This window comes from Impatiens glandulifera, chromosome 2, assembly GCF_907164915.1.
Source record: "Impatiens glandulifera chromosome 2, dImpGla2.1, whole genome shotgun sequence".
NCBI classification, from domain to species: domain Eukaryota; kingdom Viridiplantae; phylum Streptophyta; class Magnoliopsida; order Ericales; family Balsaminaceae; genus Impatiens; species Impatiens glandulifera.
Genome location: NC_061863.1, coordinates 55,063,897 through 55,129,494, shown reverse-complemented (window position 1 = coordinate 55,129,494; position 65,598 = coordinate 55,063,897). Strand labels below are relative to the sequence as shown.

At 30.4% G+C, this 65,598-nt stretch overlaps 8 protein-coding genes, 1 long non-coding RNA gene and 1 other non-coding gene across 15 annotated transcripts in view; 6 read left to right on the top strand and 4 right to left on the bottom strand.

The window, feature by feature from the left end:
* The window catches only part of LOC124927875 (filament-like plant protein), a 3,902-nt gene extending 586 nt beyond the window's left edge, over positions 1 to 3,316 (top strand). Inside the window, exons 2-5 of one of the 3 annotated variants that reach the window (XM_047468368.1) lie at positions 123 to 311; positions 702 to 900; positions 1,113 to 2,380; positions 2,664 to 3,316. In XM_047468368.1, the coding sequence (XP_047324324.1) occupies positions 201 to 311; positions 702 to 900; positions 1,113 to 2,380; positions 2,664 to 3,071 (1,986 nt within the window). In that variant the 5' untranslated portion in view covers positions 123 to 200 and the 3' untranslated portion in view covers positions 3,072 to 3,316. Of the gene's footprint in view, positions 312 to 701; positions 901 to 1,112; positions 2,381 to 2,663 lie in introns of all 3 variants that reach the window. The other 2 variants (XM_047468366.1, XM_047468367.1) reach the window with 2 other exon arrangements.
* A 156-nt stretch (positions 3,317 to 3,472) lies between these two features.
* Positions 3,473 to 3,559, bottom strand: TRNAM-CAU. The gene is given in 2 exon segments: positions 3,473 to 3,508; positions 3,522 to 3,559. It is a non-coding gene; the product is annotated as a tRNA-Met (tRNA).
* Positions 3,560 to 8,026: 4,467 nt separating this feature from the next.
* Positions 8,027 to 11,219, top strand: LOC124925718 (chlorophyllide a oxygenase, chloroplastic). Its single transcript, XM_047465794.1, has 9 exons — positions 8,027 to 8,186; positions 8,259 to 8,492; positions 8,573 to 8,677; positions 8,745 to 9,056; positions 9,501 to 9,648; positions 9,919 to 10,106; positions 10,205 to 10,317; positions 10,408 to 10,702; positions 10,785 to 11,219. Exons 1-9 carry the CDS (start codon positions 8,031 to 8,033, stop codon positions 10,959 to 10,961), a joined length of 1,728 nt encoding a protein of 575 aa, XP_047321750.1. The 5' UTR covers positions 8,027 to 8,030; the 3' UTR covers positions 10,962 to 11,219.
* Positions 11,220 to 12,924: 1,705 nt separating this feature from the next.
* LOC124925634 (BTB/POZ domain-containing protein At1g21780) lies at positions 12,925 to 15,048 on the bottom strand. The gene is made up of 4 exons (XM_047465694.1): positions 14,860 to 15,048; positions 14,614 to 14,759; positions 13,894 to 14,009; positions 12,925 to 13,677 (listed from the first exon to the last, which is right to left on the bottom strand). The coding sequence occupies exons 1-4, from the start codon at positions 14,970 to 14,972 to the stop codon at positions 13,072 to 13,074; spliced, it is 981 nt and encodes a 326-aa protein (XP_047321650.1). The 5' UTR covers positions 14,973 to 15,048; the 3' UTR covers positions 12,925 to 13,071.
* An 8,288-nt stretch (positions 15,049 to 23,336) lies between these two features.
* On the top strand, positions 23,337 to 34,869 carry LOC124926660 (DNA glycosylase/AP lyase ROS1-like). 2 transcript variants are annotated; one of them, XM_047466937.1, is made up of 19 exons: positions 23,337 to 23,632; positions 23,854 to 24,729; positions 24,823 to 25,113; positions 25,188 to 25,278; positions 25,362 to 25,851; positions 25,929 to 26,008; positions 26,083 to 26,167; positions 26,253 to 26,344; positions 26,417 to 26,485; positions 26,866 to 26,902; positions 26,985 to 27,067; positions 27,155 to 27,616; positions 27,858 to 27,894; positions 27,975 to 28,032; positions 33,820 to 33,959; positions 34,037 to 34,102; positions 34,181 to 34,295; positions 34,374 to 34,412; positions 34,518 to 34,869. In XM_047466937.1, exons 1-19 carry the CDS (start codon positions 23,389 to 23,391, stop codon positions 34,637 to 34,639), a joined length of 3,477 nt encoding a protein of 1,158 aa, XP_047322893.1. In that variant the 5' UTR covers positions 23,337 to 23,388; the 3' UTR covers positions 34,640 to 34,869. The 2 variants fall into 2 exon arrangements, with proteins under 2 accessions (XP_047322893.1, XP_047322892.1); XM_047466936.1 differs by having other exon boundaries at positions 23,833 to 24,729.
* On the bottom strand, positions 28,751 to 35,115 carry LOC124926663. Its single transcript, XR_007098347.1, has 4 exons — positions 35,014 to 35,115; positions 34,806 to 34,906; positions 30,824 to 31,350; positions 28,751 to 30,637 (listed from the first exon to the last, which is right to left on the bottom strand). It is a non-coding gene; the product is annotated as an uncharacterized LOC124926663 (long non-coding RNA).
* Positions 35,116 to 36,090: 975 nt separating this feature from the next.
* LOC124924974 (pectinesterase inhibitor-like) lies at positions 36,091 to 36,621 on the top strand. Its single transcript, XM_047464955.1, has one exon. It carries the CDS (start codon positions 36,091 to 36,093, stop codon positions 36,619 to 36,621), a length of 531 nt encoding a protein of 176 aa, XP_047320911.1.
* A 501-nt stretch (positions 36,622 to 37,122) lies between these two features.
* LOC124926662 (probable L-ascorbate peroxidase 6, chloroplastic/mitochondrial) lies at positions 37,123 to 40,672 on the bottom strand. 2 transcript variants are annotated; one of them, XM_047466939.1, is made up of 11 exons: positions 40,414 to 40,672; positions 40,221 to 40,343; positions 39,920 to 40,141; positions 39,706 to 39,793; positions 38,859 to 38,926; positions 38,689 to 38,775; positions 38,351 to 38,425; positions 38,191 to 38,268; positions 38,014 to 38,118; positions 37,541 to 37,618; positions 37,123 to 37,443 (listed from the first exon to the last, which is right to left on the bottom strand). In XM_047466939.1, the coding sequence occupies exons 1-11, from the start codon at positions 40,615 to 40,617 to the stop codon at positions 37,291 to 37,293; spliced, it is 1,281 nt and encodes a 426-aa protein (XP_047322895.1). In that variant the 5' UTR covers positions 40,618 to 40,672; the 3' UTR covers positions 37,123 to 37,290. The 2 variants fall into 2 exon arrangements, with proteins under 2 accessions (XP_047322895.1, XP_047322894.1); XM_047466938.1 differs by having other exon boundaries at positions 40,221 to 40,346; positions 40,414 to 40,670.
* Positions 40,673 to 56,042: 15,370 nt separating this feature from the next.
* LOC124925845 (aldehyde dehydrogenase family 3 member H1-like) lies at positions 56,043 to 61,862 on the top strand. Its single transcript, XM_047465959.1, has 10 exons — positions 56,043 to 56,535; positions 57,685 to 57,753; positions 57,837 to 57,933; positions 59,020 to 59,226; positions 59,819 to 59,934; positions 60,023 to 60,127; positions 60,747 to 60,919; positions 61,012 to 61,102; positions 61,197 to 61,346; positions 61,454 to 61,862. Exons 1-10 carry the CDS (start codon positions 56,311 to 56,313, stop codon positions 61,682 to 61,684), a joined length of 1,464 nt encoding a protein of 487 aa, XP_047321915.1. The 5' UTR covers positions 56,043 to 56,310; the 3' UTR covers positions 61,685 to 61,862.
* Positions 61,863 to 63,582: 1,720 nt separating this feature from the next.
* LOC124928114 (aspartic proteinase Asp1-like) overlaps positions 63,583 to 65,598 on the top strand; it is a 4,702-nt gene continuing 2,686 nt past the window's right edge. The window contains exons 1-3 of one of the 2 annotated variants that reach the window (XM_047468643.1): positions 63,583 to 63,930; positions 64,532 to 64,649; positions 64,964 to 65,193. In XM_047468643.1, the coding sequence (XP_047324599.1) occupies positions 63,743 to 63,930; positions 64,532 to 64,649; positions 64,964 to 65,193 (536 nt within the window). In that variant the 5' untranslated portion in view covers positions 63,583 to 63,742. The remainder of the gene's footprint in view (positions 63,931 to 64,531; positions 64,650 to 64,963; positions 65,194 to 65,598) is intronic. The other variant, XM_047468644.1, reaches the window with a different exon arrangement.

Here is a 65,598-nt window from a genome sequence, read left to right as displayed (position 1 = left end):
ACAAGCTAAGTCATTCTGGTAGAAATAGGGCAGGGTTGTTGTTAAGGGTCATGTTTTAGGATTTTAAATTCTTATTTTGGCTTTTAAATTGTTCTTATCCTGTTCTATCTTCTTAGTTACAGATAGGTTTTGATATAAAAGTCTATGCATTCAGAAGAGAGAATTTAGTTCAGTTTGATTTGATTTGATTTGAGTCACAAATGGAGAAAAGGAAATGGTTGTGGAAGAGAAAGTTTGGCGAAAAAAGCCCTGGTGAATCTGAAAGTTCTGGATCAATGTCTTCACACTCGGAGAGATACTCTGATGATCAGGTTAGTAAATTCAGAATTCTCCAGATTCATTGATATATTTGCTTGCTTTTGAATCCGATAAAAAAAATTGGGTATTATTTTGCCATAATTTATAAATCATGATCTATTATTGTGTGATTTGTGTTGCTTCATTTTGTATATAAATTATTATTTTTTTCTAATCAAACTGTTTTTTAGATCATGATCTAGATTATTTCAAAAAATAGTGTGATTTTTGACAAATATAACAAATGCAGACAAAACATTGATAACAAAACTGTCTATTGTTGAATAAGTCCATCACAACCTGGAGAGTTGGTTTTTGGTTTATTTACAGAAGAAAAAACATAAGAATGAATGGTTATTGGTTCTTGATTATTCATTTTGCTCATCTGATTGATGGTTGAACAGGAATTAGTAAAAGAAGTATCACCTGGTCACAACATTCAGTCACCAGAAGTAACGTCAAAAGCTGCATTCAGCGATGATGAGATTACCGAGACGATGATTAAGAGTTTGACAGCGAAACTGTCAGCTGCTCTTGTCAATGTAAGTGCTAAAGAAGATTTGGCTAAGCAACATGCCAAAGTTGCTGAAGAAGCAGTTGCAGGTAAAGTCTTGATAAATCCTTTAGAGAATCCGTTTTTGCTTTTGAACAACTCTATATCATGTATTGAATGTGTGACTCGAACAACTCGATTATCAAACCATGTTAAATTTGTATATCCCATATTATTGGGTATTGTCTATTCTTTTCATTGATTAAATACCTTATTTACTTGGATTATAACATTTTGAGCTCCAAAATAATCATATATATAGGTTGGGAGAAGGCTGAAAATGAGGCTGTTTCTCTGAAACAACAACTTGATGCAACAGTTGAACAAAAACTAGCATTAGAAGGGCGAGTATCCCATCTAGATGGTGCATTAAAGGAATGTGTTAGACAACTAAGACAGTCAAAAGATGATCAAGGGGAAAAGATTCATGAATCCATGTTTGAGATGGCTCATGAATGGAAATCCACCCGAACCGATCTGGAAAATCGGATTGAGCAGCTCCAAACAGAGCTGGATGAAGCAAATAACAAATCTCCTGTTCCAGTTGATAATACTGATATACTTCTTGAACTCCAGTCTCTAAAGCAAGAGAACGATATTCTCAAGTCCGAACTCCTTTCCCAATCCGAAGAGCTGGAAATTCGAATCATTGAGAGGGATTTGAGTGCCCAAGTTGCTGAAACAGCCAGTAAGCAGAACTTGGAAAGCATTAAAAAGGTGGCAAAGCTTGAGGCTGATTGTCGAAGGTTACAAGCCATTGCCCGTAAATCATCTTCCATAAATGGACCAGAACCGAAGTCGTCTGCAAGCCATTGTCAGCTGATGAATGAGAAATTAATGGCTACAAGCCATTGCCAGTATGCAGTTGGCTCTCATATGGGGATGGATATAATGGATGATTTCTTGGAGATGGAACGGCTTGCTTCATTGCCTGAAACTCAGACGAAGACCGACATTCAGATGGTTAATGAAGAAAGTCTTTTGAAACAAAAGGTTGAAGAAATGAGTAACCGTGTGGCTGAGTTGGAAGAGAATGTGAGAAAGATTGAGGAACAAAAAGTTGAACTGGAGAAGGCCCTAACTTTGAGCCAAGATAATCTGAAAGAGGCTGAAACAAGATTAGAGGAGATGGAAAGTGAGCTAGCGAATGCAACAGAGTCAAGGGAATTGCTGGAGTTTCAACTCATGGATATGGAAACTGAGAGACGTACCATGTCTTCAAATCTTGACTGCTTGAATCAAGAGGTGGAAAAAGAACGAAGTTTATCTGTGGAAATGGCGAAAAAATGTAAGCTCTTAGAAGAAGAATTGACAAGAAAAACTCAGTCCTTGGAATTGGAGAAAGCTGCTATTTCAAATACCATGTCTTCAAATCTTGACTGCTTGAATCAAGAAGTGGAAAAAGAACGAAATTTATCTGTTGAAATGACCAAAAAATGTAAGCTTTTAGAAGAAGAATTGACAAGAAAAACCCAGTGCATGGAATTGGAGAAAGCTGCTATTTCAAATGCCAAATCGAAAATACAACAGGTCAGTGATCTTTAACTTTTTTTCCATGAAAAACATACCTTATGCTTTATTTGCAAATTAATATTATGTCACAAGCATGATCCCATCCCAATGGAACATCACCAAAGTTGAAATTAGAAGTCAATTGGATCATTGTAATTATGACAAACATAACAAGCCTTACATGTCATTATCAACATTGCAAAAGAGCCCAAATTATGAGACTTTATATGTTTAACAAGTTGGAGAAATTTCATACAGATGTGACTCAAATGACAATTTAGCTATATATTTGTATTAACAGGAAGACATAGATGTCGCGGCTTGTAAGCTATCGGAGTGCCAGAAAACAATTGCTTCATTGGGTAGACAGCTCGAGTCTCTAGCAACATTGGAGGATTTTTTGATAGATACTGCAAACATACCAGGATTCTCCAAGGCTGGTGCAAACAAACATTTATGGAAGTTACACTCTAACGAAGCAATCACACCCAAAAATGTTAAGGGAGCATTATTAAGAGAAGCCTCTTCTGCTCCTCTGGAAAATGGTAATATTGAATCACCAATTTCTTCGACCTCATCATCTAATTCTTCGTCATCTGGACAACATCATCATCATCATGTTTCTTCTGGTAAGACTCGAAACGGGTTTGGGAAATTGTTCTCAAGAAGTAAGAGTGCGGTTCAGCTTGAAGACCCGCCAAAAGCATAAACATAGATTGTTGTTGTTAGTTGTGTGAGTTCTAGAGAGATTACTGTTTGTTTCATACTAGATTTATTTGTTGATTAAATTCTGTTTAATTGACAACAAATGTAAAATTCAGGATCTCTACTGTTTTATGGTTGAATGATCATCAAGAGATCCATGTATGACAGTATCAATCATCAGGATAATGTTTCTTTCCTTTCCAATATTGGGATTTTGTGTGATCCAAATTATGTTTTTTTTTTTTTTAATTTCCAACCAGCAATGGCTCAAGTTCCAATAATCTAGTTTAAGAAATTCACTAAAAACATTAAAATGTAAAAATTTCCAATTAAATATACTCTACTACATTCAATAACTTTCAATATAATGCAACAATAATAATTTTAAGAATATAAAAAAATGAATGGGGTGAGAGAGGCTCGAACTCTCGACCTCAGGATAACTCAGAAATGCTATGAGACCTACGCGCTAGCCAACTGCGCCACCACCCCTTGCTGTGAGTTTGAAATATAGTGAGTCTATAGTCTTAAATTAATAATATTTTTGAAGTTAATTATATTTAAATTGTGATTTTATCAACCAATAAAACAAATAAAAGAAACCAAGACTATTACCGAATCAATAAGATAGTATTAGAGAGAAAAGGTTAAAAAGCTTTTAAACTAAATTGATTTAAGAATTTTAAATTATATAAGTATGTGTGAAATAATTTTACTCATTTCTTATTTTGTCTTCTAGGAACTTTAATTGTTTGTTTCTTTCTTGAACCACTTCTTCAACTAGATATCTTAGACAATTATAAATTTTTCTTGACCTTTTTTTAGCTTTTAGTTTGATAAGCTAGTTAGATGTTGGATTTATTATTATTATCAAAAATTTGTATTATATTTGATTAATTTTTAAATATTTAATCAATATATTGAAAGAAAAAAAAGTGATCTCATCAAAGTTCTTTGTTGACATATTTTTACTTCTCCCAACACAAGCAAGGTCTATTTGATGACTGTTCGATCAAAAAGTTAGTTATAACTTAAAGAAGTTATTTTATTTAGTAACACAAATTATTGATATCTATTTATATTTAATGTATTACATGCAAGGAAACCCAAACTCTCAATGTAGGTCAACATTCTAGTCAACCTGTAAAAAGTTCAACAAAATAAAATATTATATTTAAGTTGTTTTTATAGTTTTAATTTTTTTTATTTAAAATTAATCTTCTAATTCATTTAGACATATAAATTATTAAAAGTTCATTTAAATACAAGTACGATAAAAAAAAAATGGCTTATTTAACATTTTTATCGTTAACTCTACTAGAAAAAGTGTTAAATTTCCATTTTTATTGACTTCGTCTTCAACCTAAAATCTAAACGAACATAACCCTAAAAATAATTTGGGATCTCCTCAATACATTTAAGACCGTTTCTCCTTTTACGTCTACGAATCTACTTGACTTATTTTTACAAATTTGATTTTCGTTGACGTCCCGTAGTTTAAATGAAATCTAAAGTTAAACATGAACGCATTCAAAATATAACAAAGTTTGTTGTCTCAAAATAAACATCTACCACCAAAGCTAATATTAAGAATTGGTCTTCCTGTGTGTTGTCATCATTTGAGACATAAGGCAACAACATAAGGCAACACCCTGTATCATTTGTAGGCCCATGAATTTTCAAGAAATAGAGATATGTATTTAATTAGCTACTTATCCAATGTTCCTTCAAATGCTTACTTCCATGACTCTAATATTTTTAGCAGCCGTTATCATATTTTATTTTCTAATAAGTTTTTTTTTTAAGTTAGGAAAATTAACATGACATTAGATTCTATTAAAAACGATTTCGGTAGAATCTAACTCGTGATTTTTGATAAGTTATTAAGTATCCTCGTTTGATCTACGGTTTTTTTTTACTAATTCTAAATTTATTGGACTAGTGGATACAAGAAAAAAGTAGAGATAAGGGATAAGATGAAGAAAGATAAGATTGTAGAAAAAAAATATAAAAAAAAAGACGTGTGAAGAATAACAAAGAGAAAGAAAAAGTGAAAAAGAAGAAGATGATGTAATGATTTATTATTATTTAATTAATAAATTTGTAAACAAATCAACTTTAACTCTGTTTATAATAAAAAACTAAATTAATAACAATTATTGATTCTAAATATATTTCGATACTTTTAATAATTTGTACATCTAAATCGTCTAATTCTGCATACAACGATTTTATTTTCTTATTATATTATTTAATTGTTTCTTGTTTCCTCCATTTGGTTGGATATACATATATGATACTAATGTCTATATAGTAAATTTTAATTCATGTTTGGTCAAAAAATATTTTTTTTTATAAACAGTGTAGTTAAGGGTATAATTTAATTATAACTTAAATAGGGTATAATGTTGTAACAGTATATTAATATAAATTTTTTTTCCCTTTTTAACCCTATTTTCAATAAAATTCCTTTTTTCCATTTTTAATCTTTCATTTATTTTTTTTTGGTCTCATTTATCAAACATTTTAGCCATTCTTCTTATTTTTAACCTAAATTCTTAAGACAACTTATCTTCTTATTTGTTTACTTACGATAGTATAGTAGGAGTGAAAAGAGTTACTCTCTCGTGGAAACCACTCAATTCTAAAAGGCAAACAAATTTTTTAAATTTTTTAATTTTTTAATTTTTTAAAAAATGTTTAAAGAACAATGACTTGTTTTCTTTAGGCAATGAGACTAGTCTTCTAGCTCTTTTCGGTATAGGTTTCAATAAATGATATTGGTTCAATAACTTTGGTGTGATTTTCTTATTATATATTTAACAATTTTAATTATTGATAAATAATATAAAAAACTATATATATATATATATAAATAAAGAACTTATATAATTATATAGCATTATTATTTAATTACAAATATTTATATGTTGATTACTTTTTTTATTAATTTAAATATAAATAATAATAATAAATTAATTAAAATAAGATAAATATTAAAATAATTTATATAAATACAAAGATAAAATAATCTTTTACTTTTTTACTATTTTATTATACCAACAACCATACATAAAATTATAAAACTTATATAATTTATACATCTTTTATTCTTTTAACCAAACATTAATAATTTATATAATTTATACATCTTAATACCCTTATACAAATTATACTCCTTACAATTTATATCCATATAACTTGTACGTAACAAATGTCCCTAATTATCATATTACTATTTCTATTAATTATAATATTTTATTTAGTTATTTGCTGATTAACTTTTTATTTTTTTACTAATTACATTTTTTTTATATGTAACAAATTAAGAAATCACAATTACTAAGTAATTTAAAATAATATATATTATATTTATTAAAATTTAAAATAATTTATACAAATTATTAAAAACTATAAAGAGAATTTTTTCATCTCTTTCTATATCACTCTAATAGCTTGTTTATGGTTTATTTGGATGTTTTTAAATAGTTTATTATTGTATTATATATTTTTTAATAATTAAATTATTTAATTTATCAATAAAATTATTAAAATTCTTAATTTACTTTTTTTAAAATTTTAAATTTAAATATAACAATATTATTTAAAAAAAAGCCATGCATAGTAAAATTGATCAAAATCGTTTAAACATGACATGAAAAGACAAAAAATGTTACTTAATAGGTTATCGAGCTCGTAAATTTTCGAGAAGAACGATTAACACTCGACGAATTTTACTGGCTTTCTTGAACGAATATCAGAAAGCGTCATAATAATAATATTATGAATGATACGCATCGAATAACTATAATCATTGAAAGTTCAACGATTTCTCTCTAACTAGATAATCCACCAAAAAATAATTGAGATGGTAATTGCTCAAATATGTAGACATGTCATATTAATTATATCAATCAAAACTTATCCGTAATTACTCAAAGACTCCGACATCACTCAATAAATTTCAGTAATACTCCACAAAAGACTTCATATACTAGTCACCCATCGACAATGTAAAAGTAAGCGAGTTGTTGATTCAATCTCTCCTTGTGAGACTATCATACAACATTTTTTCATTCACGTATCATTCGTAAAAATTCCACCGTGAATAACGCTCAATCCAAAAAACAAAATCTTGAATGAAATTTTTGACTCCCAAAGTTTCTTCCAACAAAAAAATATATAGAATTGTCTTAGCGAACAACTTGTAATAATACCCCACATGAAAACTATTAATATTTTCCCAACGTATAACGTTTTGATCAGACGGGACACTTGTTTGCGTCTAACAAAAGTAAACTCGATTATGAGACGTAATCTCCTTAATGTTTAATCTCCTTCTATGTATACAGTTCGACTAATTAACGAAACCACTAGACAGATGATTAAAATTAAAATGTTCTTGACATTTTTACATATATCAATGGAAGTAAGGTCATGATACGTAGTAACTAAACTTCTAATACTACACCAAATGTCGTCCTAAAAACTGATCGTAGAACATTTCCCAATAAAAACATTTTTACATAGACGAAATTAATTTATTTATTTTTATCAAATTTGAATTTATAATTTGATTTTTTTTAAATAATTCATGATAAACGAGTTCCTCTAGTGAAGTATTATTTTTTATATAAATTAATACAAGATAAACCTATTTATACTATAATTAAGTTATTATTCATTCATATGATTAAAGTAGTTATGCGTGCGTGCAGCTCACAGCTTTGAAAATGGCGGTGAATAGAGAAGATATATATATCTATATCATCATCCGAGTTGGCAAGTCGGAAAAGACGAAGATACAATACAATTCTAGAGAGAGAAGAAAACCATGTGGTAGATAATGCTGCCACGTCGGACTCAAACCGGTTCAATACTCTCCACGTGTCCATCCATTGCAGGTCTGCCGAGATCGCGCAGAATTCCGACTCCTTATCCTACAAAGTATCTCTCTTCTACAATGGAAACTTCACTTTCTTCATCTTCTTCTTTGGAAATCTGTACAGCTTCTCCGTCTAAGCTGCGATCAACTGCCGTAATGTCCTCCTTCGCTACGGCCGCCACTCTATCTCTCCCGATTTCCTACGGTCGATCTTCAAAATACGTTGTCAAAAAGGTACGTTTCTTACTTTCTTAACCTTTAGGTATGAGATTGGCATTTAAACTTGTTTGAATATATTGAAATCAGAATCTAGGAGCTAGGTTTCGAGTATATGCTATAATAGGAGATGATGCCATGCTTGAAAAGAAAAGTACATGGGGAAACCTTTTTGATGTTGAGGATCCACGGTCTAAATTTCAATTATGTAAAGGAGAATCTCTCGGTGTAAATCAAGCCTTAGATGTTGCTAGATATGATCTTCAATACTGCGATTGGCGTGCTCGTCAAGATGTTCTCACAATCATGCTTCTTCATGACAAAGTAATTTTTTTTAAAAAATTCTTAATAAAGTTTGATTATTTTTGATTTCTGATTGTCTTTTTTCAAATTATGGTTTTCAGGTTGTGGAAGTATTAAATCCTTTGGCTAGAGATTATAAATCAATTGGAACGTTAAAGAAAGAGCTTGATGAATTACAAGAACAGCTTTCTACAGCTCATAGACAGGTCTAGAAAACTTTAGAGACTATATAATTGTATGTTCTTGTGTTAAATGTTTGATGAATAATTACAGGTACATATATCGGAAACAAGGGTTTCAACAGCTTTGGATAAACTAGCTCACATGGAAGAATTGGTTAATGACAGACTTTTGCAAGAAAGAACTACAACTACAACAACAACAACAACAAACACAATAGAAACAGCAACAGAGTCTGTCTGCTCCTCTTCTTCTTCTTCATCGGAAGTGTCTTCAGAGAGTGCTAAATCTAAGGTGCCTAGGAGAAGTCTGGACGTTTCTGGTCCTGTAAAACGATACCATCCCCGTCTCAAGAACTTTTGGTATCCTGTTGCATTCTCTAGTGGTCTAAAGGAGGATACAATGGTGAGCCTATTTTCAAAACTCATTTAGCTCAAGTTTATTATTATGTAAGTGATGGTAGAGTATTGTTGAGATTATTATAAGAGCTTGTATATACATTTTCAGATCCAATTTCAATGAAATGATGTTTCCAATTCCAAATGAAGCCACTATTGGAATTGGCTCTGTATCAATGGGCTTCATTTGGAATTGGAAACATCATTTCATTGAAATTGGATTAAAACTTAATTTGATCCAGATATACCTAAATAAAAAAAAGTTGATATCTGATTAGGGTCGGTGAGATCTACAAGTTGTATAAACTTCCAATGTATGATGTATCCCATTCAACCACACTTTTTATACCAAACATATAAAATTGATTGCCAGATCCTGGATTCATAATAGAATGTGTTTCCAACGAAGCATTTTTTTTAGTTTCTTTAACATTTATTTTTTGGTTTCCAGGTACCAATCGATTGTTTCGAACAGTCTTGGGTATTATTTCGTGGAAAAGATGGGAAGCCTGGTTGTGTCCAGAATACATGTGCGCATCGAGCATGCCCTCTTGACCTTGGCTCCGTCAATGAAGGGCGAATCCAGTGTCCTTATCATGGTAAGTAGAGAGGAATTTTGTTCACTCCTCCAGAGAGAATTGGAGATAAAAACCTCTATCCCATCGACAATCAATTCTTCCATTAAATAATTCAAATTTTCAACCAAATTACTCTTTACTTTATCTTTACTACCATTTTAAAATTTCAAATAATAAGGATGTTTTAGTCATTTTTCCCAAATAAATCACTTTCTACATCAAATATGATATTTTTTTACCTTGGATTCTTGCTGGTTTATCATGTTAATATTGGATTGGATTGGATTTCAGGATGGGAATACTCAACGGATGGAAAGTGTGAGAAAATGCCATCAACAAGACTACTAGTTGATGTGAAGATAAAGTCATTACCATGTTTTGAACATGAAGGGATGATATGGGTTTGGCCAGGACGTGAACCACCAACTGCAACCCTTCCTAGTTTATTGCCTCCTCCAGGGTTTCAAATACACGCAGAGGCATGCATATATGCTATTATATATTGATGCATTATTCTCTCAGTGTTGACTATATTCTTTTATAACTTAATACTCATGATTTACTTTCATATTGACAGATAGTTATGGAACTTCCCGTGGAACATGGCTTACTTCTAGACAACCTTTTGGATCTTGCACATGCTCCTTTCACTCACACATCCACTTTCGCCAAGGGATGGTCTGTTCCCAGGTTAGTTCGGTTACCCTACAAAAACACAATTATCGTGCACAACACAGTGCTAGTTTGATATTAACTGTTTTTTCCCTTAATTCGACACAGCTTGGTAAAATTCTTGACACCCGGTCCTGGGCTTCAAGGATATTGGGACCCTTATCCAATAGATATGGAATTTCGTCCTCCTTGTATGGTATTATCAACAATCGGAATATCTAAACCAGGAAAACTAAAAGGACAAAGCACAAAAGAGTGTTCAACCCATCTTCACCAACTTCATGTTTGCTTACCATCATCTAGACAGAAAACACGGTTATTATACAGAATGTCATTAGATTTTGCTCCAGTTCTAAAACACATCCCTTTCATGGAGTACCTATGGAGACATTTTGCTGAACAGGTACAAAATCATTTTCTCCCATATAGAGAATGTCTTGAGGATTTCATAAAACATGTTTATTCAATATTTTTGTAACAAACAGGTTCTTAACGAGGATCTAAGACTTGTACTCGGACAACAAGAACGAATGATCAACGGTGCGAATGTGTGGAACTGGCCCGTTTCTTATGATAAGTTGGGGATAAGATATAGGCTATGGAGAGATGCTGTTGAACAGGGAGCCAAAAGATTGCCATTTACCAATCAAGAAGATAACTAATTTCACATTCAAGACAACAAAATGATGAAAAAAGTATTAACCTTGGATTGGAATGTACAGAAACTGTACACACTGTGTTCTATGATTTTTTGTGTACAGTTTATTTGGAATTTTTTTTGGCCCTTGCATGAAGGGTGCAAGGATTTAGATAGAGGGTCCTATAAAAGTCCTGAGATGAGTAAAAGGTGGTTGTGTACAATATTAAATGTCTCTGTTTTTTTCTCTTTCTTATTTCATTAATAAGAAAATGCAATTCATCATGGATGATTTGGTATATTTTTAGAAAAAAAAAAATGATGAACATTTTATTTAGTTAATAAGGAAAAATATTTTGAAATAAAGAAATGTAAACTATTATTAGTTTTATAAGTGAACTCTTGGAGTTCTGATTTCTTTTTATTCAAAAGGTAATAGTGAAAGCTAATAATTAATAATAAAAGTAAAGTGAAATGTGATGCAAAATATGCTATATCATAAATTTATAAATAAATGTTGGAAATATGGGTTAGAATTATATTTTTTTAAATTTAATTTTTAGTTTTGAAAAAAAATATAATAAAAATAATTTAAATATATATATTCAACCCTAACACCTCAAAACTAATTTGATTAAATATTGTATAGGTTTAATTAAGAAAAAAAAATCAATTTTATATGTTAACTTTGTAACATAATAAAATAATACAAATTTTAAAGGTTAACTTGCCAAATTCAAGAAAAAATAAAATATCGATTTAAAATTTTAACTTTCTAAATTGAAAAAAAAAATACACTGGTTCAAAATATTGGTTCAAAATATTAAGTTAAAATGTTTCGATTAAATAAGTTAATGGCGTTGTAAATATAAAATAATAAAATATTTTATTTGAAAGTTATAGAAAAATTGAAATTACACTTCCAAGTTAGAATTTCAATTAATGGTTTATCGTAAAACTCATTAAAAGATGTTTGAATAGGTGAAATTATAATTAAAATTATAATTAAAAATAGAATTGAATACATTAAAATTCTATTTTTAATCCTACCAAAATTGATATTTAATTACAATTTAATTTATATATTTAAAAAAATTATAAAATTGTAATCCATTCTTATTTAAAAAAAAATAATAAAAATAATTTGAATATATATTATTAAGATATTGATTTCTAACATTTTAATTTACTAAATTAAAATAAAAATAAATCTGATTCGTAATGTTAAAATTTTAAATTCTAAAAACAAAATATTGATTCAACACTTTAAATAAATTTAAAATAAAATATTTTATTTTTTTCAAGTTTAACATTATATTGATAAAGAGAGTTATTAGATAAAAGAGTATTTAGCCCTATTAAATACCTTAATTTTTTTTAGCTTTTATACAAATATAATAATAAGCAATAAATAACAAACCACAACTCTATATTGTTGGTTCACTTAGAGCTTGTTCATATTGATTTTTTTAGAATTTTATTCAAAAATTTAAATATCTCATTTTCTATTTCTTCATTAATCAACTCATCCCTTTAAATATAAAATTACCAAAATATACCATCAATTAAATATTTTATAATTTTATTGTACTATCATTTAAATTAACTCTTTTAAAAACTAGTTTTTTAATTTTTACACAAAACTTATTTATTTTATAAAAAAAAAAAAAAAAAAAAAACCTGGTTTTATCCCAGAAATAACCAAAATATCAAACGAGCTCTAAGGAGATAACTTTCCACTACTTTAATTTTCTAAACTAATTTCACTTTCAGTCTAGACAATAAATTCTTCAAAGCAAAGTAACAGCTTAAGGTTTATAGAGAAATAAGATAATATAAATTATATTTTAATAACCTAAAAACTATAGATCTTGCAATATTAAACATTCAATATCATAAACCCTAACTATTTCTCTATTTGCAGCATGTGAAGTTTTAATGTGACCTGAGTATTTGTGTTGAATTTAGTTAAACTATAGAGAAAAATGAGACAAACCATACACACAAATAGAGTTTTAGCACAAGCCAATTAATTAATACCAAGCATTATGTCTCAAACTAGTATTTACATAAATCTGGTCTGGCAGGATAAGCATCATCTGCATTATGAACAGCTCGGAATTACTGTTGTCTTACTAGGAAGGCTTCCAAACCGATAGCACCTCCTGGAACATATCAATCATCAAATCCCTATCGGCATGGCGAAAAAAGTTATTGATTTCATCCTTAACATCATAAATCTTTCCAAAATCAAACAAATATGTAAGACATCCTTTTTTCAGCTTGTTCAATTGGTAAAGCCACGCCTCCTGCAATCTTCCAAGGACATTTGTCGAATTTATGTCCTCTAATAGGCTCTCCTCACAAGAATCCTTAAGATTCGCAATATCATACTTATTTGCTGCCCCTAGAAGCGCCAAACGATGCTTCCAGAACTCCTCTGGCTGTATGTTCCCGTATAGGTATTTCAGTAGTGCCATGCAGGATTCTTGGGACATGTCCTCTATTTCGATTGTGGATGATTCTTTCTCCCTGAGGTTGTGGACAAACATGCTCTGGAAAACCGGGGAGCTAGAAGCAAGAATTGCCTTGTGGGCTCTTAATGTGCCATCGGCTGTGTTGATTGTTATATCAGCATGAATGCTTTCATCCAGCATACGGGAAATGCAATTAAGTGTGTTTTGTCGTGCTATAGAATACACCACCCCGTCAATAGGCCAGATGGAGCTACTTTCTTCACTCTGAAAGAGAATAGTATATATATGTTTAATGAAAAATTCGAAGCTGCAACGATTGTGCAGAGATGATTTAAGAACATAACAGAGAAGGTAAGGCTTTTCTAAAAGTTTGCAAAAACAATCCAAATACTTCTTTCCGAAGAATATATATATATCTTTTGCAGGAACAAAGCAATACTGTAACAAAGTTTAGGTCCCAGGATTTATTGATGTTCTTACATTTCCAGGATGGATCTTTAGGTCCATGAACTCAACATCAATGATAAAGCGGCCCATAACATTGCAATCCACTGGCCAGAAGAAGTCATCACTAGTTCGAACTATTCTGTCAAAAGCTGCATCAAAAAGGAAAGAAGAAATACATTTAGAGTAGCAACAAGCATGGTATATGTAAGACATGAGAGTAGCTCATTTGTTTCTCTAAACAAAAAAATTCAGGGCGAGATATGACAACTATCTGGTGATCAATTTGAGTTCAACAAGATTGATCAGAATAGTCACTCAACACTCCCAACAATCATTCAAGCACCCACAAAGCTTTAATTAAAGAATCAAGACCCTGAAGATCAAAATCCACCAAGAACTTGGCAGCTACAGCTTGAGGACAAAAAAATCATTGTTTCTGATATTGATTCATTCAAAGATCATCCTATTCAATTTTCAAATTGAATCCATTCCTAAATTGATTGGTTGTGAAGAAATTATGCTGAAATTCTTGAAAGACTAGACTTGTCTGTCATTTATCACTATTTGCAATTGAAATCTACAACTGTTCAACTTGTAAACCCTAAAATTGGCGAAATCACATCACATACATCAAAGAAGCAAGCTCCTTGTTGATTTAATTTGACTAGAGAGACATATTCAGCTCTAATAAGATAGATAAGCAGAGATATGTTTGTGTGTGTAGTAGTAAAGATAAAGCGATATAGTAGTTACTCTCGGAGGTGAAGTGTTTTCGAGTAGTTCCGATGACGGATACTCGAAGCACAAATCGAGCAATAGGAGGATGTTCTTTGGCCACTCTAGATGGTTCAGGAAACAGGCGAATGAGAAGTTGACGATTTCTTTCTACCGCCAACAACCTAAGAATTGAGAATGAAGTCAAAATTCAGTAGAAACAGGAATGAATCATAAGAAGAATCGAAGAATCGCGGTTGAACGGAGAGAGAGAGAGAGAAAGACCAGTTCCATATCCCGATTTTGAAAGGATCGGACCTCTTATAAGTACTAGGTCCAAAATTCTCAATCTTCCATTGAGCCAATCTGGATATGGTTTCTACCTTAGAATCAACCATCGATCCCTTACTTCTGGGTCAGTAGAAGAAGAAGAAGAAACACAGACTTTTTTTTCAAAGCACCTTTGTTTGTTTGTTTGTTTGTTTGATCAGACAACAATCAATGTCTCTTTTAAGTCTTCTCCTTCAAGACCAAGGAACCAACCTTCAAAACAAATTCTCTTTTTTTTTGTTCAATGGATATTCTTTTTAAAATTCTCACTTATCTCATAAAAATATATTAAATTATGTTTATTATATTAAATCATGTTTGGACTTTGGACCTGAATAAAGTACTAAAATATTGAGGTTTTAAATAAGATGAATGAATGAGTTTGATTTTAGATAAATTTTTAAGTAAATATTTTTACAGTTTTAAATTTATTATAATAAAATTTTACAAATTTATAAATAATTTTAATTTTATGATTTTATAATATTTTATATTAAAAAAATTATATTTATAAAATTATATTTATTTATTCAAATAAATAAATTATTATATTATAAATATAATTATTTTTATAGTTATTTACTTATATTATTATTATTTTTTAATTAATTTTATATTTAAATATATAAATTATTAAAATTGACTAAATATAAAATACTTAATTATATATATAAATAATAATAATATATAACTAATATTTTTTTTAAATTAAACTTTTACAATTTAAAATAAACTCTAAATTTTACGAGTTTATAATTGAGTACTATTTTACATAAATTTTCGATTTTCATAGTCTTGGACCGGACTTCGGTTGAAGCTCGACCAAAATTATATCCCAAGCTCTCGTGGGGAAATTTGATGAAATGACCATAATAATCACATCATTTTGGGAAATAACTCGTAACTAATAAAGTTTGCAAAAATGACTATTTCGGACGAAAATACTCTTACGTCACATGACGCGATTGGATGACCTGATAATGTTTGTAGAAATGACCTTGCATGACGATTATGTCTTTCGCGTTACGCGACGGAATATTTTCGTCAAAATATTTTGAAGTGGTCATTTGCGTAGTCACAATTATATTTAATATACTTTTTAAGGTCGTCTAGTCAAATTTTCCCTAGTTATATAATTATTTGTTTTAATTTATAAATAGTCATTAATAACATATCCATAGAGTTTCAACAAAGTTAATATTTACATAATTATCATTATAAACTAGAGTTATAAATTTTTTTCTACTAACTAAAAACAAATTTATAAAAAAAATATTATTTGTCAATTGTTCACATTTAATTATTACTTTATATTTTATAACACATAATTATTTTGAAAATAATAATTAAAATTAATTTTAAAAAAATATTCCATCATTTAAAATGATAATAACATTTATATGATGATTAATATAATTTTTAAATTTAATCGCTCCAAGTTTTATGGATGAGTCAACCTGCAAATTAATAATACGCACAATTTACTCTAACATAACGAGTTAACGTTGTGGTGCGATAACATAGTAATTTGAGAAAACTACTTTATTTATATATATATATATATATATATATATATATATATATATATTTTGTTTTAATTTATCATAGGTTCAAACTTCAAATTTTGAGATATGAACTCTAACTTTAAAATTTTACAAACAAATATTTTAATGTAATATAATTTTAATCCGACAACTTAGTAAAAATAGCAATTATATAATTTTCAAATTTTCAACTATTCTCGTGTATCATTACAACCCTAACCCTGACTATTGGATATGCATATTTATTTAATTTTTTTTAATCTAGTTTAACAAATATCTCACCTTGATAAATTTTTTATCGGTAAATAAATGATTGAATTTTGATAGATAACAAAATTAGGAAAAAGAAATTGTATTTGATATATTGGATTGGTTTTGGCCTCTATGTGATTGATGAGTTTTACCAATTATTTTTGGATGCGCTGCCTTTAGTGTTATTTGCTCTAACCTAGAATAAATCACACATTTTTAAAAATATTTGATAGTTTGAAACACATATATCTCGAAAATATATTTAATTTAAAATACAAATATTTTCAAATTGTGAATTAAACAATAAATTATGTCATTTCAAAATTATGTAAAAAGTAAATACAAAATCTATCAATTCGAATTTTTTCAAATCATTTTTTAGATCATATACTTTTTTAGTCACCCTTAACAAATTGAAATGTATAGATTTTAAAAAAATAATACAATCAAAACATTTATAAATTGTTAAATTAATTACAAAACGAAAATGATATGTTATAATAAAATGATAATTGTTTTGTATTTGAAAAGAAAAAATTAAAATTTTGATAATTCATTTATTATAGGATGCAATTTAAAATTTGAGCTGGTTATAAAAATGTTAGATAAAAGTTCAATTGCTGCCCCGTCTCATTTTATTTTAGATTTTGCCGAGGTTCCATTTATGATCTATCTTGTTTGCTGGCCCATTAGAATTTACAGATAGCCATTAGGCCCAAATAATTTTAAATAGGCCATTGCCATTTGCCTCTTAATTGCTAAAAGGGTTAGGTGGTAAAAGGAATAAAATAAAAGGAATGCTGATAAAATAAGGATTAATTAACTATATTGATTTATTTATTTTATATAACATTTAATGACTGATAAAAATTTGAAAATTCTCAATTTTCAATTTATTCATTAAACATCATCCCTATAAAAATTCCCAATATTATGTATAATTATTCTAAAAAAAATTAAGATCAAATATTTTAAATTAAGATCAAATACAAAATTATCCGAACAAGATATCATTTTTGTATTTAATCATTAAACAAAATTTTGAAAGGTAATTTCTAATGTTAAATTATTTATTGTTTCAATGTGATACATTTATTTGGAACATTTCCATTTATTTATTTATTTGAATTTATTCATATGCATGTTAGGTTAGAGCTTCATATCATTAATGATAGTTTCTAAATTATGAACCATTTTTTCTTTGTCTCAAAAAGAAACTATCCATCTAAAGGACAATAATCAATAGAGAGGACGAATACCATTTCCCAATTTGAAATTGTACTAGTTTGAGTTAAAATATAAATGAACATTGTCTTTTAGATAAAATTGGTTGTTAAAGGCATTAACTTTCTAAGTATTATATTATAACTATTATTGAAGTTAAGTAGAGACAATTTGTGCACAAGCATGGAAGTAGTAAATTTCGAACCTTCCCGTATATAACCAAAAACCGAATCACAATTATTAATAAGAGGAGAGCGTCAATGGCACATGAAGCGCATGTGAAACGGGCACAAAGATAAATTAAATAGGTGTGGAGGAAAATCAGCCGAACCTATTCCCTTCGCTTCTTGGACCCAAATCAGTTCATTTCTAGCAAAATTCGTCAATTTAATTTAATGTTGGAATTATTTCCAATATTTGAATACATATATTATTTAATAATTGTATATTAGTTGTTATCATAATAAAGATTAAAGTCCAATTAAAATGATTTATTAAAGTATAAAGGTTATAAGTTTATTTAGACATCTATAATAAACATAGAAATATATTTGTGTAGAAATATAAATAACATTTACTATTTCATTGATAATAGGTATATTAAGGTTAGGTCACAACCCATATAGATATATGGGTTATGTTTCTCTCATTACACAAAAAGATAGAGATTGTATATATAGTTTTTTATAATAAAAAAAGAAGTTTTAGTGTGATAATTTGTGCCCTCTTATTAAATATTATTTACTATTATATATATAATTTTTTATAATAAAAAAATTCTGAAATAAGTTCTAAATGAGAATTATATTTATGATTTTTATCTCTTAATAATTATTTTTGTCACTTAAATTACCTTTCATATATATTTAAAATTTGAAAAAGTTAATCATTCATAAAATTAAAACGAATGGTGAGATAATAAAATTTTAAGAATATTTTTATTATTTAATAGTATTTTAATTAATTATTTATTTTTAATTTTATTAACTTACATTTATATACATACTTAGAAATTATTCCGAATTTAATAAAACAAATCTGATTTATTTAAAAAAAAGGTTGAGCGGTTGTAATTTTAAAGAGATATTTTCTTAAGTAAAAAATTAAAAATTGTAAAATAAATTTTAATTTAAAAAATATTTTAATTAATAAATTTAATAAAATAATATTTATTTATGATTGAATTTTAAGGTAAAACTTTACCGAATGTCAACCTGACATGTATTATAATATACACAATGATTATGATAAAATACTAATTTGTACGAGAAAAATAATTGTTTATAACTGATAACTGCTAACTATCTATATATTTTTTTATTGAATAAATTATGTCTTTGTTATATGTTGGTAGTTCGGTTTAGGTTATTTTAATAAAAAAAATTAAACATCAATTCATTCCTTCTAATTTATTAAATCATTCAATTTATTAATTAAAATAATAAAATATTCTTTATTTTAAATCATTATTTATATATATCAATATTTTTAAAATCTTTTTTAAAAAAATAATCATTATTATTTCAAAATTATTAACAATCATTATTTTTTCTCCCTCATTATTCAAATAACTCAAATCTGAACTAACTCTTAACTCTTGAATTATTTAAAATTTTTATTAAGTTATTTTTAATAAAAATATTTATAACTTTTATTCTAATAAGTTAATTTAAATGACAAGAGAGTGATTATTAAAAATAAAATATCACAATTTTAATTCTTACTCAAACGTTTTAAGTTGAGATTATGTCATGTTAACATTATAATGTTAAAAATAAAAGTATTTGAAATTTTAATTGAATTTATTTTTAAAAAAAAATAATATAAAATTTTAAAAATTATCAAGATTATTAACCGTCTACCACTCCAAGGTATTTTTATTTATGTGAAAATTAAACACAACTTTTTAATTTTATTTTTTTATTATGAATTATAACAATCACACCTTTCTTAATTTTTTTTAGTTAGTTTGAATAAATTATTTGTATAATTTTTATTTATTTTTTAAAATTAAAGAGAACTAACATAAACATCTCATATTATGACACCGTTTTAACTCAATGCTTAGTTAAAATTTAATAAATTGAATTATTAGAATACTTTTTTATTTTAAAATTTATAAAAACATAATAGTTTAATTTGTAAATAAAGTAATTAGATAATAATAATAAAAAATAACATCAAACGAGCTTGCCGAAATCCTTGACCTCGGGGAATGTGATAATTTGCAACTGTCCCCAAATGGGAAGATAACATATTTTATTAATCTCCTTTATTCCTTTTTATATTATCTATTTTAGTATTTTTAACCTTTGATATATTTTTTTTTTATTTTTTAATTTTATTTATTATTGTTTTTTCATAAATTCGTTCTTAATCTATTAATATTACTTTTAAGTATAAAATTATTTATTTTATTGACTAAAATATTTTTAATCTATTTTTAATAATTAAATTAATAAAAAAAATCAAATAAAATACTTTTTATCAACAAAGATTTTTAAAAACCAATTAAAGAGACCAATAAATCAAAATCAAACAAGCTCAAGCAATTCAAAAAAAAAAAGCAAGGCAGTAATATAAAGTGACTAATAATTTTAATGAAAATATCCTTAATTTAATTAACTTTTTTTTATATAGTAGTGAGACGGGTCAATCCATGGCGTGGCGGACATATTCACCAAAACTCATCGTTTGACGGGTTGACGGCGAGCTGATTCACCATCCCAGCGGGCTAAAAGTTCTGAACCCAACTCAACCCAAAGTAGGTTACGGGTTAAGCGGGCCAATCCGCGGGTTATTTCTCTACAAATATAAATAAATAAAAATTATTAATAGTTCTAGAAAACAAGAGTTCAAGAATATGATCAAATAGTCATAATACGCACTAAATAAGAGTCTTGTCTATCGTTAGTAACTCACGTGAAATCTTTTGGTCTATTTTCTTAAACTTCATCTTTCCATCTTAATCAAAAATCATTTGTCCTACATCGTGAAACTTTGCAAATTCTAACATAACGCCAGAATGTAGAAGTCTAATAATGTTTATCTCCACATTTAAACTGTTTTTTGCATCCATTACATTCAACTTTTTCTATATTATCAATAGCCTTCATTTTTTTTAAATACATCCAAATATCATAATATTCCTTAGACTTTTTAGATGACTCTTCATTATGCTTATCACTTTCAAATTCATCAACATCCAAATTAATACATTAATTTTGAGAATACATTTCGAAAATGAATTTGTTATTTAACAGAATATTAAATTTCATACTTTTAGTGTGAAACTTCTGGAACTGGAACCAATTTTAATTCACGAACCCTTGAAGGCGAGAACGAAGAGAAGAAATGCAGAACAAATAAGTAGTTGGCGGTCAATGGCGAAATATTAAGTATTGACTGTTGCAGTCTGAAACCAAGTTTGAATCCACGAACATTTGAAAGCGAGAACAAAGAGAAGAAAGGCGGAACAAATAAGTAGCCGATGACCGATGACCGATGAACGGAGTATTGACTGTTGCAGTGCTGCATTGGAGAGAAAAAAACTAGGACTGTGCGACATATGCCTATAAGGCTATAAATCATATTAGATTTTTTTTATCAACCCGCGGGCTAACCCATGCCCGACCGGAGAGGGGGCTTGCCCATGTAGGCCCATTTTCAAATGAGTTGTTAATATTTCAACCCAACTCGTCTAAATTATTTGGCGGGCGGGCCAACCCAACGAACCTAACCCAAATTGAATTTTTTTCTAAGAAGTAAATACCAATTAAAAAATAAAAATGATAGAGTACGAAATAATATGACAAAAAAATTCGATAAAAATTATAATTATTTTTAAAATTTTCAATTCACTCCAAAAATGACATATTTTTCATGTCAATTTTTTGTCTTGTTATTATTCTAACTTATAATTTTCTCTTTAAAGAAGACAATTTTTTCTACTCAAAAAAATATTATAACACACTTATTTTAGAAGTTCTAATAAAAAAATATATATAAACTTACTTTTTAAACTAATTTATTTAATAAAATAAAAATTATTTAAGTACAACGACAAAAACATAACAGAAAAGTGATTAAAAAAAATTAAATAAAATAAACAATTAATTAACTCGAAAGTCTTCAAGAAGAGCAATAAGGTCTCCACACGATTCCACATGTTTATAGAATCTAATTTACGACATTGTCATGATAATAATATTTGTGAATAATCCTTAAAGACCTACTTTGGTTGTTAACGATTTCTTTTGGACCAAACAGTCCACCAGAAAATAATAAGGATATAAATTCATCTTCTAAGTCTCTCTTTTTTAGTCGCCCCTATCTATACCTACCAATAGTCAACGACGCTCTCAAATTTCATAAAAGACTTCATATATTTGCAACAATGTGACAATATAAAAACATACAATAAAGTCATCTCCACCTCCTTAAAATAATATGACAACGACTCACAATAATTATGCATGTTTGCATGCATCCATCATAAATAAGAATTCATCAGTGAATAATACTCCAATACCCACATAAATTTTTTCAAGAAAGATCAATGAGACTGATTTTTTTTATATATAAACTACTCTCAAAATAGACATTTACGAGATAATTCAATTTGAAGCCTTCTTGTATAATATGATGAACATAGATCACATGATTAGAAAAAAACAAACTTAATTTAATATAATATAATATAATATAATATTAAGAATTTAACACGAGCCAACCAACGGTTGGTTGTTGGAGGTTTACGAGGAGAGAATCGAATCCGTGAACTTTATTGGACAAATGAAGAGATGATTCAAAACTTATTAAGCAAAATATATTAAATGTAAGAAAAAAACAAAAAGTAAATGCATGTACATGACTGATTCATGGGAAAGATTAAAATAGAAAAGGTTTACAGCTAACTGTGTTGCGTGTCAACATCTCAGTTAGATGAGTCATTGGAAGAAGGATGACATCTGTGTCAGTCGGCTACAAGAAGATGATGATGATGAAGAAGAATCTTAATAATAATCACTGTTATAATTTCACTAGTTAGAGAGAGACCCAATTCTCTATTACCCTGATGAGCAAAAAAACCCTAACTTCTAGTCATTGCTGTTTCATGTAAGTTTTTTCCTTCTTTTTTTTTCTAGCTATTATACACATTAACATAATAACCATTTTGTAATCAAGAAACAGACATCATCATCATCAATAAAATGACTTCCATATGTTTGCTTAAAACTCTTCCCTGTATAAATTAATATTTTTGTAACATTTTTGTTAAATGGTACTTATATAAAAGCTCGAATGACCAAGTATCGAGACATAACTTGTTTTGCACTATGCTAAATATTTTTTTTTTATATGTATCAGATAGTTTGGTTCTTCTACAGCAACTTGGAGTCTACAGTTAATTAGTGATCAGAGTTCAAATAGCAATATTATTACCTGTTTCAGCATTCTGAAGATGGATGGTACAATAGAGGAGAGGAAGAAGAGCTCTTCTTCATCCCCAGAAACGGAACATCTCAACCCAATACCACACCTGATCTGCAGAGATGGCCATGAAAATCAGTTAGACCAAGTTAAATTGAATGGAGAAGAAGAAGAAGGAGGAGGAGGAGAGAGAACTAAATCCCCACCGGCAGCTGGGTTTTCACCAAGAACAAAAGAGGAGCACAGCAGAGGAGCAACAACAGACACACCACATTGTAAGTAATTACAAACAATCTTCAAAAATTGCATAAAAAAAATTTCATATCCAGAAAAATCTACTACATCTCTATATCAATTAAGTAAAAAATTAGACTACAAAAAAACAAATATGGAAGTTATTTCAAATCTTTCCTCTGATATGTAATTTGATCATGATCAAGAATGGATGTTATTTCAAATTCTTTACTTTCTGCAGTATTTGCTTGTGGACGTCCAGATTTGTCATTTGGAATACAAGATATAGATTCCTCCACCAATATGGAACCAGTAACACCAGCTCAACATAAGAAACCAGGAAACAAGCCTGTACATGTGCAAAGTCTGGACATTGGTGAAGGAATAATAAAAGAGACAGCAATACCTGAACAACAACAGGTGGGTAAAGAAGCTCCTCCTCAACAGAAGCCAAAGAAAAAAAAGCACAGGCCCAAGGTGGTTAAAGAAGGCCAGTCACAAAAAAAAAGTACTCCAAGCCCAGTTACCCCTAAGCCAGCGGCTGCTCGCCCAAAAAGAAAATATGTTCGTCGAAATGGAAAAGACAACAAAACAACAGAAAAATCATGCAGAAGAAAACTAGATTTCGAGGCTGAATCACAAGAACAAGAAGATGATGGAACAACCTCAGGTAAAATAAAAATAACTATTGAGAAAAAGACAAACCTGGCAGGAGAAATTTACAACTCAGTACGTCTAGTGAGCAGCAAAGTGCCTAAAAATAGACAAGATTTCATCACTGCAGCTTCAGGAATAAATGATCAATCAGATAAAAAGGCATTGGATCCTCTCGTTCAAAATAAGCAGCAGGAAAGAGGAAAATGCCACATCATATTCTCAAATAAAACACATGATAAACATGGGAATACCAATCAAAACGGCACCAGCAATGGAAGGGGACATAAGAGAATGCATTATCTTACCAAAACAACCAGCACAGTTAAGGCTGAGGTTCCCTACTTGCAGCACGAGTATCTTTCAATCTTCAAAAAGAGAAAGAGAACTCAAAGAGTTCGAAACACAGCAGCGTCAAGTAAGCATCTGCAAGTTGGGAACAAAACTATTTTTCCAATGTTTCACAATGTCAAGGTTGATGAAGGTAAAAACATTAATATAGTAGTTATTCACTTCTTTATATGCAAAGGGAGTTGATTGATATTCACTACCTTTTAACAATTCCATGTTGATACAGTTGCTGATATGCTAAAAGGTCTAAATATAAATGAGGAGAAACAAGCTCATAATTTACAAGATGATAAACAAAAGAAACTAGTTGTTTACCAGCAAAGAAATGTGAAGACACCTCAAAGACCTAAAGTAAACCTAGATGAAGAGACGAATAGGGTCTGGAAGCTTCTGTTGGAAGATATCAATAATGCAGGAATTGACGGGGAGGAGAACGTACAAAATAATTGGGAAGATGAACGACGTGTCTTCAAGGGGAGAGCCGACTCATTCATTGCCCGCATGCACCTTGTCCAAGGTTCATTTTCACTTATATAATAACTTTTTCTATGCTTCAAGATCTAAATTCTATTATTTTACATGTATTTGCAGGAGATAGAAGGTTTTCTCCATGGAAAGGATCTGTTATGGACTCGGTGGCGGGAGTCTTCCTAACGCAGAATGTTTCGGATCATCTCTCTAGGTCATCTTAAGCTTCTACTTTTTCTTTATTTATTTTTTATGAATTCAAATAACAAAATTATTCACTTCCTTTCTTCTGTACAGTTCTGCCTTTATGTCTCTTGCTGCAAGGTTTCCCCTTAATTCAAATGGACCAAAAACTGAAGAGACAATTCCCATAGTCCAAGAACCAGATAATGAAGCACCCATCAAATGCCATGAAAAGGAATTGAATCCATCATCATCCTGCAATGAAAGAATAGAATCATGCTTGCATGAAAACCCGAATGCAGATCGATTGTTCATTCCAATGCCAGACATGAAGCACCAAGATTCAATCTCAGGTAAACCAGATAGTGGAAGTAACTTGAGAAAATCAAATACTATGAAAGGTAGACCTGGAAAGGGAAAACAGAAAGAAATTAATGACTGGGGAATCTTAAGAAAAGAAGCACAAAGAGAAAGAAAAGAAGAAAGATCATCAAGTACAATGGACTCGCTGGACTGGGAAGCAGTCCGCCGTGCAGATGTTAAGGAAATAGCATACACTATTCGAGAACGAGGAATGAACAATAGGCTGGCAGAGAGAATCCAGGTCAATTCAAATTTTCAAATCAAGATTATAATTAGTTCATTATAAAAAATAAAATAAAAAACCTTGTTTGCTTGCAGAATTTTCTGAATCGTGTGATTGAAGAGCAAGGGAACATTGATCTTGAATGGTTAAGAGATGTCCCACCTGACAAAGCAAAGTAAGCCCATCACCGAATGATACTTCAAAGGAAAATACTTCAAGAAAAATAAAATTCTTTAATTATCCTTGTAGAGAGTATTTGCTGAGCATAAGAGGATTGGGGCTTAAAAGCGTAGAGTGTGTGCGGCTTCTTACACTTCATCATCTTGCCTTTCCGGTAAAAGCACAGTTCTCTACTGAAGTTAGTTTCAAAAAGATGGAAACTATAACTTTTTTCCTATTCTTTCTACACCTTCAATAAGGTTGATACAAATGTCGGACGCATAGCTGTTAGATTAGGGTGGGTACCTCTTCAACCATTGCCCGAGTCTCTTCAATTGCATCTTCTACAACAGTAAGTAACTAGTTGTACACTTATCATATTTGTTCATCTAGAAGAAGAAAAGCTTATGCACTTCCTGCACAGGTACCCTATATTAGAGTCCATTCAAAGATACCTCTGGCCGAGACTTTGCAAGCTGGATCAAAGAACATTGTATGTATATCCTTTTGATATCCGCCCAGAAACAGTTTTGATATGAACCCTTTCAAACGAGATTTTTTTAAAAGAGAATTTGTTTTCAAACTCTAGGATCATTTTTTGCTTATTGCACACGCCAAGTACCTACTTAACATAAAAGAAAAACCTCATTTCCCTAAATAGGTGTTAGATGAGACCAAGGGTCGAATAAAATTTCCGTTTAAAAATGGTTCATATTGAAATGGTTTACGTTGAAGTGCGGATTTCAAAGACTTATTTATGGGTTTACTCTACTTCTTCTATGTTCATGCTCTTAAGGGAGAAGTACCTTTCATTGAACTGCAAGAAACAATAATCTGCTATAAAGTCATTATCTGAATTTGTATTAATTACAGATATGAGCTACATTACCAAATGATTACGTTCGGAAAGGTATAAATCAATCTTCATGGAATATAGTGTTCCCCTGGATAATCAAATATGCAAAGAGACTAATAGGAATGCTCATTTGCAGGTTTTCTGTACAAAAAGCAAACCTAACTGCAATGCATGTCCATTGAGGGGTGAATGCAGACATTTTGCGAGTGCATTTTCAAGGTCATTTGAGAAAAAACAAAAATCACATATTGTACTGACTTCATCATACAATTGATGTTTATTGATAGACGGATGATGATTGTGCAGTGCACGGTTTTCCCTTCCAGCATCAGAGGAGAAAGGTTTAGCCAGTCGAACTGGAAATGAAGTGCCTGACCAGTTCCCTGTGGAGGACATTCAATTGATACAACTACTCCAAGAAGAGCCACAGAATGACACTAGTGAACTACTCCAAGAAGAGCCACAGAATGACTCTAGTGAACCGCATGTTGAATTACCCGAGCCCATAGTTGAAGTACCATTTACACCAGAATCAGAATTAACAGAAATTGATATTGAAGATTCATTCTGCGATGGCCCAGAGGAAATTCCAACCATAAGATTGAATGTGGAAGAATTTACTCAAAATATACAAAACTTTATACAACAGAATATGGAGCTTCAGGATAGTAATATGTCAAAGGCTTTAGTAGCTTTGACGGCAGAGGCTGCTTCAATACCCATCCCTAAGCTTAAGAACGTGAGCCAACTAAGGACAGAACACCTAGTGTAAGTAGGCATTTTCATACTTTACCACAGTTGTCAACTGATTTTTTTTTGTTTTTTTCATACCAACTGGGTTTGTTATGATTATTACAGTTTCAGATATTATAGCCATGTCATCTTCATCCATAATAAACAAAGAGAAAGCATAAATGAACAAAAAAGATTAACCATAGTTGTTAACACTAATTTCTACCAGGATATGAAATGTTGCAATCAACCTTTTTTTCCCTTTCCCTTTATGCAGGTATGAGCTTCCAGATTCACACTGTCTGCTGGATGGGGTTTGTTCTAATTACACTGAATTTTCTAACTTATTATGTTGGTTTTGTTATAATGGAGTAAACGAGATGAAAAAATGCAGATGGACAGACGGGAGCCTGATGACCCAAGCCCTTATCTCCTAGCTATATGGACACCAGGTAAAGAACACAATGATTTATTTTCTCCAATCTATAAAACCTTGTCCATGCATGTGAATCTCAATTTCTCTATTCAATGGGGATCAAACTTTGGTCAGTTGTCCTGATGGACTTAAAAGTTAGTGAAGGACTGAGGTTGTAGGGCTTAGATTCAAGTTACAGAACAGTGCAAGAGGGCATACTGTGGCACAGCAACCTGTGTTTAGATGATGAATACCTTTCAGCTCAAGATTCAAACCACTTCATACTAAACCTCATAAAATACCTGTGTTATACTTTTAAAATGTAAAAAACATTACAGGCAAAATATTGCAAATATAATATCTGAGGTGGACAAGATTTTCTAGAAGATTAATAGATAAATAGTTTAAACTCTTTTTTTTTCAAAGAGAAAAAGATGAGACAGTTTTAGTAAACTGTTTTACAGAATTGTGCTAGCTTGGCTCTAGTATAAATACTCTGTTTTAATGTTAAAACACATGAAAATATCTTTCTTTTCTCTATCTTTGTCTTCTCTCCTTCTCATCTCCACCTTCACACGCTTTAAGACTTCACCATGGTACCAAAGCGTTTGGGATTAGCAATTGATTGCAGTGATGATGGAAGAAACACAGTGCATACAATGTTGATCCTTTGTACCTTCTAACTGTCAATCATGCAGGAATGGCATTGTGTTACAATTCCAAACCCTAAATGAGAGAATTAGGGATAAAGAGAATTGGTGTAAACTAACTTTTCATTCAATATCATTTCATACATAAAAACCTATACAAGCCTAGTGTCAGTAATTATAACTTGTGTACTCATTTATATCCTAACTAATACTTCGTGCACTACTTTGCATTTGTATAGAACATTTCTCCTCTATTAACCCCAACTCTAACACATGTTACACTACTCACCCCTTAAAAGCTTCATTTTCCAAAATGAAAGTCTAAAAAACATGAAAATCAAAATAAAAGACATAGCTAATGCGAGAATTGTAGAGAAAAGTATATTGTTGCCCAAGCTTATATGTTTCAACTTGGCCTCTGAAAATGTGGCAGCACGAAAACTTTCCGAAGAACACAAGACGCATATTGTCGACCTCTTCTCCTCTTTGGCCTATGCTTCACCTCATAGAATCTGAAGTAACTAAAGAGTACCCCTGATGGTAAAATGGGAACATTGCACCATTATGCATTTTTGCACAGGGTCGTTGTTTGTAGTTTTGATTGAACATATGCAAACAATTCCACCTTCTATCATTTTCCATTCGAACAAGCCTGCAAAAACATTTCCGTTTAAATCGGATGCTGAAATTCCCGATATGTGGCAAGGATTGGCTGCATGAAGGGTGTAGCTCTTGCTATGTAACCTAACATCCATGTTTCCGTTTTTTCCTTCTCGATTCCTTTTACATTGCTCCAAAATTAGTCCTTTTGTAAACAAGAAGGGAGAGATTTGTTCATATTAAATCCAGACTTCTAAATGGAAGCCACCTAGGAGGTCCTCGGCCGCCTCACCTTTGGAGGAGGTGGTGATGTAGGCAGTGAAGCTGACTTTTTACTATTTTTTGTGAAAGCTCATTTTGTTTAATGAGAACCTAAGAAACCATTTTTTAATAACTCTGAAGCTAAAGTCGCATTAATGAAATGTTCACTGTGTAATGTGGATTAGTATAGACTTTTGGTAAAAGGTAAAAGTAATGATATTACCTTTTTAGTATCAGTATGGTGATGAATCTTTATTAATTATATTGTTAATTGCATTTATATATTTATTTGTACTTTGTATAACTTTTACATATCATTTATTGAAATTACATGCATCATTTATTGTAATTACATGCATGATTATATAGCCCCCTATAAAAATAGGGCGGGAAATTCAACCCCTAGACTGTCTCACACCTGAACCCCTTTAGAATACTTATATGAAATATATTTTTTTTTAAATAGTGGATTCTACTTTGAAATCTTAGAAAAATGAAGAGAGAAAGATATATTTTGTGATGTTAATCAAATACTAGGACAAGGAAAATAAACAACAAAACAACTTTTTAGATGAAAATTAGCGGATCTTTCTTAAGGAGACAACCAACCTCCAACCACTTGGAGTAAGTGGTATTCAACACTCCCCTTCAATCTAACTGGGAAATTTCAGCCTAAATGAAGACCTGGAAAATCTTGATTCAACAAAATAGAGTGGCATTGGAGACAAACACGAAGTCCCAGAACTTCCAAAATAGACTATGCAAATATGCCTAGTATGATCATTCAACTCTCCCCTTCAAACTAAGCGTGAAATTTCAGCCTAAATGAAGAGACCCTGAAGATTTTGATTCAACAAAATAGAGTGTCTTTGGAGACAATCATGTGGGACGATGACAAAAGGTCTGCACAGTTGAGCCCTGAAAAGTATGTTGCATGGGCAAAAATCTGCTAGAGGCATAACATTGAATGTAATTCAATTGTTAAAACTTCAGTCACAAACGGCACAATTTCTTGTTCCGGGTTGTGGGAGAGCTGGAAAAACCTGTTTTTTGGTTTCTTTTTGCAAATCCAAAACTTGGAAACAAAAGAAAAACATCGGCGCAATAACCAGCAAGACGAGCATCTGGAGGCTACAATGACAAAGAGTACGTTGTGAGGCAACATTGGCCATGGATGGAGAAGATTGATATATTTTGTGATGCATTCTAATTTATAGGCAATACTAGTACAAGGAAAAGAAAAGAAATGACAAAATAACTTTCACATAAATATTAATAAGTCTTTATTGAGAAAACAAATTACTCTTTAGCACTTACAGTAAATGGTTACCGGGAAGGCAACGAGACTTCGGGAATGATAATTCAACAAGCCACTTCTTGCATTTCTACTTCTTCTGTTTGCAACCTTCCTCTGTGTCGATCTTATCTGTTTCCACCATGGTTGTATCTTGCATTCTTGGTGATTCCTTTCTTCTCCCAGATCAATGGGATTTGGTAGTGTGGGGTGACCAAAATTTGTTGATGTGGATTTATCGAATTCACAAGCTCTCATACTTATGATTCCAAATTAATAGAATTAGAGAACAACAGCTCTATTACCCCTTAATCATATGACACATTGGTTGCAACGCCATTAATTTGAGCTGGAGTCGCACAGTTCAGCTTCGCTTGGAGCCAAAATCAAACTAGGCTTCCTCATGCAGTTTTCAAGACGTGTCATCCACATCGAAGCATGAGTGAGAAGGAGTTCTGGGAGATGTGATGCGCATAGATAGTGTTCTTGGATATTGAATATAGTATAGGAAATCATTGAATCTTTTGTTTATACAGCCACATCCACATGTCTAAGGACAGAAAGAGAGAGAGGTAAGAAGAAATATTGGACCAAGGGAGGAAGCCTCGAGGCTTAAAGTTGTGGGATGAATTACACTTCTAAACATTTATCAGACCCATAGATAGGCAGCTTTACCCCTAATAATTATGCACAATTAGCATGCTTGTGGCAGTTTCGAATAGGTCATATATCAATTCTCTTTCTATAAAAAATAGTCTTTCTATAAAAAATAGTCTTCCAAGCCATAATATAATAAATGAGAAGTTATACTGCTCAACTCCAACATGATAAAGATATAAAGCTCAACTGAATTCCAACATAATTACTCTGACTCTGATAAAGATGCAAAAGATGCACCGATGTACGAGTTGACATAATTACTTCAACTCCAAACATAATTACTGATGTACGACATAATTACTCTGACAAAGACAAAGATGCACAGATGTACAGTTCAACTCCAAAGATGCACATACGGTTCAACTCCAAAGATGCACAGATGTACGGTTCAACTCCAAAGATGCACAGATGTACGGTTCAACTCCAAACTAATTACTCTGACGACAGAGATGCACAGATGTACGGTTCAACTCCAAAGATGCACAGATGGTTCAACTCCAAAGATGCACAGATGTACGGTTCAACTCCAAACTAATTACTCTGACGACAGAGATGCACAGATGTACGGTTCAACTCCAAACTAATTACTCTGACGACAGAGATGCACAGATGTACGGTTCAACTCCAAACTAATTACTCTGACGACAGAGATGCACAGATGTACGGTTCAACTCCAAACTAATTACCCTGACGACAGAGATGCACAGATGTACGGTTCAACTCCAAACTTTATTCTGACGACAGATATGCACAGATGTACGGTTCAACTCCAAACTAATTACTCTGACGACAGAGATGCACAGATGTACAGTTCAACTCCAAACTAATTACTCTGACGACAGAGATGCACAGACGACAGAGATGCACAGATGTACGGTTCAACTCCAAACTAATTACTCTGACAACAGAGATGCACAGATGTACGGTTCAACTCCAAACTAAATACTATGACGTTAAAGATGCACAGATATACGGTTCAGCTCCAAACTAATTACTCTGACGACAAAGATGCACACAGATGTACGGTTCAACTCCAAACTAATTACTCTGACGACAAAGATGCACAGATGTACGGTTCAACTCCAAACTAATTACCCTGACGACAAAGATGCACAGATGTACGGTTCAACTCCAGCCTAATTACTCTGACGACAAAGATGCACATGCACAGATGTACGGTTCAACTACAACCTAATTACTCTGAAAACAAAGATGCACATATGTATGGTTCAACTACAGCCTAATTACTCTAACGACAAAGATGAACAAATGTACGGTTCAACTACAACCTAATTACTCTGACGACAAAGATGAACAGATGTACGGTTCAACTACAACCTAATTACTCTGGCGACATAGATGGACAAATGTATGGTTCAACTATAACCCCGACATAGATGGACAGATGTATGGTTCAACTACAACCTAATTACTCTGACCACAAAGATGCACAGATGTACGGTTCAACTACAACCTAATTACTCTCTGATAAAGATGTATTGTTGTGTACCGTTCAACTCCAAACATAATTCCTCTAATAAAGATGTACAGTGAACATGAGTAGAAATTTAATGGTCAATCGATGGATGAGTAGAAAAAATTAGAGGTTTTGTGTGATAGCAAAAGGTTATTATAAAAAGAAAACAAATTTTCCGTAGTTTCTTGAGATGGCTGAAGCTATTAGAATTCGTTTTTCCTTGTCAGCTGCTTCTAAACAATGGAATTTATGTAAGCTGGATCCCTACATGGAATAAATACATTTGTAAGCTGAAAGAAGTCTCTATCTATGGTATGACAATGGAACAAGGGTTTAAAACAAGTTTCATATGGCTATGGAACAAAGGGTTTAGTAAAAGTTAGATTCAATATGGTTATACATTGATACTCATATTAATGATGTGGTCATTCTAGGAGATGATAAGATGAAATATCTACAGTCAAGACATATTTGGACATATTACTATCAAAGATCTGGAAATGCATGAAGAAAAATAGTGGGATGACATTGAAAGAATGAAACATCTCAACTTTTAATAAACTGTTTTACAGAGCATGACTATGTTTAACTGTTAAAATACGTATATGAAAATATCTTTCTTTTTCTCTATCTTTGTCATCTTCATCAGATGTTTTAAGATTTTATCAAATATGCATCATCTATAGAAAATTAAACTGAGTCTCCATACAATTAATCTCTATAGCAGACATCCCACAGGCTAAAGAATCACTTGGAACAAATAAAATAATGAGTAAATGGGTACTCCATAAAATATCATTATATACATATATAAATATATATATATGTATGTATTTATGTATGTATATATCCTAATCACCTTCTTATGTATCTTTGGAACAGGAGAAACTCCAAATTCGATTCAACCATCTGAACGGAGATGTAAATCCCAAGAAGTTGGCACATTGTGCAATGAGATGACATGTTTCACATGCAATAGTATTAGAGAAGCAAACACGCAGACAGTTAGAGGGACCCTGTTGGTAAGATTGTAAACATGAACTACTAATATGTGTTTATTACAGCATATCTGATCCTCAGAATCATCATTATTATACAGATACCATGTCGAACAGCCATGCAAGGGAGTTTTCCACTTAATGGAACATATTTTCAAGTTAATGAGGTGCATAACAGGAATTCACTTTGGTTACTTCAAACTATATTTGGCATCACGATTATAACTGTAAAATCCTTGGTGCAGGTTTTCGCTGACCATGATTCCAGTCTCAGCCCAATTATTATTCCAAGGGATTTGATATGGAATTTACCTAGACGTACAGTTTACTTTGGAACCACGATTTCTACAATTTTTAAAGGTAATACTTGCAAGTTAAAGTGGATGACATCTTTGATCTATGAATCTCATGTGGATTTCCTCTATTTCTTTGTCACAGGTCTAACTACAGAAAGCATTCAGCAGTGTTTCTGGAGAGGTGAATACATCTTCCCAGATGCTTGGTTTTATTTCTCAAAGTTCTTTTCATGGTAAGTCTCAAAAAGAAAGAAAAGTAAACAATATAAATGAATGGCCTTTGCAGGATTTGTATGTGTGAGGGGGTTTGACAAGAAGACACGTGCACCGCGACCGCTCATTGCCAGAATGCACTTTCCAGCCAGCAAGCTATCTAGGACTAAAGGCAAGACCGACCAGGATGAATAAAGCATTCTAATTCCATACAGCTACTAATAGTGTATAGAATTGGCTACTAATAATGTAGATAAACCATCCATGGAAAACACAAATCGAGTAACACATCCTCAGGTGGTCTTTTATGTTTTGTTTTTGCTACAAATAGTGCCTCAGATCAGGTGTATGAGAAACTAACCTATTATATAGTGCTTGGATGGTTAGACTCGGATCTTCATCAATGGACAGCATATTAGAGTCAATGAATGTTCTTTGTGGTCATTGATCTTTGCTCTTTCCCTGTTAGACCAGTCAGATCAAATTAAAGCTGTTAATCAAGTGATCTAAGGCATCCCTCAGGTCTTTCTTGTTTTGTTTTTTCTGCAAATAGAGCATGAAAAACTAACCTATTATAGAATGCTTAGATGGCCAGACTCAGATCTCCATCAATGGACAGCATTTTAGAGTCGATGAATGTTCTTTGGGGGGGAATTGGTCTTGTTTTTTCCCTGATCAAATTAAAGTTGTTAATCAAATTATCTACGGCATATCACTACATTGATCATGTAATTCCTAAATTTCCGCAAACAATGACATATAAACAACAAAAACGTTTACATCAACAATAGTATCATCAAGCTGACAATATTAATCAAAAACGATAATCAAAACTCATGTCTACCTCAGTAGAGTAATTGACGCGAAGTTTGCCGCCGTGGCGATTTTAAGCCTTCTTCCCTTCGAACTCGATTGATCTTCAATTTTTTTTAGGTTTATAAAATAACTTATGTATTTTTTTATTTATTTTAACAATCAAATTATTTCATTTTTATTTTCTACAAATTTAAATTTTAAATATAAAAAATTATTTTAAAAACTATTTTATAAAAATCTCAAATAATTTACGTTTTCTTATAAAACAATTTTTTTTTTTAATTTCATAAAAAATAATTAATTAATTTTAGAGTGAATTAATGAATTTGATTAATTATCAAGTTTTAAATGAGGATTCAACTAGTGATTTTTGTTTTTTTAGGAACATTAATTAATTTAATTGTAATTTTTGTTAGTAATATATATTGATTCAATTTCAATTCCTTAAATTAGAATAAGATTAAAAAAAACAATTCGACTTTCACATGTTATTATCTTCTGGCTCTATTTCTTTAATTATAATTCATTAATATTTATCTAAGTAAATTAATATTTATTAATCACAACTTTGTGTAAGAAAGTTTCTTGACAAAACAACCCAAAATATTAATACAATCTCCAAACAATAATAGATAACTTAAAGTGTTAAGAATCGTGCACATTGAAGTGAGGATTATGTGGATCATATATTTTTCATAAAGATAAAGATAACATTTCAAAATGAAATAAATCCTTGACTAAGAATCCAATTTGCATTTATTAGCTATTGATATATAATTCCAAGGTCTACCCTTCATTTCTCAAACTCATTCCAAAACCATACCCAAATCATGGCAATCCACCAAACTATTGGTTTCCTTTTTCTCCTAGCCATCACACCTCTAACCATATCCATCCAATACAATTATCATGCATCATCTTCTTCTCCTCTCCTTACTAGCACATGCAAGAAAACAGAGTATCAAGATTTGTGCTTGCAAGTGCTGAGTTCAGATCCACATAGTGCCACAGCTGATCTCACCGCCCTAGGGAGGATATCGACCGAGAAAGCAGAGGAGAATAGTAAAAGCATTCTTGATTATTCGTTTAAAGCAGTAAACGAAGCGAAGGATTATCCTCATTGGAGCTACATTTCTGTTTGTTATCATTTGTATAATGATAGCTATTACCCATTGGCTGAGAAAGGCCCTTTGGCATTCAAGCGCGGAGACTACAAGGTGGTTGAAGGCCTCGTTGATCAGATGAGGAAGTCGGGTTCAAAATGTTTGAGTGTTCCAACTGAACTTAAGGAGATGAATGATAGAAGCAATTTCTTGGTGAAGATTACCACGGTTACTATTAATATCTTGAACCTACTTTAATTATATATGAAAATGTGATCTTCATTACATGTATATGATCATATCATATCTTAATTCCTATGGTTTGTGAGATGTAGAAGAGGGAAAAAATTATATGGAAAATGAAAGATTTTATTTTATTTGGTTGCTTATTCAATTGAAAATATGCTATGAAATATCACAAGATTCAAATATGTACAATGACAATGAAGAACATAACTAACACAAAATCAATTCAATGTCAGATCAAAATTAGATTCTTGATCACCACAAATCATAATAGTAAAATTTGAGTTTTAAATTCACCATTGAACTCAATAAATATATATCAAAAAATCCTCATTGGATTTTTTTTTTCTTTACAACCCCGTAATAATCCTCATTTAAAAGAGGTTATTTTTAGTAGGAATCATTTAGACATTACTCCTCAAACTCAAAGGTGAAGATTCTACACTTGAATTATATATTTCATCAAAAGAAGCTTTTCTAAAAAGAAAAATATTTTTTTTCAAAAACAAATACATCAAACAATTTATCTCATATATATCAACATAATAATGAATAGCAATTTAGATGCCAATTTTCCCTCAAAACACATTTTTGGGATACCTTGGTTACCAGATAAAATAGTAATGCAACGCTTAATACATCGTTGCGGAAGCAGCTTTTCTGTTAAATATTACAGAAAACTTAGTTACCAAGAAGATATGTCAAAACTGCCAGAACAGCAATAATAATAATGATATTGAGAAAATAGTTTGATTTTAGAGGCTTATCTGGACTGCCCCCAATTGATTCATACTCAGATCGAATCTTTTGCTTCATATTTTCTGAAAGCTCTCTCTGCATTGCAATCCAACAACAACCAACACTTCACACCAATTCATACTTTAAAAGGGAAATCTAGTTAAATAATAATGATTTTTCTGTCAAAACAAACCTTTCCGGATGAGTATTTGGCAGCATCAAACTTTTCTGACTCCGGTTGGGCAGGAGGGCTATCGTCCAACTCAAAACCCTAGCCATCCATTCACACAGAATTTCATATATTTTGATACATGGAACCGTAAAAAGGAAAAGACATGGATATTAATAGGTCACGTCAGTTTATTACAGTTATACTATGGCGCTGAAGGGAATTTGTAGAAGAGTGGCAGTTAAGTGTTAGCTACTAGTTAAATTTTAGTTTCTTCACAGAAGTTACTTAGATTTAGTTTGAAATTGCTAAATAAAGCAGGACATGTAACCAATCTGATTCATTCAGAAATACATTTTGCAATTCTCTTTTTTCATCTTCTTCCTCAAATTTTTCATTTGCTATCCACTAGTTGATGATAAGTTTGTACATGTGAAATGGCCACTATGGTTAAAAATATGTAAGAACACATCAAGATGTATATAACATGTACAAACCTCAGGTGGGTCGAACTTGGCACCAAGATTGCTTAGTTTGGCATGGGATTCAGCATAGTCCTTGAAGAAAGCTTCTTGGTCTTCAGCATATTTCTCGGCATATACCTACAATTTGTTTCAATTAATTGACTTTCTTTTTCTAAATATCTGACAATAAATAACACCAATCTACATCACCTTAAAAGATGGATCTTCAAAAATAGCAGCATCAGTAGGTAAAACCAGCAGATCTTCATTCTTTCGTTCTTTCACATCCTGAATCATCGGTCAATTTAAAAGTTAACAACAGGAAGGTTCAATGGCTTTTAATGGTGCCTAATGCATTGAGATTTCAGACCTTGAAATACGAGTTATCAAACTTCAACCACTGAACTGTCCAAGATTGTCCTCCTGGAGCTCCTGGTCCATATTTCTGTAAGCATGAGAAACATGATATCTGTATTATTGCATTGAAACCAACAAAAGAACAGTTCTAGGGAAATAGGATCAATAATACAGGCAAAGTCCAAAAGGAGTAGGCGAGATTCAAGAAATCAACTGCATGCAGACTTTCTTTTAGCATAGTCAAAAGTACAACTTGCTAGAGAGAGCAACTAAGAAGTTCCCATTTAAATATCAATGATGTCAATGGAAAGAAACCATCTTCATTGATATAGCATGAAATTGATAAACTACCGTATATGTTGTCTCAGGCTTTCCCCAACCACTCCGTTCTGGTCTAGCTCTTCCTAGGGTGTGTCCACCAGATAGTGCAACTATATCCTGAAAGAAGAAGAAGAATTTAATTGAAAAGATGCTAACCCAGATGACATCTAAAGATATATCTATCACATTTAGACTCTAACCTTGTCACTCAATCCCATCCTGTAGAAAACATCACGCAGATGAGATGCAGGAGAAGGTGGACCGGCATCTAATCATGACATAGAAACTCCAAAGGTAAATATCAAATCAAACCAGAACATAACACAGATAAAATAAAGAATGAAGAGATCAGAAAATCAGATACTAATTCCTTTTAATTTTAATTTTTGGAGACCATGGTATTTTTTTCCCTAGAGGCTACCACAACGCCCCACCTCCATGAATGTGCATTTTAGTGGGAATCGAACCAAAATCTCAGTCTCTTAGTTCAAGACTCTTACCAATGGAGCTACTATGGATGGGTAACGGATAAATTGTTCAATGAACAACGTTAGGGTCACATAATTGGAATAGACATTGCTTTTATTTATTAGAAGTTGTACTTACGGCAACTCTTTTAATTACGAACTTTAACATTTAAAAATAACTATAAAAATGCTCAAATTTACAAGGTAAGAAAAACTTGACTACAAACAGTTGGGACACAAGCCACAAGGTATGTGGAAGATAAAATTGTCCATTGCCTGCCAACTAGCTATTAGAACTTAGAATAAAATGTCACAAATTTAGTTGGGTGCTTACTAGTCTTTTCTTTTTCTCTTTTGTTAGATGTGGGTGGGGTGGGGGGTTTTAGGCAAGAGAGGCCTAACCATGTCAAGCATTTTTCACTAATCCTAAGAAGACAGCATAAATCTTCCGCAAACAAAATTAGTATCTAAAACTATCTGTTTGAGGAAATATTGCAAGAAAAAATAAATAATTTGGACCGATTATACTAAAGAAACAAAAAAAAATGGTCTATAAACTTGAAGACTCAAGTGACCTCACCTGGTAGCCTCCCTTCTTCTGGGCATTGCTCAGCTCCAATCACGTCAACTCTACCGTACTTCATTGGAATTTTGGGTCCTCCTGCCTCCTATGATGTGAAATCAGTTTCCATGTATCATCCAAGTAGATTGGTTTCTTTAACAATTGAGAGTATATTATATATCAGTTATACTTTTTCCTATAATTAATACCAACTCTATTTGCAAGATTTAACCTGAATTGCGGTAGCACTAGCCAATTGGAACAGATCAGCATAAGTAACTCCGGGATATTTGTCCTTAACAGGCTGGAGAATGTTCAGTGCATTTACAAGACCAGCATTAGCTCCATGTTTGAGCTCAACATCAAACCTTAAACTTCCATTAGCACCACCTCTTATTGGCCACTCTTCTATATTCTTATTATATGTACCAGAATCATGCCACCCTAATCGTACCTGTTATTAATGCAAAATTTGAAGATAAAGATGGTCAGCCTCTTGTATTTGATAATGATAGAGCAAACAGAGAACTTACAAAAAGAGGATGACATAATTTAGCTTTGAGAAGTTCTTTGATGTCTTCTCTGGCTCTCTTTAACTGATTGGCATCGGAAGCAAAGCATCTTGGAGAAGCAACTGTAGTGAAATTGGCTGACCTCTTCTGGAATTGATCAGAGATATGAATTAAAAATGGTTCAGCATTACTAGAAAGGATGAATGGAGAGTACCTGCTGATGATGGAAAAGATTAGGGAGAAAAGGAGTTGAGCGGAGATGTTTGAGAGAGGAAGCGGGAGGGGAGGATAGAGAAGGGAGGGAGAATGAGTGGGAGGAAGAAGACAGAAGAAGAAGACATTTGCATTTTACAGTCGCCGGAGGGATGATGCGGCGAGGAGCGGCGGCGGAGGCGGCGGCGCCACCGATGGTTGTCATTTGTGGAAACGCGCGTGTATGAGAGATTGAGCCGCTCGATTGGCTAATATTTGTCCGTCGACCGGATAGAATTCAGATTCTTCTCAGTTACGTGGCAATGCTTCCTTTGGATAACTAGACCGGTCATCACCGGTTCGTCCAATAGTAGTACACTCGGTCGGATTGGGATTATTTGATTTATTTTTTTACGAAGTTTTTTAATAAAGTACATATATCTATCTGTGTTTTCCAGGAAAAAAGCATATATATAATTATTATAATATTTTTTTAATTAAGATTAGAGACGACAACGAGTAAATGGTAATGGGCGGTTCGGAACAGAAAATGCATTTATCATTTACGCCCCGTTTTAATTTTAGAGATTTTTTTAATATCATTTCCGCCTCATTCGGTTTTTTTTGTTTCCGAGAATCCCGCGGGGCACCGTTAATAATTTTTTTTAAAAAAAAAATAAATAATAAAATTATATAAACGAATTTTTTAATATAATATATATGGTAATATATTAAAATTTTATATTATTATAAAGAAATAACTTTACTACTCTTATAAAATATAGTGAATAAATAAATATATGAGTGATTTAATACATTTAATTAAGTTTATGGTGTTCGAGGCAGAATCGGGGTGAAATCGAGGCGGGGCGGGGGACACAAATATCATTCTCGCCCCATCCCCGTTAAGTTTCAGGAAAAAAACGTCCTGAACGAGACAATTCGGTTCAGTTTTCGCGGGGCGGTTTCAAATTATCATCCTTAGCAACGAGGCAAATAAGATAGGGAAATGCATTTATCGTTCTGCCATGTTTGGTTTTGGAGATCGTACTATCTTCTCTACAAAAAATAATATATATATATAGACGAATTTATGTAAGGGCTCGGGTGGGCGGAAACACATAAAAAAAATTACGATTAAAATGTGACATTACTTCTTATTTTAAAAAAAAAAATCAATATAATTCAATGTTTTATTTATTTTATTATTAAAAATGATCAAACTTACTTTTATTTACTCGTTTATTCAAAACTTTACCGTTATTTATTTAAGTTCACCTTAAACTTTTTTCAAACCCACCACACTCGAAATCCTAAGTACGTCCATATATATATATATATATATATATATATTTTATAATATTGAATAAAATAATTTTTTGAATATATATATTTTAAAAAATTATTTTTTTTTTATTTTTTTTAAAAGGTTCATGTATATTAAAAATGATAAAAATCGTTTGATCACATCGAAAAAGCATAACATCAAAAGAAAATAGAAAAACGTTACTCAATATGTTATCGAGCTCGTAAGTTTTTGAAAAAAACAATTAACTCCCCGACGGACTCTACCGACTTTCCAAAATGTTTCAGAAAACATCATAATAATAGCATTATGAAAGATATCGGACGACTACGATCAATGAAAGTTCACAATTTTTCTCCAACCAAATACTCTACCAGAAAAAAAAAATTTAAAACTCTTATAAAACATTACAAATAAATAAATACATTAATATGTTATATATGTAAGTGTTTATTAGTGTCACGAATATAATTTCTGCTCATTTTCAAATAGAAAAACGCGAATCAAATTATAATTGACCTTAATTAAGATAGATGAAATCAAATTTAATTACATACATATATTTAATAAAACATAAATAAATAATTGTGAAAAAAAACAAAGGCTGTGTTCTTATTATAAGATAATAAAAGTCCTCCAAAACCATTTTTTCTCAACAAATTTGTTCAAATGTATTGAGATTAATTATAAATGGTTAAAAAAATTTAAAACCACATTCAAATTTTGATTTTTTATAGTATTTTGAGATTATAAAAAAAATATAATATATAGTTGCAACCTCTTCCAGATTTTTGTTTTCAAAAAAATGTCCAAATTTGTCACAAATATAAGTGAAGATTGTTACAATAGGTCAATTATATAGCTGAAACTTTCAAATTGAATTGTTTATAATGTTTAGTGCCAAAAATATGATGAATAACACAAAAATATATTTAAAAATTAGTCGCAGCCTCTTCTAGGGACGGGTCTGGAGTAGGGTGGCAATTTAGGTAAATTTTAGGTTGGCAAGTTCGGATTGACAGGTTAACGGGTTGAACGATTCTAACTTAAACTTAACATGTTTAATAATTCGGATAAAAAATATCTAAGACCTGACATGTTTATTTGTGTTTGACATGAACACCTAACTCAACTTGAATTAAACCCGATGTAATTAATTTAAATCTCTCTATTTTAAATTAAAATGACATCAATACAAAATAAAAATTAAGTTAAATCACAAATTCACTTATAAAAAAATTACAAAAGAAAATGAGTGAGTGTATAAGAAATAATAACACAAAACTCAACAAAAAAAAACTTATAAACGGGTTATCGGGTCTACTTTGGGTTATGTCAGGTCGACCCGATTTTGACATGTTTATTAAGCAAGTTAAACAGGTCGACCTGATTTTGACCAAAACAAAAAAATACATGACCTTAACCTGATTTTTTCGAGTTCGGTCTGGATCGTGTTTTCGTGTCATGTCCAAAATTACCAGCCCTAGTCTGGAGTAAGCCCACATGTTAGGGCAACTCACTATAGGGCAGTCTATTTAATAAAAAAAAGTTTTTAAGGTTAAAGTTATTTAATATAAAATAATAATAGTTTTTATTTAACTATGGTTCAAATCTAATATATATATATATATATATTATTTTTAGAGCTATGAAAAAATTGGAAAACCGATAACTTAAACGAACCGATAGTTTATCGGTTTCATTTTATCGGTTTATTGGTTAACCGATTTTAACGATTCCGGTTAATCGTTTTTTACCGGTCAAACGGTTCGGTTTTCGATTGAACTACTTTTCTAACGGTTTAACCGGTAAATCGGTAATAATTTAATCATATATATTTATGTTAGGATCTAAGTAGCCGCTGGAGGACCGGGGTTGGACCGGTTAGCGGTTCTCACTCGAAGGGTGGTGGTTAATCCGGTTAGAGATTAACACCGGGCTTCAATACTACACAACCTGTCATAAACCCTTGAACTAGGTTTAAGTGCGGAAGAGGTTTGCTTTCAAGTTGAAGCAGCACACTTGTATAATAGGCAGAACCGGTTTCGGATGATGAAGGTTAAAGAGAATGGTGGGTCGGTTTCGGTAACCTGGTGATTCGGCTTATATAAAGTTAAGTAGGTTATAGTGGTACGGATCGGTTAGATAATGGAACCGGCAGAAAGTAAATGACAAAATAGATTTTATGGATGTTCGGAGATAAAACTCCTACGTCACCCCTTTCTCTCGAAACCGCGAGAAGGATATTCACTAAGGAATACAAGTACAATCCGATCGAGACTTATTTCCTGCTCGATAACACTCTTACAATTTACACCGAAATTGTAAAACACACACTTTTACTTTAGCACTTAGGCTTTCTAGAACAACACAGTCTTATCACTTGTAGAATAAATGCTCTTAGAATTTCTCACTTGTCTCACTGTATGTCTGTGTTACTTGTGTCACTGTGTGTCTCATTTACTCTTCTTCAACTGCCCCTTTTATAGGTGAAATATGCCAACGGTCATATTTCACTACCTTGAATCTGATTGGCTGAGCAGGGGTGCAGAGGTTCAGTGATTCAATGATTCAGTACATGCGGTCATCTTTTCAGACCTGACGGTCAACCTCAGACCTGACAGTTTGTTCTTCCAGTGTGTAAGACAAACCTGCTAGGTTTGTCTTTTACTCAATGTAGACACTATCTGTTAGGCAGTTGTCTGTACTTGGAAGATCTCCTTTCTGACTTATCCCGAAGTGGAAAGATCCTGTAGGACTATCTTCTACAGCCTACAGACTTTCCTCAGACTTGTATAGATATGGAAGTGTTCAGTCTGTTCCTTTGGTATCATTCTCAACAGATACCCGAATTGTCTTCTTGTATTGGTCGGTCATTTGACTTAACCGGATGGCTTCCGGTACGAGTGATGTAATCGGACTTCTTCTGGTTATTCTTTTGCCTTGTGGCTGGTCGGCTGTTTGATGTTTCCGGTTTTAAGCTTTGGCCGATCCTTTCTTTGTGCGATCATGTTCCAAGTATTCTTGGTCGGTTTAGTAGCTTGACCGGCTAATTTTCTTAGCCGGTTCTTTTGTTTGTCCGGTCCGGTTTCTTGTTCCTGCATGGAAGATTTATTTAAGTTAGGTTTATTTGAACCGGTCTAATTTTATCTAACAATTTATATTAGTTATTTTTTAAATATTAGATATATTATAAATAATATTTAATAATATATATATATATATTAATTTTTTTTAATTATAATTTGTATAGAATTATTTTAAAAAATCTAATTTATATCGCTATTAGCTTCAAGTGGATAATTTTGAAATATATTATATTGTTAGAATAATATAATATATTATAAAATATTTTTAAATAGATAAAAAAAAATAGAGAATGACATAAAAGTACCAAGAGGGAAACCACCTAGTACGTACGTACGCTAAGGTCCCTAAGCAATCACTTAGTGAAAAATGGACAACCACGAACGAAAACAAGGATTTTGAAAAAAAAAACATTTAATAAGTTTAATACTTAATTAAAAAAATTGAATTTTTGGTTCACGGTTAAACTAGTTAACCGACCAGAACCAATAGTTTTAAAACCGGTAAAACCGATACCAATACTGGTTGGTTAACCAGTTTGTAAAATAAGAGGTAAAATCGGACTTAGCCGGAACCATTTAACCAATTAACCGACTGGTTGAACCCTCGTAATAATTTAAAGGCTTTTTATAACTAAAATTAGGGTAACATCAAAAATGTTTAAATGTGTTGCAAAATTGTGTGTTGGTGGTTAAAAATAGATAAAAATACAATACTTTAAATTTCAAATTTTGATTTTTTTGGGTGGTTAGAAATTGTCAAATAATTATAATTATATAGCACAAAATATATCACAAATTGTTAAAAATGTTTTAAATTACTATAAATATTAGATGAAGAGGAAAATCTAACTAATCAAGAATGACACAAATAATTAAAACTTTTAAAACTTTTTTTTCTAACTCTTAATAAGCCAAATTCTTATTAAAATACTTAGAAAACTTTAAAGATAGTAGATAGATGTTACGTTTATTATTTAGAATTATTGTCATCAAATAAGTTTTTTTTTTAAATATAAATAATACTAAGAAAAAAGGTCATTAACATTATAGATTGTCGGTATTGCACCATAAATCGTCGATTAAGATAATATCGATAATGAGAAGACCAATCGCGGGTTGTCGGAATTGCTATTATCGTTATTGTTCTGAAAACATATACCGACTACTTTTGTACCGTCACTATACAATATTTTATGCCAACTGCCCAAACCGTCGCCATAAAGAAACTATATGCCGACGGACCATACCGTCACCATAAAAAACTAAATGCCTACCGAATACCGCCCATAACGTCATAGAAATATTTTATATGTTACCGTCACCCTAAATAACATGTGATATTGTCCGTTCTCTTTTCAATATCCTAATACATATATTAAAACTAACTCATATTTTTAAATCATTATTTCTTATTAAAAAAAATAAAGAATTAATGTATCCAAACCTACACTCTTCTAGCCTAATGGGGGTGGATATCTCTTGCCTCCCTGAGGTCCTGAGTTTGAGTTCGACAAGCGACAAATTTCGCTCGTCTGGTTAAGTGTGTTTGCGGATTACGTGATTAACCCAACGTTCTTATTTTTAACTCCATCAAGGTAGTACAGTGGTACGAGTTGACTTAAGAAACCAAAATGTCACGAATTCGATTTCATCTAAAAACAATATGAGTTTAAGTAAGAGGCAGGCATGATTATGGGGTATCATTCTAGTTCTCCTTTAATTTAAAAAAAAAAAATTACAATCAAAATATCTAAAATCTAAAAACTCATCTAAATTTACACCCAACAACATACTATAACAAAAACAAAAATCTTAAAAATTTCTTCAAAAATATAATAATTATAGTTACTAGCCATCATGATGACCTATACTCTTAGCAAATGTAGTATCCATATCTAACAATAATATTAAGTTATACTCTTAGAAAATATAATGTAAATAATATCTTAGTGATTTGTCACATAAAGAGCCAAAAAAAATTACTTTAAACATTAATTAGGGCATGTATCTTTAATATCAATCTATTTCATTTTACTTAGAGTTGTGTATTTGCACTCTTAAATATATATATATATATCTATATATATATATATATATATATATATATATATATATATATATATATATATATATATATATATATATATATATATAAAAGAAGAAAAGTTTGCAAAGTCAACATCATTTCATCGTGATAAATCAGTTATTAACAGATAAATCAGTTATTAATAAGATTGTCTGTCACCAAAAAAGTTGTTTGTATCTCACACTATGAATATAAGTGTAATTATTTTTAATAGAAAAAATAATATTTTAGTTAAATTTATTAGATATTTTAAAAGTGTGTAATATAATACTTGTACAAAATAAAAATAAAAAAATATTTAGTTATAGATTTAAATCTCATTAAAAATATTTTTTTTTCATAATTTTTAAACAAAAATGAGGACATCTAATTCTTTTTTCCATTTTTTTTTTTACAGGGAATGAGACAGCCCAATTTCGACATTGACTTGCACTCATACTACCAACACCAAATCTGCTTCCTATATGTTCCAAATACATAAATAATATACTTCATTATAAAAAACATAAACAAACAAAATTATTACTTCTGAAAAACACGAACAAAAAAACTTGCTTGGGTCTTCTAGTTGTTGTAACAAGGGTAACTTGCTTGTTTTCTAAATAGTAAATATGAACCCATAAAAAAAAATAAGTTAGAGACTTTTGGTTTTCATTTTTTTATCAAATCATTTAGAACCAATATGCATACTTACAGGTCCAAAGTATTTGATGCTTGCACATTCTTTTAGATCAATCCATTTTTCATAAGCAATGACGTCTGACCTGCAATTAAGAGGCATAAGAGCTTGTCGATGATATTTGATCATTATAGACTAATAATAACTTTCAAATAATTATGTAATTTCAAACAAAAGAAAAAATATCAAGACTACAAATTCGATTAGGGTATATGAGAATAAAATGAAACAACTTAAGAGATCTACAAACTAGATCTAGATGAAATTTGTTTTCAAATAAGGACAATGATAGATAAGGACTCTGTATTTGGACCCATTTTATCATATACCGACTACTGAATTTGTTTTGGTCGGAATTAATACACTTTGTACAATGGTTATTGTAGAGGTCGGAAATTTTAGTCGGTAATATTGACCCATCAATATTATATATAGATCATAATAACAATTTAATCTTACAAGTTGCAAAATGAAAAATATATCAAATATCATAAAAAAAAAATATTTATCTAACAAAATATAAGAATTATTGTGAAAAAACATTTTTTTTATGTATTATCTTCCACTTTTTACATTATATAAAATTTATATAATCACTTTCAAATGAATATAATAAATAAACTATCTCTATTATAAATTCAAACAATAATATTTTGAAAATAAATATGTCCATATTTAAGAACAATGATTCCTTAATAAATCAATTCGATTTGATAAATTCAATTGTGTTTTGATTTTATATATGTTATTTTGTATTATTTATTAATTAAATTTTACATGCAAATTGAGTTAAATAATAATTAAATCTCTATAAAAAAAATATATAAAACTATGTGTTCTCTTTTCTTTTCATATTATCTATTAAGTTGAGTTTAACCAAGTTATTTAATTAATAAATTGTTAATTGATTGCATTATTTAAATTAAAATACCTTCTATTTTTGTAAAAACAGTTATATATTTATGATCTCTATATATTTTTATTTATAATTCTAAACTAACTTGATTTTTAATAATTTATATTAAATAAAATTATTTACATATAATCACTTAAATATGAAAGAAGTAGAAGTAGACCAATTGTCCGATTAACCACTGAATTTGTTTTGAAATTTTGAGTAAAAAATTAAAATTAATAAAAATAAAGATTATTGTATCAATTTATTTCAGATATAAAGGAAACTCTTATGTTATTTCTCTTTTAGGTCCAACTATTATTTGAGGTTACAATAAATTATTAGAAAAAAAAAATAGTTCAATTCGTTTTTTTGTTTTTTTACAAAATTTCAAATAATTATAATTGTGATAAATCAATCCATGTAAAATAATTCAAAATTTTAAGCCTCAAGAAAACTACTTAGATTCGACCTTAACTAACAATTAGACCAATTTTAACCCTTTTTTTTTTTTTTACATTTAGATCAATTTTTTTATTAGAGAAATTGGTGAGATTTGAATAGATGATTTTCATAGGGTCAGAAATGTTTGTCATGTTAATATCACATTTCAACATCAGGTTTATTACTTCCTCAATATTTAAAGTTCAAGAGATAATTTTATTAATCAATTTATTTTCTGTTTATAGTCAATTACTTCAACTTATGTCCTTTTTTATAGGATTAAATCTAAATATTTAGTCTCTTAAAATAAGACTCTCTCCATTTGAGTTAGTAATTTGTTACAATATTAATATTACACAACTATTTTATATAGTAATTTGAGTTCATGATGATTGATAAATAACCTTTATACAAAACAAAATAAAAAATCACATATAATAGGAATTAAATTTATGAATAATTTCCAATAAAATAGTGATTAAACATGCTATTAATCAACAAGGCTATACACCTTTTTGTTAATTGTAACGCTAAATATTATATATCTTAATTTATTTAAATAATACAAAAAATAGTAAATAAAAAAATGCTTAGAATATCTCAATCATCAAGGCTAAATAGACTAATATGAATCATTTTTATGTTTACCCCTTAAAACATAGTATTAGATTATAGGACAATGATTGTATTAAAATTACTTTTATATTTTTTTTAGTAGATGTAGTGAATTCTAAATTAGTTTAAAATAATTATAGCTTACCTATCTTATCTAAATGAAATAGCTGGTAAGCTACTAATTGTGGTAGTTGTAACTCCCTAGCTAATCTTTATAAGTTATTTACAAGAATCTAATATGATTTTTTTTTTAAGTTGAAAGAACATGTTATTTATTAACATATTTATTATTTCAAATTAAAGAATTCATAATTATACCCTGTAAATTTTGATATTGTTTCTTTAGGACTTGTTTGATCTTTTAGATTAATTGAATAATCAATGTATTTTTATAAATAATAATGAAAGTAAAGAGTTGATCAAAAGATGTGGCCATTGAATATTCACATTATACCAAGTTGATACAGTTGTTTTTTTTTATTAAAGACATGGCTTAAAAATTTTAAAGATAGTGTAATTTGAGTTAGACTTGGTTCCCATTATAATGTTATCCTATATTTATCATTATTGATAAATCTCTTATTTTAATTTAGCAATTTTTATATTGTTTGTATACATATTGACATATGTATTTTAAAGATATTATTAAATTTGTATCATTAAGTTGAAAATTAAGAACAATTTACAAAAAAAATGTATGCTCCCATTTGTGTGAAAAGTAAAGTTCAATATGTACCCAAACAATATAAGTTATCAAAAAGAATTATTGTTTTAAAAATTGTAGAATCGATTTAGCTTTAAAGGTTTTTACCAACTATCACATCTTTTTATATTCTAGTCAATTTCTTACACTATAAAAATCAAAAATCATTTTTTAAAATTTTAAATATTGTAATTTTTCAACACATTTGATTTTTTTTGGAAAAAAATAAATATATTTGGAAGAAGTTGTGACTAATTTTAAGATATATATATATTTTTATTATATTCATAAATGTTTGTAAATTTTTAAACATTATAAAAAAAATTACATAGACATTTAATATATATATATATATATTAAATAATAAATAAAATTTTCTTTGTTTTAGCTTCATTTACCAAAAAATAATCTCATATGGGACTAGACAACTAAAAAATATTATTTATAAGGACTTGATTGACCTTTAAAATGAATTGAATAATCAATTATTATTTATAAATAATAAAAAGTTGAAAAGGATGTTAAGGAATATCTTGAATATTCTGTATTAAATATATACATATTAAGGAATCATTGAATCCTATATCAGTCTAATCACACGATATAGTTGATTTTGTTTTATTAAATACATCAAGGACTTGCTCAGGTTTTTTAAAAAATTTAGATAAGAAAAAAATACGATTAATGATGATTTTGAGGAGTTGATGATTATTTTTTTATAAAAAAACTTAAAAGATATTGATATATATGCATAAAATAAAAAATAATAATCTAAAATTGAGAGTATTTTAGTATTTTGGTTAATGAAATAAGTGATGTGATTGCTGAAAATTAATGGTTGAAAAGTGATTATTAGAAAATTGATTTTGGATAGATTTTTAAAAAATTCAAAGGAAACCAAGCATAAGGAATCATTGATTTATTATAATTAAGAATATTAAAGAATATTATTCTGACTAAAAATAAATCGACAAAAATTTAATAAGATTAAACATGAGAATGACTAATCAAATAAAACAACAAAATAATTTAAATTTCAACATTAGAAAGATATATAGAGATATAAAAGTGAGAAAAAAATAAAAAATTTTATTTTTATTTTAATCTGTCAAAATCAATATTATATATATTATTCTTTATTTGGTCTAATTTTGTGTTCCTGAAAGGCTGAAATCAGGGGTTTGTATTAGTCATCTTCCCAACAATAAAGTTAAAAAAATATCTCTAGAAAAGTAATATACAATTAAATTTAATAGTTAATTCAACTTTTTTGTCATTGAAATTTTACATATTTTGAATATAATCTCATTTGTAAATTCAGATTTTCCTTTTTTAGTTATTTTTTTATCATTAAATTAATTATGATATTATTCATTTGAATAACTTTTAAATAATTCATTGTTTATTTATTAATTAAAATATAAAATATTTATCTACTATATATTAATTATTTTTAGTGAATAAACTAATTATTTTTAATTTTAATCTGAATAGATTATTTAAACCAAAATAAAAAAATCAAGATATGAAAGTGAAAAGTACTCTTTACTCACTCAATAAATTACCTCACATTATTAAATATAACAATCATGTATTAAAATAATCCTCTCTCCCCTATTATTTGGTCACCCACCGAGATTGCTGCTACTGTTTGTTTATATGCGGCAGAGGATGAGGCTAAAGGCCCACCGCAAGACCACGGGTCGGCTAATAATACAAAATTGAGATATATTTCGGTTTGGGTATTTGAATAACCGAATCTAAAATATTACTTTTTATTTCGTCTTTTTCAATTATTTGATTTATTAACTAAAATATTAATCTAAAAATATACTATTTTTTCAAAATTCTTACTGATACTTATTTTTTTAAATAATCAAGTTTTAATAAAAAAGACTTATTCTAACCGAGCCTAAAGAGAAATATGAGAAACACAAATAAATATAAAATAAAATAGAAAATATTATTCTTGAAAGATCGGTGGAGCAGATAGTCAACTCATGAAAGATTTACGAACTCAATAAAGTTTGATTTTATGTTATATTTATTTGTTATTGAACCTTTTTTACTTTTGTTTTCCATTATTAATTTTCAATGTTGTGTTTAGTGACAATATGAACACTAATGTTTTATTTGTTTTTATAGTTATATTTACACGATTATCATTTATATTATTAATATTTTTAATTCATTATGGCCTCGAGAGTTGGGAGGCCTATGCAAATTCAAATTTTAGGCCCCACAAAATTAAAATAAATATAATAATTATATATTTTATAAAAAAAAATATTAAATATATAAATTAAGTATATAACAATATTAACTAGTGTAAAAAAAATATTTCAAAATATATATCAAAAATATTAATATAATAAGTTGTAAACGAAAAAATATGCCATAATAATTTATTAATTAACTAGTATTCGATTCAACAAAAATACTACTCCTTGCATTTTTTGAGGCAAAATCTTTATTTAAATCATTATACTCTAACTGTTCTAAACACTCTTTTTCAATTGATATCTTTAATAATCTTTCTTATGACATTGTACTCCGTAAGTAACTTTTTATCAATTTCAACTTAGAAAAACTTCTTTATGCCAAAGCAACGGTAATTGGTATAGTCAACAAAATTCAATAAAGGATCCCTACATTTTAAAAACAACTTGCCTCCCATAATGACCTTGTAAAATTAAGGATGTCAATCGATCTTTTTACTTTTCTCGGTAGTATTGTCTTCAAATTACTAAACTCTTTACATAATTCATCACCATCAATGTCCATATGTTGGTTGTGTTTCAAATTTTTTTCTAATTTAGTACAATCCTTCAATAATTGCTTATCACTAACATTTTAAAATTTTCCATTGAATAAAAATCCAAAGAGTTCTTCATATCGTTCAAATTGCTCAAACCGATCCCGAAGCGATGTAAGAGCTTGATATATAATATGGAGAAAATATGTAATTCTAAATTTATCCTCTAATGATTGATTGGCATTGTCATCATCTTTCACACCCTCATCAAATTTCTTCGGTCTACGAGAATTCTTTTTTGAACAAACACATGATCAATGTCATATTTACGTGCAAGTGTTCTAGCTTCCTCCATCAAATATCTTCAAAACCATATTCTTTAACATTTTCAAAGTATAAAATGAGTTCCTTCATTATTGTAATTGCATCCTAATTTCCATATATTCTTGTTGAAGTAATTTACTAATACGATTAACTTTGTACCAAATATAAGCTAATCAAGAACTTAAAATCTTCTAAAGCGGACATTCACAAGCCTTTAGCTTATACCCTCCCAATTTGATCATTCTTTTCTGTAATTGATAATTCAACCAAAGCATCTCTAAATTCTACTACTTGACTTTTTATTGCTTTAACGCTTTCAATACGACTTTCCCAACGAGTCGCCGACAAAGGCTTTGGTGTCAAATTCTTCACAAATGTTTTAAGAAGGTCCCACTGTTGCGTTGAAGCCAAAAATAATGTATAGATGTTTTACAAATATCCAAAATAATTTGATGCTTGGTCATAAGATTTTGCCATATCACATATAACAAGGTTTAAACTATGACATCCACATGGAATATAAAATGCTCTATGATTTATATTAAGTAACCTTTTTTGTACACCTTGATGTTTACCTTTCATATTTGAGCTGTTGTCATAACCTTGCCCTCTTATATCATCAATGTTGAGTTGAAGTTCAATCAAAACATCTTCTAATCGTTTGAAAAGTCCAAGTCCCGATGTGTCTTCAACATTTATAAACCCAAGAAAGAACTCTTGAACTTTGACAATAATATCATCAATATCTACACATCTTATAACAATCGTCATTTGTTCTTGATGATTTATATACGGAGTACAGTCTAGGATAATGGAAAAATATTTTGCTTTCGAAATCTTCTTGAGAATTTTTTCTTTGATCTCTTCCGCCAACAAATTTATCAATTCATTTTGAATTTTTTGGCTAAGATAATGATTGTGAATTTTTTTATTTGCCATAAGTTGAAATTGTTCTTTCATAGTAGGATCAAATTCCGCAAGAAATTCAATAAGTTGATAAAACAGTCCATTATTATTCTCATAAATTTTCTCACTAGACTCACAAAACGTCAAATTGTTTCGATAAAGATACTTCACATTCCCAATTATTCGAGTTAATATCAACTTCCAACGATTTCTCTCTTTGTTGATTAATTTTTCCATCTTCTTATCGATTGTTGTATTTTGCTGTAGCCTTTTTTTCCGTTCATTACATCTTACAACATTGAGTATGTGTTCTGAATTACTTTCATGCTCTTTAATCTTTAGATAAAGATTGTTCCAATCATTAGTTCCATTTCCAGCCAAACTACTTGTCATAGTTGTATGCTTAAATAGTTTGCAACAGAAACAAAAGACCTTATTAAACTCATTTGAATACACAAACAACCACTTCCTTTCTTGTTTCTCACCATTGAGAAAAATAGAAACGTAAAAATTGGAGGAAAAATGTATTCCACTTATACTATTCTTAGAAAACTTATCTTTTAAAATCTTAATAGGATCTCGTTGAACTAACATTATCCTTTTAAAATCATTAATACTTCCCCACAATCCTGAATCATAGTTCACATCAATATCCTTTTCAAATTCAAGTATAGGAGTAAGTTATTCATTATCATATTCATCCTCAATATTAACATTCGTAGTCGTGGGTTGTTCAAGTACCTCATCTCCAATACTATCATTTTCTTCATTATCACATTCATCCCCAAGACTATCATTTTCCTCATTATCACTTTCATCTTCAAGATTATCATTCATAACCATAGTATTAGATTGTTCTAAGACTTCATCTCCAACTCTTACACTATCATTTTTTTTCATTTTCATCTTATTCAAAGGTTGAGAACTTTCATTTTTTGCATTAAATAACTTTGAAATTGAACCCACTAATGATTCTTTCATTGCCTCATGTTGTTTCTTAATATTTCTTTTAGAAGCACCCGACTAATATTTTTGAAACCTTATTCGATCTTTATCATTTATATCCTTCTTTGTCATTTAAACCTAAGACATTAAATATTTAAGATAAATTAAAATTTATAAAAAAAAAACATACAATTAAACTTAAGTCATTAAGATAGTAGACATTCTCCTCTTATAAACTAATTCATAAATTCTAAAATAACTTAGTAATAAATTAAGTCATTCAAGTAATATTATTTAACTAGATCATTGATTTCAAAAAAAGAAAAAAAATACCTATGGTCGAATTGATATGCTTTCGGTTATTTTGAAACCACATTTGATAATATTAGTGATATATTGTATATGATGTCTCTATAATTTTAAAAAATGTGATAGATATACATAAGAACAAATAATAATTTAAGAGCATTAAAATGTACCATCAGAGATGATTTTCACAATTAGATTAGAAAAATTTAAATTATTAGAGATGAAAAGACAACTACAATATAATTATATAATTAGGGTTAGTGATATAAAAGAGTTACATATAAAATATTAAATTAATATTAAAGATGAAAAATAATAAAAGATTCATTAGAGAGAAAAAAATAATATATTATATATAACATGGAGGAAGAAAAAAATATTATGAGAAATAAGTAATATATTATATATTATTATATAATATGGAGTGAGAAAAAAAATATTATTATATATAATATGGAGAGAAAAATTAACTTATTATAATGAAATAAATTTAAAAATTATGATATTATTATAATATAATTGCAAAACCAAACCAGGATTGCATTCGTTACATGATAGTAAATGGTACGATCCTCTTTATCTCTTTATCTCTTTATCTCTTTCTCTCTCAAAAGAACAACACTGTCTTGTAAATTGAGAAAGGAAAGATTGGATATTGTTGTTTCCTTCCTTGGATATATCTCCCAATCAGTCGTCTCTTCCGATCGTCATTTCTCTCTCCATACGAAATCCAAGAACTTATCTAAAGCTATATATATATATAATTCTCTTTTGTCTCTCTGCACTTTGTGCTAGCTGCCCAATCCATTCACTAAGTTCTCTTCTTCTTCTTTCATACTTGTTCATCGACTGAATCCGTAATAATGGACTCCGTTGAGTTAAAGAAGGAAGTGTTCGGCTCCAAAGACGCAAGTTCCCTGGTTGATAAGCTTAGAGCCACGTTCGCCGGCGGGAAAACAAAGATCTACGAATGGAGAGTCGCCCAACTCAAGTGCTTGATGAAAATGATCAATGATCATGAAACCGATATCATCGATGCTCTACGCTCCGACCTTTCCAAACCTGTAACTGAGGCCTTCGTATCCGAGGTGGTTTATCTCCCAATTTTCTAATCCAATCTATCCTTATTGATTGTTTTTGTAGTATTTTTTGTGGATTACCTGGGGATTGAGTTCGATAGGAGCAATGATTTATACATATTGAACACCAATATATAGCAGCTTTTCGATCTGACTGTGACTGCTTTAAATGCCTTCTCTTCTTAATATTAATTACCCGAATCTCATTTATTATATGCTTCCAAAAGTAGTGTCATCTTTCTCTTAGACAAGATTTTCAATGAGAATTTGGTAGTTTAAGCAGCTGGTGGGAACATTTATTGCACTTGGTTTGAACCTGGGAAGAAGGTCAATTTTTTTATTATCAATGTTGGTCTTTGTTCTGACTAGGCTTAAAATTGATGATTAACAGATTGTACTTACAGTGCCAATTACAGAATATTTGTTAGCCTGTTAACTACATATAATAATGAAAGATTAGAGTAATATTATTTTTACTGAACTACTAGTATAAGAATCAGCTTACTAAATCTTAATTCTGCACTGGATGTGTTTCAGAGTAGCAGTTCACACATATTTAACAGCTTGGTAAAAGTGCTTAGGGTTAAAACATCTGCAGAAATCTATCTAAGCTGACAAAGATGAATGTATTTGTTTTATGGCGAACATGAGAAACTCAGAATTCGACGAACACGATAATTATTTTGGTTTGATATATGTTCAAGTGTGAAAGAATTAGGAATAATTTGACAGGAGAATGATGTTACTAACTGAATAATGTTTCTTCTTTAAAACTTATTTTTTTGTGGGAAACTGAAAATGTTCTATTGCAAGAGTGCTTGTGATATCAATCATCCAACTGAATTACTGTTTTCTTTTGATTTGATTATCAACAGAAGCATTTTCATTATAATTTAGATGATGATAGGAGCTGATGCAAAATGCTATTAATGATTATATTTGGAAGCCATTTCAAATTATTCCTATGAATATTATCTTTACTTCTTTTTTATTTTATTTTATATATTGTTGAATAGTTCATGCTGGAAACTTTCCATTTCTTTATTTATTGTACTGGATTAGGCTTCTCATTTCCTCTGTTTTTCTTGTGTGTAGTAATGTGACTTATACCTTTGTTATTCTGTATATCAAACTAAGTTGACACCATTTATCTTTCAGCTTGCCATGGTGAAATCCTCCATTGATTTCACACTCAAAGGACTAAAACATTGGATGAAGTCTGAGAAGGTGATTTGTTTATAATTGTTCATAGACAAGCTACAGTGATACAAAATGAGGCGAAATGTGATGCTAGTCTCTAAATGGTGCAGGTAAAAAGCACAATAACTACGTTTCCTTCATCAGCAGAAATAATGCCAGAACCACTTGGGGTTGTATTGGTGATATCGGCATGGAATTATCCTTTTTGTAAGTTTGGGTTAATTTGCTATTCTCTACCTGAAATATTTTGGCTCCTACATAAAATAATTTATTTAATTTTCTGGTTAACAGCACCATATCCATCTTTAAGGGCAATATATATATTTATTCATTTGTATCTGGTGGTTAACCACTAGGAAAAACTTTTCTTCCAGTTAGCTATGTAAACCTGTTTTGATTGTAGATGTCATTAATTATAGATTTGCATTTATAATGGTAAATTTAGCATGAACTTTTCCATACAATCACTGACATCTTCATCTCAAAAGGCTATTCTAATGCCTCAAAAAGGAGAGCAGCAAATGGGCTACTCTCATACCCTGAAAAATATCCTTGTTCTAAAGACTAAATAAAAGTCATACTCAACCAAAAAATGACTAAACTATTCATCATTTTGTCAACAATATTAAAAACTTCCCATCCTGAGACGTTCCCATATGAATTATGAAAAGTAGTCCTATGATTCTATTCTACTTGAGAGGTTTTTCGTTAAATGTTCTCTTGTTTCTTCGCCCATATGATCCACCCACCTCAGGGAAATCGGGATCATTATCCAATCATTCTTATTTTGTCTTTTTCTCCCAAACAATCCACAATTGATTCCCAAAATTCTCCAACTGAACTTGGCATAACCCTGTAAACCTTGCGTACTTGGCAAACCATATCTCACGAAGATCTAACAAGTGGACAAAAGAGCAGCATATGATGGATTGGTTCTTCGGGTTTTTCACATAGACAACTACTAGACAAAGCAAAGCCTTTGATCTTGATTTTATCATTTACTAGCCTATGCGCGCTTGAGCTTCAGATGACATTGCAATGAATATTGCTTGAGCCTGTGGTTAAGATGCATAATATGTTTCATGCTTTGTTTTATGTCGAAATATTTGGAGCTTTTTTTTGTGTCTGCTCTGTGTTTATTGTATCATCTGGCAATGGAAGACTCTTTTTCCAGATTTTATCTTTTCAAGATAAATGTCAACATTATGTCAAATAGGCTTTATGTGGTCCTATCTCTGGAAGAATACTACTTTAGCTGAAGACACACTTCTTATTATGATGTTTATTTCTCAGATCTATCTCTTGATCCCGTCATTGGAGCAATTTCAGCCGGAAATGCTGTGGTTTTGAAGCCCTCGGAGATTTCTCCCTCAACATCCTCACTGTTTGCAAAGTTGTTGCCAGAATATATCGATACAACTGCCATTCAAGTTGTTGAGGGTGGTGTTCCTGAAACTTCAGCCTTACTGGAGCAAAGATGGGATAAGATATTCTATACAGGTTCTCATAAAATGTTTATTACTTAAGATTTCATTCATTAACTAATTTCAGTTAAAAACAATAATCTCACTAATATTGCTTTCATTTAAAGGCGCTGACAATCTAATACACCTGTGGAAAGACGAGTGTTTCTCATTTTCAAGATGCTTAATTTGGGAACACGTTTTTTATTTTGAGTCAGATATCTCATTTGGACGTGGATCCAGACGTGAGCATGTTTGGAAACAAAACTTAGTTATACACGTATAATATATGCAATTTAGCCCCATCTGGAAACAACTATAATTTCTGTTTTTGAGAAATAACCAATATATTTCTGTGTCCGAATCTCCAAGCATACTCTCATCTACCTACTGCGTTTAAAGTTGTCAAGAATGGATTTGCCAGAAATCTCATTCAGCTTCATCTAGTTATTATTAGTAAACTCAGTTGAGGCTTCATATAAAAACATGTTGACTCTAACAATATATGGCTTATAATCGGTATTAATGGGATTGTGTAGAAACCAAACAGCTTAAGAACGTGACTCATTGATTTGGTCTTTGCCTTTATTCTTTCTGCCTACACAAAATTTAAATTAGTATCCTTGTAGGCAATGGAAAGGTGGCTCGTGTTGTGATGACAGCTGCTGCAAAGTATCTTACACCTGTTACACTGGAACTTGGAGGAAAATGTCCCGTTTTCATTGATTCAGATGTTAATTTGAAAGTAAGGAGCATTTATTTCTGAATGTCATGCTTTTCAGCGGCCACCAACTCTGTTTTTCTTTGCCAAAATGGGTTCTTTGCTTTTTCAGGTAACAACAAGGAGGCTTATTGGAGGAAAATGGGGATTAAACAATGGGCAAGCATGCATTTCTGCTGATCATGTTATAACAACAAAAGATTTTGCTCCAAAGTTGGTGAGATATTTTTCATACTTGAAGATAGTACCTTGTTTCATCTAGGGTTATTTGAATAACCAAGTGGTTCTTTTAAATAATCTTGTTTGATATAGGTTATTGAAAATTAGGTTATTTGGGTAAAAAGACATTAGGGGTATACATATATATGATTTAAAAAAAATAGAGAGCATCTTGGTTGATGGATGTGATTTATGAGTAGTTTGTTGATTGGATAGTTGGTTATTTGAAATTCATATCTACTAAACCACATCAAACAAGGCCTAAATTTCTATCTGTGAAGCATTTACGCTTCTTTTTTTTCTACCAAAAGGAAAATATGGGAAAATGGGATATTATTACAGACATCAATATCCCCTAAAAACATAGACACACTTATTCATTTTCATGAGCAGGCTTAACATACTTTCTAGGAAGAAAAATAATAGTAATAAAAGAACATGAGAACTTCGTCTCCACCATTTGTATGACTTCTTTAGATTCCTGGGAGATATTGGCTTGACCTTCTATGTATGAAGGAGCCCTGTTGAAGTGAATCATGATAATTATTGATGTCGAGAACATCATTAAATTGTCAATTGGCTTTGTTAACCCTTTGGTTAATGTCATTAATTTCCAGATAGAGTCTTTGAAGCATGAGTTGGAGAAATTCTTCGGAAAGGACCCAATGGAATCTGAAGACATATCACGTATAGTGAACCTTAACCACTTTCATCGCCTAAAAAAGCTATTGGATGATGATAAACTTTCAGGAAAGATAGTTCATGGAGGCCAAACTGATGAAAAAAAATTGTCAGTTTTTATGTTCCATCTCAAACATTGATTATTTAATCAAAGTTACAAGTTCTTCTTTTTAAATATAGAATCTTCTTTGTTCTATACAGGAAGATCGCTCCGACCATATTACTTGATGTACCCGACGACGCTCTCGTAATGAATGAAGAGATATTCGGTCCTTTGCTTCCCATAGTTACGGTAATAATTTGGATTTTCTTTGTGATGACCAGGTGTCTAGATTAGTTTCCCATTCCTGGACAGTATTAGCTGAACGATTCTTTTCTTTTTTCAGGTTGAGACGCTGGAACAGGGCTTTGAGGCTTTGAGGTCGAAGGAGAAACCACTAGCAGCTTATTTATTTACCAATAACAAGAAGCTTAAAGAGGAGTTTCTTACAAAAGTTTCAGCTGGGGGTTTGCTCATCAATGATATTGCTCTTCATGTATTATTATTATATTCTTCTCAAATCTCTCGATTTCATTTCTGTCATAATCCAGTTATTAATAAGCAACACTTCATTAATTCTAATTTTGAATTAATTGTTTGTAGCTTGCAAATCCTTACCTACCCTTTGGAGGAGTTGGAGAAAGTGGAATTGGTGGTTATCATGGAAAATTCTCTTTTGATACTTTCAGCCATAAGAAGGCTGTTTTGAGCCGAAGTTTCATAGGTGATGCATCGGCTAGATATCCACCCTACACACCTGGGAAGCTTAAATTACTAAGAGCTCTACTAAGTGGAAGTTTTATCGGCATTATTCGTGCTTTGTTTGGGCTGTGAAAAGCTTGATTTACGGGTATTTCTCTAGATTTGTGGTTTAAGTTTGATATATCATTTGCAATTGTGCCTTTTATGTTATATATAGTTAAGTTATGACTTGTAACTGTTGCATTCATATATTATTTCCTCTTTGTATTTAGAAAATCAAATCAATTTGAATTTATATTTGTTTCAAGGATATATTTTGTTGTGAACTAATTGCATTCCTCCATGAATAAATCCTGTAAAACATTATGCTTGTAATTATCGATGTAAATGATACCAAATTCTTACCTTTGCCCTCTAAAACTGTTTTTTGAAGATCTACTTTTTAATAGTCTATTTTGAAGTTAGATTCCACAGTGGTATACCTTTTCCTCATTGTTGTATGTATACCTTGTGGTAGCATCCAATTAAGCTTTGAAAGAAGAACAAACATTGGCCACAATAAACACAACCACCTCCACACTCTTGTTATTTGTAATTATCCAATTTAAGGTTTCTTTGACCAATTGTTAGCACATCTCATACTAACTGTCATCCACCCTTCTCGAAAGTGTTATAGGTGAGCAATGATTCAAACTCTCACAATTCCGAGCAACGACCAACTAGGGGTTTACGAGGTTAGTTGGTTATTGTACCAAAAATCATCACAATCATTGGTATCCGTTTTCTAAAATCTTCAAACCTATGTTATATCAAAACTGGTTTAGAGTAAAAAGAAAGGCAAATATAAAGAAAATAACAAATTGTGATTTTTATAATGGTTTGCTTTTCTCACTAAAGAAGTCTCATAACCATTACTAATTTTCCAAATCTTTTTAAGGGCTGTCCAGGTTATTTAAATAACCTGGAGAGAGAGAAAAATGATTATTGGTGATAATTTTGAGGAAATGATAATATTTTTTTGATAAAAATACTTAAAGGGTATTGATATATATAAATAAAATAAATAATTATAATTTAAAATAGATGGTATTTTAGTATTTTAGTTAATGACTTGATTGATTTGAAGGATGAGTGAAATGACAATTGATTTGGTTGGGTTATTTGGAAAACTCAGATCCGACCAAAGCCCGAGAGTTTCACTCCTATCCTATCACCAATTATGGAAAAAGCTTGATTAAGAAGACTAGTTGATAAGACATACAATGAATCATAATATATATATAAATATAAATAATCAAATTTATAAAAATAATAATTTAAAATATATATAAATATAATAAGATTTTAATGATTTAAATGTAAATAAATAAATTAATAAAAAAATGAGTTTAAAAATAAATTAATAAAATAAATTAGTTTAAAAAGTTAAATAGGACAAAAGAAACAACATTATTTTGAAAACTCATCCTGCTTCAATTTACATTACAAAAATTATTTAAAAAATTGATTTAATTTGTTTCTTTAAATTGGTTTATTTAATAAAAAAAATTAGAAGGTATTTATGTAATAATTTTTTTAAAATATATAAATATTTTAATTGATAAATGAAGTGATGATAAAAAATTTGATAAAATAATTTTAAAAACATTATTTCCATCTCTTTAAAACATTATTATCTTAATTTGTATGGGCATAACTTTAAGTACACAAATTGATAAAATATTATGCAAACACAATAACAAAAATAAAGATATACTATATAACGAATAAATATCCTCAAAGACCATATGATTAAAATATCAGAAAAAAACAAAACATTTCAAAGAAATTTATACAACAATTCCCAATTCTGGAATGGATTTCAAAACATGATATTGAATTCATATTTTGTAAAATATGATCCAAATTCTATTTGGATTTAAGTTCATATTTTATTTGAGATGGAAATAATAAAATATTGAATGTGGTGTTAACAGCTCAAAGTTTCTTTTTCTCTTGGCAGCTTTATTATATCTGTCAGTATTTGAACTTTCTTCAGTGAACGGAAATGTAGATTGTTGTGGGTCCGGTCCGATTGATTTTTCATAGCGCCAAAAGTAGAGAGTTATTGCTTCAGCCTTAGTACAGAAGTAATCAATTCACAAAAAGGGTTTTTCTTCTTTGGTAAGAGCAAACGGAGTTACTCCATCGATGACGCAGTTTTTTCTCTACTCGGTCTTCTTCATCTTCATCTCGTTGTCAAGCTTCCTTATCAGTTCCTCTGGTTCTAAACACATTACCGATATTAACACTAGAAAACAGACTCCATCGCCGGATTCGCTTCAACAATCCACGTCCTCCTTGATTTTCCCTGTTTCTGGCAATGTTTATCCTGATGGGTATGCATTTATTTGTTTACTTGGGTTTTCTTGTGACCGGAATTTGAATATTACCCGCGATGACTGCTTGTTTGAATTCGATCAAACTAATTTTATTGCATGTTAGTTAGGGGGTATTTCACTATTTCTTCGTTGTGCTATGTTTCTATGTGAATTCCGAGATAGGTTTCATTGATTAACTTCATAAAGTGCTGCTGACTGACATCGCCTTTTTGGTTCACTTTTACCTTTTGGCAAAGGTCTTGAAGATTCTACTGAAGAAATCTCATCTTATATTTGCTTGGGATTTTACCTATTTAGGATGAAAAGGAAAGGACTAACTCAATTTCTAGGTTCTAAATCAGTAAACATGGACTGCTCGGTTTCCAAATATCTCTTCTTCTATCCTTTGGAAGTTTTAATAAAGTCCTGACTTGTAATGTATTTGATATGAATCTCTCGCATATGTCAAATTCAAGATCAGCCGCGCAGTTCCAATTGAAGCTTCCAAATATGTTAACTCAATGGAGCCAAATAGTCTTTGCTATTTTCCATTTCTTTCCTTTCCCCATTGTTATGAAGAAATGGTATTAGTGTGTGTCAAATTTGTTTTCATTTTCAGGTACTATCATGCAGAGCTCAAAATAGGCAATCCACCGAAACCTTACCATCTCGATATTGATTCTGGCAGTGACCTTACCTGGCTCCAATGTGATGCTCCTTGTGAAAATTGTACTCCGGTAATCATATTATTCTGAATGATCTTCAACAATGTAATAGCCTCCATCTTTATGCAAAATAAAGGATATTTGACTGAATTTGTGTAAAATGTAGTTAAATTTTGATTGAGAAGTGATAACTGTTAATGAAAGTTTCTTTTTTTACATAAAATGAATGAAACACAAGAACTCCTTGATTGAAGTTGGGTTTCATGACGAGTGGTATTATAATGTGTTGTCCACCTCCATTGAAAAAATCCTTGGTTTAGAAAAGAAAGACACGTGGATTATTTTTCAGTTGTTTTATGAATCTTGATATCTGTTATTATGTGCAGGCCCCTCACGAGCCTTACAAACCTAGGAAAGATGTACTAATTAAGTGCGTTGATCCAGTGTGTGCTACTGTGAATTCACACGCTAACCAGCCATGTGACAACCAGGAAGAGCAGTGTGACTATCAGGTTGAGTATGCTGATCAAGGCGTGTCTATGGGAGTATTGGTAAAGGATGTTTTCCCACTTAGGTTCGCCATTGGTGATGTTCACGATCCCCATCTAGTATTTGGGTAGGATACATTCATGCTCTGCAGTTTCTCTGAAATTATTATGATCCATGGTCACAGGGTTTGTTTGATGTAGGATTATTTAGGTAAAATTTGATTATTTGAAAATTATCTTGTGTTTTGGTCAAATGCCAAAATGCCCTTGGGCCTGGTTTTATATAGGGTTATTTGAATACCCAAGTGGTTATTCCCAAATAGCCTTGTTTCATGTAGTTCATTGAAAATCAGATTATATGGAGTTTTTTGGGTTATATAAATATATAATGCATAATCTTTTTTTAAAAGAGAGGGTAAGTTTGTATTTTTGCTAATGATTTGAATGATGTGATTGCTGAGTAGATAGTTAATTGAGTAGTGGGTTATTTGAAATTAATCTCAAATAACCCACATCAAACAAGGCTTAAATGT

Coding starts and splice junctions, on each gene's coding strand:
- LOC124925634 (XM_047465694.1), bottom strand. CDS start 14,972: ATGGTTGATTCTAAGGTAGAAACCATATCCAGATTGGCTCAATGGAAG. Junction 14,010..14,613: donor AAAACACTTCACCTCCGAGA/GTAACTACTATA, acceptor TTTTTGATGCAG/CTTTTGACAGAATAGTTCGA. Junction 13,678..13,893: donor TAAAGATCCATCCTGGAAAT/GTAAGAACATCA, acceptor ATTCTCTTTCAG/AGTGAAGAAAGTAGCTCCAT.
- LOC124926662 (XM_047466938.1), bottom strand. CDS start 40,617: ATGACAACCATCGGTGGCGCCGCCGCCTCCGCCGCCGCTCCTCGCCGC. Junction 39,794..39,919: donor CTAGTGCTACCGCAATTCAG/GTTAAATCTTGC, acceptor TTCACATCATAG/GAGGCAGGAGGACCCAAAAT. Junction 37,619..38,013: donor CCAAGTTCGACCCACCTGAG/GTTTGTACATGT, acceptor ATGGATGGCTAG/GGTTTTGAGTTGGACGATAG.
- LOC124924974 (XM_047464955.1), top strand. CDS start 36,091: ATGGCAATCCACCAAACTATTGGTTTCCTTTTTCTCCTAGCCATCACA.
- LOC124925718 (XM_047465794.1), top strand. CDS start 8,031: ATGGAAACTTCACTTTCTTCATCTTCTTCTTTGGAAATCTGTACAGCT. Junction 8,493..8,572: donor TCATGCTTCTTCATGACAAA/GTAATTTTTTTT, acceptor TATGGTTTTCAG/GTTGTGGAAGTATTAAATCC. Junction 10,703..10,784: donor GGAGACATTTTGCTGAACAG/GTACAAAATCAT, acceptor TGTAACAAACAG/GTTCTTAACGAGGATCTAAG.
- LOC124925845 (XM_047465959.1), top strand. CDS start 56,311: ATGGACTCCGTTGAGTTAAAGAAGGAAGTGTTCGGCTCCAAAGACGCA. Junction 56,536..57,684: donor CTGAGGCCTTCGTATCCGAG/GTGGTTTATCTC, acceptor TTTATCTTTCAG/CTTGCCATGGTGAAATCCTC. Junction 60,128..60,746: donor AAGATTTTGCTCCAAAGTTG/GTGAGATATTTT, acceptor ATTAATTTCCAG/ATAGAGTCTTTGAAGCATGA.
- LOC124926660 (XM_047466936.1), top strand. CDS start 23,389: ATGGATGGTACAATAGAGGAGAGGAAGAAGAGCTCTTCTTCATCCCCA. Junction 27,895..27,974: donor CACACTGTCTGCTGGATGGG/GTTTGTTCTAAT, acceptor GAAAAAATGCAG/ATGGACAGACGGGAGCCTGA. Junction 34,413..34,517: donor TCAGCAGTGTTTCTGGAGAG/GTGAATACATCT, acceptor TGGCCTTTGCAG/GATTTGTATGTGTGAGGGGG.